This window comes from Phragmites australis, chromosome 9, assembly GCF_958298935.1.
Source record: "Phragmites australis chromosome 9, lpPhrAust1.1, whole genome shotgun sequence".
Taxonomy (NCBI): domain Eukaryota; kingdom Viridiplantae; phylum Streptophyta; class Magnoliopsida; order Poales; family Poaceae; genus Phragmites; species Phragmites australis.
The window spans coordinates 30,293,344-30,365,432 of NC_084929.1; the positions used below are offsets into that span (position 1 = coordinate 30,293,344).

At 43.1% G+C, this 72,089-nt stretch overlaps 2 protein-coding genes and 1 pseudogene across 2 annotated transcripts; all 3 read right to left on the reverse strand.

The window, feature by feature from the left end:
• Nucleotides 1-7,932: 7,932 nt before the first annotated feature.
• LOC133928136 (probable WRKY transcription factor 70) lies at nucleotides 7,933-13,162 on the reverse strand (annotated as a pseudogene).
• Nucleotides 13,163-15,469: 2,307 nt separating this feature from the next.
• On the reverse strand, nucleotides 15,470-18,613 carry LOC133928137 (probable WRKY transcription factor 62). Its single transcript, XM_062374399.1, has 3 exons — nucleotides 18,273-18,613; nucleotides 17,565-17,654; nucleotides 15,470-15,830 (listed from the first exon to the last, which is right to left on the reverse strand). The coding sequence occupies exons 1-3, from the start codon at nucleotides 18,611-18,613 to the stop codon at nucleotides 15,470-15,472; spliced, it is 792 nt and encodes a 263-aa protein (XP_062230383.1).
• A 34,386-nt stretch (nucleotides 18,614-52,999) lies between these two features.
• LOC133929841 (transcription factor WRKY45-2-like) lies at nucleotides 53,000-54,328 on the reverse strand. Its single transcript, XM_062376600.1, has 3 exons — nucleotides 53,936-54,328; nucleotides 53,673-53,783; nucleotides 53,000-53,556 (listed from the first exon to the last, which is right to left on the reverse strand). The coding sequence occupies exons 1-3, from the start codon at nucleotides 54,214-54,216 to the stop codon at nucleotides 53,094-53,096; spliced, it is 855 nt and encodes a 284-aa protein (XP_062232584.1). The 5' UTR covers nucleotides 54,217-54,328; the 3' UTR covers nucleotides 53,000-53,093.
• Between the last annotated feature and the right edge of the window lie 17,761 nt (nucleotides 54,329-72,089).

The following is a 72,089-nucleotide window of genomic DNA, read 5'->3' on the forward strand; positions in this document are numbered from 1 at the left end:
ACTGATGATGCTGATCATGTTGCATATTTCCCTATGGAGGTTGCAAGTAAACTTCTCGACAGAGATGTTGGGACTTTGTTGGATGGTCAGTTATCTGGTCAGGCCAACTTGGATGAGGTTGAGAGAGTCTGCAAGGTGGCTTGTTGGTGTATCCAGGAAGATGAGTCAAATCGGCCAGCTATGGGTGAAGTAGTACAAATTCTAGAGGGTTTATTAGAAGTTGACATGCCGCCAATCCCAAGATTTCTTCAAGCTATCATTGGGATGTCACATTAGATATGCCCATAGAGGTCTTTTTTTCTTCCTTCTTTTTTTTTCTCTTGAAATAAGCTCCTAGCCCTTTATAAAGGCAAAGGGTTAATTGTATGGTTAAATAAGTTTTTTACTCAATGAGAAGCTTCTGAAGCTTTATGTGATGTAATAAACATGGTAGAAATCAAATAATTTTAAGTGCACGTTTGGGGATTTCACTGTAATTATTGCAATGGGTTAATTAGATTCATGCTATTGCAATTTTGTCAGATTCGAAATATGGCATTACAAAAGTCAAAATTGTAGATATGCCACTACTCTCTTTTGAAAATTGTAACCATATCATTATGCACAGTATTTGGACCGAATTGCCCCTGTCTTCTACCTCCTCCATGGCCCCCTCACCCAACTCTCCTCCAGCCAACCCATATCTCTCCAAGCACGGATCCGCCGCCCCACCCGGCGTGGCGACCTAACAAGCGCAACCGGCGACACGACGAGACCCAACGACCCACGCTGGTGTCGGCGCGAACCCAGCTGCGCCACCCCCGGCGTTGGCAGCAGCTCCGATTTGGGTCGATAGGGCTCGGATCAGGACGCGTTGGGCACCGATTTAGACTTCCTCAAAGACGATTGCACCGCTCTGGGCTCACAGGATGAGGGAGGAGCAGAGGAGGTCGCCGATGGCGGGAGATCGACGAGAAGCCTCCCATGCTCTGTACGCTGCCCCTCTCCATCGTGTCCGGTCGCCGCCGTGGTCGTGAGCCTCTGCTGCTGCCACCCATGGCCACCACCATGAGAGGTGGCCGCCCGGATCTCGATGGGATGGGGTCGCCGGAGTAGGAAAACTAACGATGACACATCTCGGCGGGAGGCGTGATTGAGGAGGCCGTCGCACGGGCTCGCCTGGGCTGCTAGCCCCCTCGCCCGTCGCCCTCCCTAGCACCGGATGTCGGATCCGCCCATCAGATCTGGTGAGACGAGCTCCGCCACGTGGAGGGCGAGGAGGATCGGGAAGGGGAGGTGTTGGTGGAGGCGTAATAGAGGGAGAAATGGGAAGGAGGAGAGGATCTAGTGGTGGCGGCGGCCGTCGATGGGTTGGAGAAGAAGAGAGGACGAGGATAAGGGCAATATGGTCCAAAATTCTTCATATTGGCATATTTCAACAAAATTTGCACTGTGGAGTGGCGGATCTATAATTTCGATCTTTGTTGTGACATATTTCTAAACTGACAAAATCACGGTGGCATGGATACAATTAACCCTAAATTCGCAAATATGAATACAATTTTTGTCGATTTAATGATAAACTGTGGACGCTTTAGGACATCCAGGTTGAATTTTTTATAGCAGGAACAAAAGCATATATCATATGGCAGTTCACAAATCTAACAAGGAAACATGACAAATAAGTAAAGTGTTTTGCATTTTTGTTTTACCGATTGCTGGTTGCTGCCAGTACATAATCGAACCCTGGCCCTCGGTTGTCTTCCCTTATCTCTGAGGTAGTCACCTGCAGGGGGCTGCGCCACACTCTTTTCCATTTTGCCGACACAGCATCCCTTGCGCCGTCGGCATAGCGCACACCTCTCGGCTATTGCGGTCTCTTCTTGGGCCTTTGCTTCTGTTTTTTTTTTCTCTCAATGTTAGGCCTCGCATTTGGCAGGTGTGACATGTGACTTTGAGCCCTCGCTTATGCAGTCTGCTTGTAACCTATGTGAACGGGAGCACACTAGTAAACGCACACGTGAAATCTAGGTGTCTATAGTCAAAGTGAAACAAATTTAATATATTAAGCGTATCTATTTGTCTACGCACCGAAACATACGGTAAACATTTGAGATAAAAGATTGGACCAAAATCAAATTTGTTATTGAAGGATTCCACACACATTTATTATTCTCCTCATAGTCATGCCCACTATCCTCAAAATATTAACACAAATTTATATAATTTATCTCAAATCAGCATACCTTGTCAAGCAAATAAAGTACAATACTCACATGTCATCCTAAATATCGAATCAATAATGTTAACATTTATAAGTAAACCTAGCACAATTCAAACCAAGTAAGAAAAGGAAAATGCACCGCTCTATAGGAAAACCTAGCACAATTCAAGTCAATATTCACTAGTGAAATACACATCCTTTCTTCAATCTAGGATCACTATATAGGACCACTTTCTTCAAAAACAATATAGCACTAAAAAAGTTCATCATATGACCTAAGGAATAATAACTTGTTCCCAATGGAAACAAGGGGTGAGTGATAAAACATGAATCACACTCTTCAGATCTTCCGAAAAATCCAAGTGACAAAAATGAGTGTTCAACTTGGAAAGAAAGCAGGCAATTTTGAATGTATCGCTTCAATTCTGTACATGCATGGTGTAACACCCTATGTTCCATTCTTTTTCATGTTAGTAAATTTCACTAAAATTTTAAACTTTTCAAATAGAACTAGATTGCAATTAGGTCAAGGATTAAATCAAGTTGAGTGAATTGATTTCACTTCGAATTGAAACTCCAGAAAATTCAAGCAAGCATAAATAGATGGTGCTCCGTGATTAATTAAGGAATGGGTGGGTGAAAATGTGATTTGATTTTTAATTTTTGAACATATTTTTCCTTGAATCTGTGAGTATATTTTTGAACCCGTTTTAACCATGGTGTTATTTATAATTAATGCAATAGAATGAAATCCAATCTGAATATATTTTTAAAACTTCAATTTTTTAATGAAAAATTAGACATTTTGCAGGATGTACGAATTCAACATTTTAAATAGATCATTTCAACATTTTTAATATATTGTTTCACAAATTCATACATAACATGGTAAATTAGTTCTTTCAAAATGTTGAATTAGGTTTCATATTTTGTTGAATCAAGTTTTTTCAAAACGTTGACTGCATATAAAACTTTGAGAGATTCTACTATTTACCACTGAATAAGTTGTCTGTTCTATGATATACCATCCATTGTGAGAATAACATGTGGGATGATATATCATAGAACAGACAATTTATCAGTGGCAAATCGTAGATTGTTTCTAAAACTTTTCATATCTCACTCCAGTGCTCATGTCAAATAATAATTTGCTAAATTTGAAATAAGAAAGGATTGGTGGGCCTGCATTATCAACTATTAGCCTGATGCAATGCTCCCTAAATTAATAGCTAATGTTCTAACTCCGTGTAACAGTACCTTAGCCTGAGAGTGCCTGCCATTTCATATGCTATAATTCTGCACTTGACTTTGACTTTATTAGCCATCCTTGTAGGCACTAATATTTTTTGCTTAGTGGATGCTAGGTTTTATCCAATCGAATGTTATTATTATTTGTAGTTTCCTCAGTAATGATTGGAAATTATTAATTAATGTTGTGACCTAATTACGCTTCCGTATGATGCAAAGTTCTAAAGTTTAAGAATAAGTTATACCACTAGGCACTGACTATTTTACCATTCTGTTGCTATCATTTGAATCAATTTTAGTGTCACTGGCCTCGCTGTGCAGCTGAGCTGAGTTGCTACGTCAAGAGGAAATAGAGGAGACTGCCCATTCAATGCTCATTGCTGGGACTTTGTCCAGATTCAGTAGAACTTTGGCCTGAACTTTTTCTACATGCTTCAGCAGGCGAAGAATAACTTTATTTGTGCCTTTTCAATGGAAATCATCTCAGGGCATATGTGGAACCAGTGAAATGGGAAAATCTTCGGGAACTAAACCCCAAGTTTTGACAGCTGGAAGCAAGGATTCAGAAACGACTTTAAGTCGATTACTACACATTTGCTCCCATCGTTTATAAATAACTCCCTGTTTATTTAATAAGAATCAATCTTTATGTGGGTAACTCCCCCACAGTTCTTGGTCAAAAAAATATAATGAATTTACGATTGATTCTTGAATCTGGCATGGCTCAGTAAAGCTCTGTTTGGTGCTATGTAGAAGACTTGCTACATCCTCGCAAGTCATGGATGTTACCATTTGCTTCTCCCTACTACATTGCATAATAATGTCCCTTGTGCAAGGGTGGGTATGATCTAGGGTTAGGGTAATATCGAAGAATAAACGAAGCTTCGCTTGGTAAGGATCGTTGCTTGAATCTTCAAATGAGAATCCGGATCCACCCAAGTCAGCAACGACGCCAGACAACAACTCAAAAGGAAGCATGTATGTATATAGATGGAGCAATCCATACTAGACCTACAGACACTGAATTACGAACTCTATTACCGCCACTGAAAAAATTATAAAGAATATCCTACATATAACAGCAACTAAAATGGGACTAGCTCTGATAATGATACAGCTCAGAGAAATTAACTGTCTGTAATAAAATGAAAGAACAACTGCAGGTCATTGTATAAACAACCCAGTTGGTAAGCAAGATACAATGCTTATAAAGGAATATCTACACCAAAATTCCACGATATATTTCATCCGAAATTGTACTCAACATAACCTACAATATTTTGCATCCCAAATTCGATACGAAGGAAGCGAAGATCAGAACATGAGAATCGTACAAACTCAGGCACAATGTATACACCAACAACTCAGATCTATACAAAACACAAGGCAACGAGCAACCAAAAGAAAATCAGATAAGCAAGGATAAATCACCGCAAGATCTGGCCACGGTCTGGCAAGCCAAGTAAAGGAATCGATTAGCTCAAGTATGTGATGCATCACTCACATCGTGTACAATAGTGCGACAATTTCATCATGGAAATAGATCTCCGTGGAGAAGGATGGAAGACGACTGGGCTTACCTTTTCTGCGTGGAGATCCCACGGAGACGCAAATGAGATGAATCCAAAGCTTAAGCCCTCCCAGAACCCTTCCAAATTACTCTCCGTGCAAGCTTCGCTATGGTACCGGTGCTCCGCCTAGATAGCAGCAATGGCTTCCGAATCAAAGAACAACCCTAACCCTAGCCACCGCTACTGCTTTGACTAGTTTTACCTCCTTCGGAACCTCATCTACACAGGTCATCTGGACCGCCAAACTTCAAGTGCCTTCGGCCCAGGTTATCTCCCACGTGAACAAGATACCTTTATACGGACCAAAATTTGAAAATATTTGCTCATATATATAGTTGTGTCACCAGATATAAGCATTGTCATAAGTATTTCCTCTATTTTCATGATGTCAGATATAACCCCGACTCTCCTAGCTGAATATGTTGATCTTTAGACCCTTCTTCAATCAATACAACTGGATACGAGTAGCACTGCTCCGGACTTGATTACCTGAACACGTACTGCTGCAGGGGAGTACTGTGCCCAATCGGCTTACCTCCTTTAGTTTGAAGGCGCCAAAATGACCGAGATGGACATCATAGTATGACGGCCTTGGGCTCCTCCCCGATGTAAGTTTTTCCTCTGGCTACTCTCCAAAGCTGGATTTGGACTGCCGATTGATTGCAAAGACGCGGATGGACGACCTGTTACTTTTGTCAGTTATGTTTGCGCAATCTAGAGACGACAGATCATTTGTTTTCCGGGTGTGCAATTACACAACAAATTTGGAACAAGGTTGCCTCTTGGTGCAACGTCCTTGCCTATTGCCGTGTAACTGGACAACGATGTCACCTCGGACAAGTGGACTAGATTGTTTCAGGTCCCTCACCCAGTCCACATCAGGCCAGGCAGTCAAGGGGCTTTGATCGCTCTGCATCCTAGTCGTATGGATTGTCTGGAAGGAGCAAAACAATCGTGTTTCCAACCGCAAAGAGAAAACAGTAGGTCATACTACGTCTGAGCTCCAGGAAGAGGCACTGCGATGGACCATGGCGAGTGCAAAAGACTTGGATTCCATACTGCCGGCGATGGTTGATCCCGAGACTGTGCTCTCTCAGCCGCTCAGCTTTCTAGTTCTTAATTGCTTATGTTTTAGCGTGTAATCCTTTTCCAATTCCTAAGTTGGGGAGCACTCAGCCTAGCGCAAACCACCTGATTGCTCAATTTTCTTTTTGTCTACTTTAATGTATGTCTCTTATATACTACCTGCACTTCGTTATTCTTAATTAATCTAAGCTGTTTCGGATCTTTCAAAAAAAACAATAGACCATAGGTAAATATATAAATAAGTATAGCTTAGAAAGGGACACTGTAAAACAACCAGTCATATACTAAATTTAATCATGCACGCGCGCCAACGGCGTGATTCTTTTCTAGTACACAGCTGGTCACATGCAGCTTCAGGTATCACTCAATAGACTAGTACTTCAATAGTGATAACTTGGCAGTACTGATTAAAGTCAAAACTTGGCACGTGGATGATCCAAAGTTCCAAACACGTATCCATTTCCCCCGTGGGAGAGTAGTTGACCACACAGGTTGTAGATCACTAGATCCTCTTGCTTTAGGCATCGGAATCTGCATCTGCCTAGAATCATTCCATCCATAGTTTGTCAATTTTGAAGTCCTCCATTCAAACAAAACTAGCGACTGTACACACATAGAATCAATATAATATATAGTAATTCGAAAAAAAAATATGAAAGACAAATAACAGAAGATTGAATGTATTTTTAGAATGTATGAAAGAAAAATATTAAATACCTAAGTATGAAAGATAAATAATAAGATATTAAATAATATATTTTTAGAATGAGAAATATAGTATAATTTTGTACGTGATCGTTTAAGATTAAATAATGTATTCTTGAAAAAAGAAATGTGATCTAACTTTGTACGGTGATTATTTGATCAATTTAGATAAACGATGAAGATCGTTTAAATTCATTGTAACTGATATATAGATGTATAGATATAGATTACTAACCAAATCTGATTTACCACCTTCACCTTTCGACATGCCATTTATTTGAAACTAGTACTCATGCCATTCTGGATACAGTTTCGTCCCCGTCTCCTGGTTCCTCCCTATCGGTCTCTCCTCGCTATGGACGGTGTGGGTACTATTGGTCTTGCCAGTCGTCTTCCTCCCTCCCCTCTTCTCCATCTCCACTCTGCTTTCCCCATCAAACTCTAAAGCCATGAGGATCTGTTCCTCCATCGAAGCAGTCGCCCAATAACCCGACCGCTTCTGCTCTAGCTCGCATGATAGATCACGTAATGCATGACAGAGTTCCACGCTGCTACCTTGACACTTGCTGCTGCTCAACCTATACATACATGGCCGCTCATGTAGATGTCGAGACCCGTGGACGCTGCTCAAGCTCTAGCATCCCATGCGCGCATATATATACGTGCACCGCCATTCCCAGTGGTTAGGGCTTGGTGCCAAGGAGGGCAACATGAGGATGGCAAAGAATTAAAGCAAGCGAGAAGGTTGATGGGGACGAAGAATGGGATGAGTAGGGGCAAAACTCCCCATCGAAAACATGTCAGCATGGCATCAAGTCCAAGAAAACTTCTTTTGGAGGACAGTTTACCAATTCCAAATCTTTAAGTGATATTTCTCCAAAATGACATGTTATAGAGTAGCATAAATCCAATTTAACCACATCACTACACGCCGCAATATATTTAAACACTCATCAATTTACACATTTCTTATCATGACGGCCCGGCCACAAAGGTGTACATCCTCTTATGCCTCTCCAATCTCTCATCAGCACACGGAACTCAATACAAAATCCTAGGGTCCATCTACTCTAGATAATGCCACTTTCCAACCATGCACAGTGTACAGAATTATTCATGCTATTGAAGCAAGGCAATCTCGTCAAAGTTGGCGAATTCGTCGACAAAATCAAACGAGCTCTCACCGAAATAATCCCAGTCAAAACAGCCGAGCAAGTACTCCAGCTCCGGGGATGCACAAGAGACGTCGGCCGACGAGCTCTGCTAGTCGGCTCCGCTCCGGGCATCATCCTCGGGAGAGGAGAGCCAAAGGGAGCCGCTGCTCGCGGAGCTGGAACCGAAGTTGATGACCAACTGCTGCATCTTTTCGTCTTTGCCCACGGCGGCGGCGGAGTCCATGCCGCAGGTGTGCTCGCCGAAGAAGGTGATTACGTAGAGGGAGGGGTCGTCCTCCGTCTGCTGCACCGGCCACGTGGCTCTGCAGCCTGTGTCGTGCTTGTAGGTGCACCTGAAATAAGTCCTGCTCCCATGCGAGATCGAACGATCAGTCCCCTGCTACCTCGGTCACCTCCTGAATTGAAATTTGAGCAGGGTTCTTGCAAACAACGTGCATATTAACCTTGGGTACTTGCTGTTCTGGATGTCCTTATGCCCGTACTTCCTCCACACAAAGCCTTCCTCCGGTGTGCACACTACTTGAGAAAGGTGAGCCTTACCCCTATTCTACTATCGGTTCAGTAATAACTGGCAGTGATAATATATCACCGTCAGTTCATAAGCTTCATATGTATATAAAAGTTGAGCCAGTAAGAACTGACAGTGACAGTAGTTATCACTGTTGGTCAGTAATACGAACAAATAGTGATATTCAAATTTTCACTACCGATTAGTAAAAAGGCGTGCCTTTAATAACTGACAGTGATAATATTTATCATTGCCAGTTCGTAACCAGAACCGATAGTGATAGTCAAATTATCACAACCGATTCTTAAAGAGTTATTCATAAAAAGACATGCCTTTAATAATCGGCAGTGATAATATTTAGCTTAGGCCTGCTCATGGGTAACCCGGCCCGGTAAGCTTGACCCGACCCGGCTCGAAAAAGCCTGACCTAGTTCAGCCCAACCAATGCACAGGCTCGAGCTCGGGCTTAACTTCCTAGCCCACATATTTTTTCGGGCCAGGCTCGGGCTTCAAAAATAGGCCCGAAACCTAGAAAAGCCCGAGAAAACCTGGAAAAGCCTGAGCTCGGCTTGAAAAACCCCACTGTTAGGTCGGGCTCAGACCTAGAAGCCCAGCCCAACGTTGGGCTCAGGCTTCTGGTTTTCCCGTCGGGGTTTTCGAAGTCTGGCCCAGCCCAGCCCGACCTTTGAACAGGTATAATTTAGCTCAACCGATTCGTATTCCAATCCAACAGTGATAATATGTATCACTACCAGTTCAATAATTCAAACCGATGGAGCAATAATTGACGACTATCACTGTCGGTTCAAAAAATACGTGCTAAAAAGATGTGCCTTTAATAACAGGCTATGTCGGAGGGTGAACTCCTGTCGCAGGGATCCTAGGGGACCCCTTTTTAGAGATTCGGCCGGGGGGATGATCCTGAATATGTTCGCTGGGGAAATAAATGGGTATGAATGCAACAGCTAGTGGGGTGGTTTGATCTAATGCGAAAAGGAGTAAATGCGCTGGTGTTTAGACAGGTTCAGGCCGTACGGAGGCGTAATACCCTACTCCTGTATGGATACTATAAATACCTTGAGAATGTCCCTCAGGGATGTTGCTGGTTACAAGGATATTTGTCTATCTTAGAGCCTGAGGCTCCTTGTTCTTGGGTCTGTGTGTTGCCGCCGGCCTTGGGTGCTCTCGATCTTCCCTTCACTACTTGTGAGCAATTGTTTCGTTCTCTTAAGCTTGTCTCTTTTTTTTTACACTTCTCAGCCGTTGTTCCTTTTGTGCCGCCGGCGGCTTTAAATACTCGCCGGCAGCAGCGTGCCCCGAACGGGAGGGGGAGCACGAGTTCCGAGACACCATAAATGGAAAGGGCGTCATCATTTTCTCTGGGCGAAGTGACCGGGGGTGGAAAATGCATCCCACGCCCGGTCATTCGTCACCATAAATGCACTGGCAACGGGCGCCGTGGAGAGGGCCCACCGGGCAGCCGCAGAGCGGCCCGGCGTGCCCTCCCTGTCTTGTTCCCCTACCACAGCAGCGTGGCAAACGGAACACCTCGGCCCTTACGACGTTATCCTGAGACGGGCCGGATGGCACGGGATGGGACCCGTGCAATTAATAACCCCATGCCCTTCTGCCAGGACGTGGCAGGAACTGACGCTGAGCGCGACGGGAGCAGTTGGAGGTGACAGGCCACGCACGCTTCTCTAAATGCGGCCTTGGGCCTTTGACTGGATGACACTTCATCGGTGGGGCCCTCGGGGGCCACTGTCAGGGGGCCCTCTGAGTCATCGGGGAACCGAGTGCTCGGGGTCACTGTTCACCTCCCCGAGCACTCTCTCCCGAGAATGCCCTTTCTTGTCCTTAGGGAACCGAGTGCTCGGGGGTACTGTTCACCTCCCCGAGCATTCTCTCCCGGGCACACTTGTACGGATCCTCGGGGAACCGAGTGCTCGGGGACTGCTGCACGCAGCCCCGAACACTCTCTCCCGGAACTTCCTTCGGTGAGTCCTCGGGGTACTTGGGTGCCCAGGGGGCCACCGCTAGCGGCCCCGGGCACGTTTCTCCCGGTACTTAGCTTTCCTGGTCGTCGGGGGACTGGGGTACCGGGGACCACCGACTGTGGTCCCGAGCACCCTCTCCCGGGACTTGATCTTTTTCACCTTGCGGGGGAGACTCCGCGGGATGGCGCCATGTGGCGGATTGCTGGCCTGGCCTCGGGATTCGGGGACCCCCGGTTCCTGATACACCGACAGGCTATGATAAATATTTAGCTCAATCGGTTCGTATTCCAAACCGACAGTGGTAAATATTATCACTGTCGGTTCATTAATCAAACCAGCAGTGATAATTCTTTTATAAATAGAACATGTCTCCCTCAACCACCCCAATCTCATTTCGCTCTCCCGAAGCCGCTCCCGAGGGGTAGTGGCGGTTGAAGTGGAGTGATGGTCACTGTCTCCACTGTGGCCGCCTCTACCCCTTGTGCCTGGCTTCAACGCGTCTCCTCATCTCCTCTCCCCGTAGTCTCCTCATCTCCTCTAATCGTCCTTCAAGCTGCCATAGCCAGTTCGCGTTTGCCGAGCCCGACGAGCTCACTGTCTCCTGAGCCAACGTGGGGTTGCACGCCTTCCCCCATCTCCTCTCCCCATCTCCTCGTCTACTTTCCCCGTCTCCACTGCGCGTGAATGTTGTGTGAAGATGATTGTGGTAATAGATAGATCTAAAGGAATGACAAAAAGCACATTTGCTTCGAGCTAAGTTTGACTGTTAAAGATTGTGCTTTTGCCATTCCTTTAGATCTACATATTGTCACTCAGATAGCGCAAGATGTATTACGGATGGCGCATGGCTGCTGTATCAGGAACCTTTTGACGTGAAACGTTAGAAGAGCTTCTGGTACAATAACTTCGCAACATCCATTCTTATTTGTAGATTTATGTATGGGGATTTCGAACATTTCAGTATGGGGATTTCTGTCTTAAGTAAGACAGATCCCTGTGCAATAGAATATTTTTGCACATGTGGAATGATTATCACTGTAGGTTCAAGCTATGAACGGGCAATGATAGTTGGGTTATCACTGTCGGTTCATTTTATGAACCGACAGTAATAGTTGGGTTATCACTATCGGTTCATATTACTATCACTGTCGGTTCATAAGCCGACAGTGATATCAATTTTGAACCGACAGTGATTGATCTTTTCTGTAGTAGTGGCACCTCTCCTCGACTCTGGTGGGCACCTCTGCACCCATCGCGCGTGCCCTGGCATAGAAATCATTGAATCGTTGAGCCAACAAAACTAGCATCCAAGAAAGTTAGGGTTTGTTTGTTTGTGCTTCTACTTTTGGGTTTTTCTGAAAAGCTGTGCTTTTGACTTATCTTAAAAGCTGCTTTTGAAAATAGGTTGTTGGCTTCTACAACAAATTTTTGGTTTCTCAGCACACAGCTTCTCAGAAAAATGTCTCTCAGCGAGCTTCTCAGCTTTAGTTCATTTTCCTTAGAAGCAGGCTTCTAGCTTCTCCAGAAGCCACTTCTCCAGAACCCCGTTTGTTCTGGCTTCTGGCAGCAGTAGAAGCAGAACCAGAAGTAGAAAACAAACAGGACCTTAATCAGGTAGTCACAGTGTGTACCTTTGTTTTAGCCTCGTCTGAGTGGCTGCGCTGGGCAGGGAGCTGCGCTTGCTGCTCGTGCAGCCATGACGTGGGGCTAGGGACGAGCTGTGAGGCACGCTCCGGTGGCTGGTCGCCGCCTTCGTCCTATCCCTTCCCCCTTCTCTCTCTCTTAGATCTAGAGGATGGGAGGTACGAGCAGCGCGGAGGGCAGAAGCGCAGCCCAGGCAGCAAGTGGCGGTGAGAGCGCCGCCATCCCTCTATCTCTCTTTGCGGATTTTAAGGTAAAGTTTTTGGCGATTTTTTAAATAAAATTTGAGATTAGTGTTTATTTCTGTCGCTGTTCACATCAAGTTTACTGGAACTTGAATGTCTGAACGAACGGGGATGTTCTAACTTCATTTGTTTTTGTTCTTTTTTCCCGGCCCTATCATCAACAAGCTAGGCTCGTCTGAAAGGAACTTCACAAACCCTCTCGTACTAGTAGTACTGTTTCTACAATCTTCTTCTATATAGAGATACATCAAATAGTAAAGCTTGTTACCGCAGAAAAAAAGAGAGAGGTAAAGCGAATTGTGAATGGTCCAGGGTTGGATGGAATTCCAATATGTCCACAGAGAAACCACATGTCACACCTGTGTTCTCTCAGATTAAAAAAAAACTCAGAAAATAAAATTCCTCTCACCCTCCTTCTCTCTCCCCCTGACCCGACGCCGCTCCTGCTCTGCGCTATGCCGCGCTCCGCCGTCCCATCGCCGTGCGTCGCAGGCGGACCTCGCGCCCCGCGCCGCTTCCTCGCACCTCGCCTCGCCTCGCGCCCCACGCCTCGCCTGGCCTCGTGCCCTGCGTTGCCGCTGTCGCCCCTCCTATAAATATGAACAGTACTACATCACTTCTTCCCCGTCTGCACTGTACCACTCCGACTCCTTCACCGCCGCCACCACTGCTCCGAAGCCGCCGCCGGTGAGCTCCACCGCCTCCCCCGCTCTCTCTCCCTTTCCCCCCAGAGGAGCATACCTTAGCCTTCTTCGTCGTCGCCAGCCGCCGCCTCTTCGCCATCGCCGGCTGACGCCCTCGCCCCCCCCCACCCACCGGCCAGATCCGCCCCCGCCCGGGTCAGATCCGGCCACCGCCGCCTCGTTCTGCCGGTCAGCGGAGCTCGCCGCTGCCGTGCCATGCCGCCGCCCTGTCGCCTCTCTCCCTCTCCCTATCAACTATCGAGCCAGCTCCCCTCTCCCTCCCTTGTTTTCTCTCCCTCGCTCGCTGATAGGTGGGCCCGGCCGAGCCACTGAGCCGAGCCGACCCCGACGTGAGCCGATTCCAAAACCGGAATATTCCCTTTTTTTCCTTTTTTTTTTATTTTCTCTCCCGGCAGAACTTGTGAAGCTCGTTTCTCCTCCGTCCTAACTCCGTTTTCGACAATTCTTCCACCAATATTTATCTAAATTCGAGATCTACCCAATCATGTCAATTCCATAATTTTTGTAATTTATTTAGTTTTAATATAATCATTTGATTGATTGTTTATGTGTGCACTTTTGTCGTCAGTTGCGTTTGTTAGAGGAACGCGCGTTTGAGGAAGACCCAGAGGATCCGGAGTTTGAAGAAGGAGCTGATGAGAACTTCAACGAAGGCAAGTCCTACACCGTTGAGCCATTGTTTCAAATTATAGAGATATACAAGCTTAAGTTAATAATTGTAGTACTTTTAAAATATGCTAATGTAGTTATGATCTAGCTTGTTTATGCCATGTCTTGACATTGTTATCTTTATTCCGTTGAAACCCTAGAAGGTTCCAAACATCAACTGTAATGATTGTTTGGATGAATGCTTGTTTACTAGCATGGTTAGGATGACTTTGATCAAATGAAGGAACCATGATACTTAGATATGTTAATCATGCCTTTTCAAAAAAATGTGAAGTGTTGTGTGCTTGGTGTGTGTGTTTGAGATTTGTGTTCTTGGGAAACTCTAGTGTATTGTTGACGGAGGTGAGTAAGGTACCCCACAAAGGTGGGAACTACCTTGGAGCAAGGTTTGCCTTTGTGGTGTTCTTGCTGGAAGATGTTTGCCTCGGTCGTATAAGGACTGGTTCGCTGTGACATCCTACCTAGTATCCAATCGTACAACCATATGACCTGAATGGGCAGGACTTGACCCAACCCTTTCAACTTAGTTCGATACCCACTCGGAGGCTGGTAGTGGCAGCGGGGATCAGGAGAAGACTTGGGCAGTACATAACCCAAGGTCCGGCTGGTGATATTGTTAAGGCTATGTCAGAGCCTTGTGATCGCTAAGTGGTCCTTCCCGTAGATCTTCTAAGGCCCCTGGTATCTTAGTGCCCCGTGGGTGGATATTGTGGCTATGTTGTGAGGATGTTGCATCTCGTTATGATAGTTCCACTAGTTGCTAAGATTGGAGTATGTGCATATCTTGTGGGTAAAGTGTGCAACCTCTGCAGAGTGTTAAACCTATCCGGATAGCCGTGTCCTCGGTCAAGGACATGCTATGGTTCGGTCATAATGATTAGCTTTCTGGCGTGAGTACCTCCTTGGCGTGTGAGTGGGCAGTGTGTCCGTGTTCTCAAAAAGTGTTGGCTATGTGCCTAGAGTATCTCGGACTGTGTGTCCACCGGCAAAAGAAGTGTGAAACTGGCGGGATGGAAGTATCTCTCCCAGGGCCAACAACCCCATAAACTTAACTTATGTGTTACCCTAAAAAGCTTTTAAGATAGTTTTTGCAAATTGAACCTTGCATCAAAAACTAGCTTTCTGCAAAACCTAATGAATCTACAGCCTTATCCTTAATTTACCTCTATGCATCTAATTTCCCCCCTTGAGGTAGGACTTGCAGAGTACCTTATGTACTCACTCTTGCTATATGTGGATTCAGATGATCCAGAGGCCGACTTCGTTGAAGGTGAAGATGAAGAATAGGAAAGTTTGGTTTCGTCTGCACTCAAATTGCCTATAGGGCTTGGGTCGCTTTTACGTTGTCTCCGTTGTGCTGTGAGACTTTATTTAATTATGCCTACGGACCTTTATTGTAATGAACTCTGTGTTATTCCTTAATATCGTACTTTAATCGATGTATGCCTGTGATGTCTACTTCTGCTGGAAATATGTGCATACTAGCTACTGATCCAGGGACTGGTATAAGTTGCACAAGGTGACCTGAAGGAGGGGCCCGACACCACACATCTAGTAATGTGCCACAACTGGGGAGAGCAATGACATAAATTTTTGCATAGTTGATACTAATATATAACAAGCTAACTCCATAAGAGTCATTAAATTATTAGGGTTTGCCTTGGCTAGATGCTCGGGTGTGCCAAATAAATCTATATATCTCAGCTAATTTGACAAACTACCACTCGAATCCCGGGGGAAAACCGACCTGATCTCCGTTCGGAGACAGCGATTGCAGTGAAGGAGACGACTCATGGTATGCAAAGGTAGCAGGCATCGTCATAGACGTGCTAGCTTCCTCATCTTTCTTCAATCCCCGGGCACCAGCCATAAGTGGAGGAGAAAGTGACGCCTTGCTGAAGTCTAGCACCTGCGCCGCACCGCTGCTTGAGCTGGGCTCATTGGGGAACAAAGTGCCGCACGTATGCTTGTTGATGAGGGCGACCATGAACATGGGAGGGCTGCTATTGTTTTGCTGCTGCACGTATTTCTTTGCTGGGCACTTGCAGTCATTGCTGTAACCACATTTGTAGTATAGCCTGCAAATTAATAACCCAACTTATTATTATTATTATTATTGAGAAGAGTATAACCCAACTTATGAACATGCATCTAAAACCAACAATATTTTTTCCTATTGATAAAAGTCTGGAATGAAATCAAACTAGCGAGCTGCAGTAATTTATTGGCAGGCGGATTTGGTGATTTCATGTACGTGTGGAAGTTATGAAAACTGTGCCGAAGGAGAGTGAGTGCTTGTCTTATGTACCTGGAGAGATAAAAAAAATCTCGTTTGCCTTGTTGCGGTTTACACAATATCTACTACTTCAACGAGCAAATTAAAAGTAAAAAATAAATAATGCTGAACTTTGGTCAAATCTTCATATTTTCATGCACTCAAATTATCACAACTACTTTTGACAAGGGCTTTTTGATGGGATTTCAATATATTAGCAGTAGTTTTCCTATACACCGGTGAATCCTATGCGATCTACATCAAATAAACAGCCGGCAAATGCTATATGTAAATGTCTATCTATTTCAAAAAGAAACAGAATGTAGACCGTGCTCTCTTCTAACTTTTTGATGAGATGAAGATAGTTACAATAATCTATCGGGAAAACCTAAACATGCATGATCAACTTAATAAGTTCATGTTTATATAACCATTGCTTAAAAAAACCTAAGTACAATCAGTTCAAATACGATGATCACAGTTGGTTTTAAAAAACCGAATGTGATCAGGGTTATCACAGTTGGCTTTTTGCTCCACGACCTTCTAAGATCGTCGCAGATGGTTTTTAACCATATACCCAGAACTGATTGAGTTATCTTCATTATTGTTGTAGGTAGGTTTCATAAGAACTGATTGCAATAATACTTAGATTATCACGATCGGGTGGTGGCTAAACCGGTTGTGATAATCTAGCATAATATACTCACCCAATCAGCTATTGCTCAAACCAAGCAGAGTTGTCGAACATGAGCTGCTCGGTCTGAACAGGAGCTGATCAGGGGCGGTGATCATTTTCCAAGATATGAGGGGAACATGGCCTCCCTGTAGTAGTGAACAAAGGGAAAATTGCTTTTATGCTCCATACACAATATATAGTAAGGAAATTCTGTCTAGTATCTATAGCCCGTCCAAGTGTCGAAGCTCTCTTGTAAGCTACAACCCACAATAAACAAAAACAAGAATATGGTCCTATTTGGTGGATCTTAATTTAGCTTCACCCTCAAGCCGGTGAACGGAAACTTAAGCACCAACTACTCCACATGATGTATTCTTTGTTGTTCTTGAGGAAGCAGAGGCTCCCCTAAATAGGTAGTTTTGGATCTGATTTTTAATGAAGAAAAAGATACTTAATAACTAGCTAGAAGCCAAAAGCCAGTTGCAAAGATGCTTCTCAGAAAAGTTGCTCTTGTAGAAACAAAGACTCCCCATAACCACAACAAGGACTAAGCATAACGCAGCTTCTTGAGGAAGCTAATCCAGCCCGAAATGGGTCTAGCACTAAAAATCATAATATCAAAGCAAATGAGACGAGTGACAACCCATATTATTTTAGTAACCCAAACGGTGTGTTTTATAAGTTGAGTAGTACTATTGAGTATTTATATATTCTCTAAAGGCGTTCCTTTAAACAAAAAAGGATTCTTGCTTCATTCTATTGATTGACATGAGGAAATAGATGAACTTCATGAGCTAATGCCAATCTAGATAAAATGATTTAGAGTTAGAGGAGGGATGAAACTCCATCAAAGATACGTACCTTGGATATTCAGCATCGAGGATCTTCTTCTCGCCATATTTCCTCCAGTGGAACCGATCGTTTTCTGGTGCCTCAGTCAGTATCTCCTTGCTGAATATATATATAACGATATGCAGGAGAAACAGAATGTAATTTTACAGCATCACCTTATATAAACTTTCCAGGTAATAACCATGAAATATAGATCCTAATACGCGCCTACGCGAGAAGCAACCACACATCTACACCATATGCCACACCAGATGAACTGGGATAAAACGAGATCTATTCATAAACACCTGATCTTCTCTTCCCCTTTCTTTTGGAAGGTAGATCTGGAAATCTCTAGCTACTCATAAACTAATGTTCCATTTTCTTTACTCTCAAAAGCGAGAGGTAACTAATGGAGCAAGAAAGCAAATGCAGTAGTAATAATGACATGAGTTATTTAGTTCCTGAAACCCAAAATGAGACTATAGATCTGCTAATTTTTTTTGAACGGCGCTTTCCCAACTGCACGGTCTTCAAGGAGACAGGGGTGTGGAACGGGGATCGAACCCCACCAGCTCAACTCACCTTTGAGTGTTTTGCCACTGGCTATAAGCCCATCCGCTATAGACCGCGCAGATCCTTCTCTTATGCAGATCCCCAAGCTATATGCATGTTTAAGTTTCAACACTTACTGCAGCATGAATTACGCAATAAAATTCACTGCTTCATAGGACTCACATTGGGTGCTCCTCTCCATGCCTGCCTCGCCGGTGCCTTGCCTTCCTGGTACGGGCGACGGCACCATTTCTTGTCCTAGAGGCGCCATCAGAGTAGGCTGCTGGCGAAGCCATGGCCACAGAGGAGGAGCAGTGCTCGCTTTCGGACTGGAGGATGCAGAGCGACGACTCTATGGCCATGGATATCTCGCTGACGTTGGCCACCGCGACGTCGCGGTGGTCATGCTCCGGGATGAGCTCCACCTGCTGCCTGAGCAGCGCCGCCAGTTGGGTGCCCCTCCTGAGCTCCTGGATCGCCACGTCCATACGGTCGGAGGGAGACGGCGACGGCGAAGGCGACATAGTCTCGGACATAAGCCGCGTTGACATGGATAGATCCAGGGGGGGGGGGGGGAGGGATGTTACTCTTCAGATGGTGGAGTTGCAAATGTGAATGGCGGGCTTGGACTGGGTTTTGAACTTTGGATAGTTTGGATGTTGCTTTTCATATGGTGTAGAAGAAGGGCTGAAGTGCTCAACAATTGACCAAGGAGACAATATTATGATTAATAAGCATAGGTGCTGGATTAATTAATTTGATGCAGACAACTAATTAAATTACCCGTAGTCTCATACGTAGTAAAAATTAAGCTGTGTTGATTAAAGAATGTATATTGCGTGTTTAGGTGCAAAAGAGAAGTACTCTTTATATATTAAATATTATTTCACAAGTGTTAGGTGAATAATGCCCCTGGTGCCAGAATATACAGTAGACCATATTTTGGACAGGAACTCAATGGGAGAAAAACTGGGGTTTAACATAGTGGTTATCTGGCTTATCACTGCTGATTGTTAATGATACATTATCATAGCTGATTCTATTCACAAATCTATAGTGATAATAATTGATAAGATAACCGGTAGTGATACGGTTTTAGTTATGAACCGATAATTATCTATTTTAATATTTTTTATTAGCATTATATTTTGTACTAAAGCTTATTAACAATATATTATTTACATTATATTGATACAAATGAAAAATGCATATTCAAGTGTAATTGAGGCACGTCCTTAATTGAAAAAAATAAAATCATATCTTTAATTAATACAAATTAAAATATATCCTTAATAAATACAAATTAGCATGTCCTTAATATGAATTAAAGCGAATCTTATAATCGAACTACCAAATCTCCTCTATGAATCCATAGGTGTCTTTCTTACCCATGTTGTCATAGACATTTATACAGACACCGTTGTTTTGACTGATGCTCTCGCTATCCTGGGTGGCTCTCGTATAAATTGTATACCCATTTATGTTGTATCCTTATAACATCAGTATTGTGGTTAACGATTCTTTTGCCAACCAGTTCAACTGAATACAATCTGTATGCATGCCCATCATAAATGTAACCAAACACCGAACTGGTCCGTGTTCTCTCTCGTGATCCATCTCGTGATCTAAACCTTTGACTTTATTGGGTTTTTGGTGCATAGCATATTCTTGTGGATGTTGATATACGAGCCCACTACAATTAATTGTTGCAAAACTATAAAATGTACTCCTGTTGTCTTATCACTGCTGATTGTTAAAACAATCGGCAGTGATACATTATCATAGCCGGATCTATTCACAAATCTGGTGATAATGATGGATAACACAATCGGCAGTGATACGGAATTAGTTGTGAACCGGCAGTTATCTATTTTAATATATTTTTTATTAGCATTCTATTTTGTACTAAAGCTTATTAACAATACATTATTTACATTATATTGATACAAATGAAAAATGCATATTCAAGTGTAATTGAGGCACGTCGTTAATTTAAAAAAATAAAATCATATCTTTAATTAATACAAATTAAAATATATCCTTAATCAATACTACAAATTAGCATGTCCTTAATATGAATTAAAGCGAATCATATAATCGAGCTGTCAAATCTCCTCTATGAATCCATATGTGTCCTTCTTACCTATGTTGTCATAGACATCTATACAGACACCATTGTTTTGGCTGATGCTCTCACTATCTTGGGTGGCTCTTGTATAAATTGTAAACCCATTTATGTTGTATCATTATAATGTCAGCATTGTGGTTGACGGTTCCTTTGCCAACCAATTCAACTGAATACAATCTGTATGCATGCCCATCATAAATGTAACCAAACAACAAATTGGTCCCTGTTCTCTCTCGTGATTCAAACCTTTGACTTTCTTGGGTTTTTGATGCGTAGCATATTCTTGTGGATGTTGATATACGAGCTCACTACAATTAATTGTTGCAAAACTATAAAATGTACTCGCGTGAATGAAACATGATTGTTAGTAAGGATTGCTTTCATTCCTCTTGTCCCTTTCCCTTGAGCCTCCCCTCATGATGAGATACATGCACATCAATCGGGTTGAGATTCATGTAATCGACATAGAACTCAACCACCTTGAGAATTGAGACCGGTTACGAACATATTTTTTGAGAACCCCATAAATCCCTTGAAAGAGTACATCAGATACAGAATCACGAGACTAAAAATATGTATATTTTTACAATATAAATAATGAGATGAACCATGATAATTTTTTTTAAGGAAAACACATATAAAACCGACATAGAGTATGAACCACAATAATAATATAAACACTCGCAGATTGAGTCGGAGTAAACAGGTGGTTGGTTCCCCATGGTGTGTGGGCTTCACGTGGTTTTGCAGCGATCGAGGGAAGATCAGTTGTTGAATAATTGCAGCAACGCAACAAGTGTGACGTCCGGGCATGGATACGTAATCAAGCTCCCGCGAATTTTACTAAGACTTTGCTCTCTCGTCAGAACGTGCCACTAATCAAGGCTGGTTGAGTGGTTAATCACATCGGGCAAGGACGCAAGCTAACATTAATTGGACACAGCTTAATTAATGGAATGATCACGATATAATTTGGCCCTGCACTTTACCCTTTTATTTGGAAGACCGAAACAAGCAGCGCATCACGGTTTGTGATGGCATCATTCACCAATGACCACGAACCCGGCACGCTACCCACGTTGTACTGCGTGCGTCACCGTGGGTAGCGTCAGCAGCATGGCGTAGGCACCAATCGTTCATTTCTTTTTAATTTGTGGAAGCCCAATCTCTGGGTCATGCAGGCGGCCGGCCAGTTTGTCGTGTCTTGGAATCGGGACAAACTAATACGTGAGAGATGATTAGTTGCTGTTGAGCATAAGTTCATACCTCTGCTATTTCGTAATATTTATTCACATCTATCATTATACATAAATTAAAAAATATTAAAATTAAGTGAAAAAGTACAATAAAATGATCATGCTACCTCTAATCAATAAATGATAAAAATAAGTAACTCACCGACGTTGAAATAAATATATGAATGTATTTAAAGGCATAGTAAAAAATGAATCATAAATTATTCTTATTATCCTAATAAATAAATAATTTAAAACGGATACCTTAAGCTATAGATAGAAGTAGTTTTTGATGCCGTACGTGGTTGTAGTATTTATTCTGGTCAGCTGTCCAGGACTCCACGTCACGTTCTGAGCAGGTGAGGCCGTGACGATTGATTTGTGCTTCATCATATCTGCTGTATTTTGCAAAAAACGATGCTGATTGGATCAAGGACGTGCCACCATCACATGACATGCATGGTTTCACACAGCCCGGGACTGCAAATGACGATTTTGCCTGCATAATTTGCTTTGTTTTCCTTTCTCTCTAAATTGATTGAAAAGTCCTATATTAGAACAAAGTAATTACGTCTGCTAGAATAATAAAAAAGTTACTTGTTTCTGGATCGTGAACAACGGAACAAGGAATACAGTAAACACACATGCGTCAGTGGAAAAGGAGAAACAAATATGCTGAGCTTTCCTGTTGGGTTACATTTAACGCACTTACCTGATTACTCATTCGTAGAACAAATACGTTTTTTTTTTTGGAACCAACACTTTAGTTTCAGTTCCAGCGAAACAGTGTTTCTAGTTTAGTATGATCGAGAAAGATGACTACAGAGGTGAATAGGAACCTCATTAATTTCTTGGATGGTCTATTTCAATCTTTTCACCTAACACACTTCAAATCAATACGCAGAAGCAACAAAACTGAGAGAAATAAAACACAACAAAAATCTCTGAAGAAAGCATGACTCTTATGGATGAATATGAACTCTAAGTTCCATAAAAATCAATTTCAAGAGTCATAGCTACAAAAGCTTGCAATTTGATTCACTTAGATTCGAAAAAATAGGCACGGGTGAAGAGAGTCTCCAAGTTGATGATCCAGAGGTAATGGATAATTTAAGACCAACTCATAGATGATAATTATTCCTCTAGCAACAAGAAGAACAACTCCAATGCGATAGAAAAATTCAGCTCTTCAACAAAAATGAAAATCACACAAAAAACCGAAAGACTTGCAAGCTTCCAAGGGAAGCTAATAGAGGGAAACTAGAAAGAGATGAACACAAGCACAAGAGGAAACATAAACTTCATTTCTTGTAGAGAAATGCCATATTTTCGACGGATTACAGAGTGTTTTTGTATAAAAAAGTTCTCACCTAACACAAAGACTAAGCTCTCATCTTCCTCTCCTCTATAATCCTAGCACACAATCTCAAATGGCTGGCTCAAGAGGGCTCAACCAGCCCTCCCCTTTATTTATAATCTAGTTTCCTTGACATCTAAGTTTCCTAGATTATTCTCACAATATCCCTCTCTTCCAATACACTCCTACCTACCACTGAGGATATTTTCGTCCATCTTTTTCCTCGTCCATCGAACGACTGTGGCGCATTCATGACTTAGCTTCGTCTCGACGTAAGCTTCGTGATGATACCACATGCACTTCACACTTTCCCACGGTTTTGAGGCCAAAAAGCGAAACCACCTCGCACGCTTCTCAAAGCATGACTCACCGCCACTTGCTTACACATTAAGCAAGCCACCCGATGTCAACGCCTGTACTTTATCTTGCAATCTCGATCGTTGGCAAGTCTCTCCCGCTCTTGATCCTTCAGGCCACCTTGTTACTTGCATCAGCATCCCTTTCGCTTGACTTTGTCAACACGCCGTCTTCATCCACCATCTCATGCCTTGCTTGCCCTCCACATGTACAACTACGATCACCCTTGACTCCGCCCGGCCTCCTTAATCGTCTGGCACTAAGCACCCCGCTTAGCCCCTATCATTCCTCCATCGACCGTCAAGTTACATCCATCATCTACACATGACAAGACAAGCATACACGTTTCTCCAATTCCATCTCTAATTAGTCATAATAAAAAAATCCTATAGAAATGCTCATCTCAGAAAAATCGTGAACATCGGATGATCCGGTGTACACTCCTTCTGAGCACCAGACCATCCGGTGTGTGTAATCCCATCTTCCATTGTATGAATGCAAAAACTCTGGAAAACACTTTGGTGAAGCCTCCGGTGTACACAAACGCCCATCACCAGACCATCCGGTGTGTGCAATCACACCAGATAACTATTTTGCACCATCTCCTGGAAAATGCTCCAGTGAAGCATCCGGTGTGCACACTGTCAGGCACCAGACCATCTGGTGTGTACAAAGCCATTTGTCTGAATAATTGCTCCACTTGGAAAATAGTCCGGTGCTCTCATCTACTCATCACCGGACCATCTGGTATTCAACTTTAATCTGGCACCAAGAAACACATCTCCTGAAAAATGGTCCGGTGTACTCCTCACTTGAACACTGGACCATCTGATGTACACTTCTATTTTTGCCTTTGACTTGAAATACTATAGCGTGAAAACCTTCTGAACACTGGACCATCCGGTGTGTTCACTTCAGTAAATACCGGACCATCTGGTGAGTGCTATTTTTCCTAACTCAGAGACAAAATCGTCAATTCCATTTTTCTCTCCAACTTTGGTTAGTCACAATCAAAATCTTGCATAAACAAGCTCATGCAAACCAAACTCAACTAAATTTAGAAATTGTCAATGACTCATCACTTATAAACCAAGGTACATATTCACTTAGTTTCTCAATCTCCTCCTTGATGAGTCCATTGATAACACACATGAAAAACAAGGAATGAGTTAAAGCACATAAACCAATTGATATATCTAAGTGATAGAAAACCAAAGAAAAGTAAGAACATGATCATTGAGCATAAGATGGAATGCAAAAGCCCGAAGCCAAAGCCAAACCAAAATCAGAACATTCTTCTCTCCCCCTTGGTGACAATGAATAACTTTCATTTATGCAAGATTCTTCTTTGTAGTTTAGTGCATAATTTCTCCCCTTTGGCAATGAAAACATCAAAGACGAACACCATGCAATGCATGAACATGCAATCCTAATGAGCTTCCACAAGTATACTACAAAATATTTGCAACTGTTAGAAACATCAAAGGGCTATAGAAAGTAGAAGATGGAGCTCATAATCGCACAAAGGCTCAAAAAGAGGCAGTGACACAAGAGCATGAAGCTACACAAGCTAAACCTGAAGAATTGATAGCGCATTTAAGTTCGCATAGCTGAATCATGGTAAGGACCACCACATAAGTATTCGCTCGTGCTGAGGCAATACAAGCATTAAGAACTAGCAAACTTCAATCTCGAACTAGGCAAACAATCATTCATGATAGTAAGCTTTGCAAACGCTCACATATGAAATCAAGACTTAGTTAGATCAAGTGATTAAAAGAAAAATTGAACATTTAGGTACAATTCTTTGTAATTCATTTTATCCTCAAGTTATCTCTTATCCAAGCGAAGTGTCGCATGATTGGGTACGACAAATACCTCGAGGCATTAAGACAACTGTATTGGATCACATTTTAGCACAAGAAACTTGATTGCTCAAGATTATTCAAATTTCACAAATTATCAAGTTTTCACGAGATTAAGTCAAGTAGTGTCTTTACGACACAAGGAACACAAGTTCCCCCAAGGTTCTATCATGAGCTAAACATTTGACAAAGATAGAAAATATAGTGCAATGTTTCCTAATTCATTGTCTTGAACCAAGAAGCATAGACAAGATATTCATCAAACTAGCCTTAACACAGGTATTGACTAAGCCAAAGCTATATGAATATGGTGATCCAGAATGTAGCATTTTATAGTTTATATGATTCATAAAATTACCAAATATCATCTTTAGGAAAGCTAGCTTGCTTGAAATGTTTTATGTCATATAGCATCGAGAGGAGCTTAGGTTTAAAAGATTGCTCTGTACAACTACTCAATTTAGTCCAAATTTAAGACTAGCAACTGAAAATGCTAAAGACATACAAGCCAAACCTCAACTACTATGATTATCTTACAGAATGCTATGCAATGCAAATGCAACAAAAATAAGATAGAGTATGTATAATGGCAACTCCCTCTCACACAATGCCATAAGGATGACACACTCTAAGCTCTCCCCTTAGAAAGGCAAACCTGGTTGCATCTAGAGGTTTGGTAAAGATGTCGATAAGCTGGTGTTGGGTATCTATGTATCGCAAGTCAATATCTCCCTTCTCAATATGGTCTCGCAAGAAGTGAAATCTCACATCTATGTGTTTGGTTCTTGAGTGCTAGACTGAGTTATTATCTAAGCTTATAACACTGGTGTTATCACACAAAAGGGGCGCACTCTTGAAGTCTAACCAAAATCTCACAAAGTAGCAACCATCCATAAAATCTGAGAACAACAGTTAGCGGCAGCAACATATTCAACTTCAGTAGTTGACTGGGAAACACTAGACTGTTTGCGAGAAGACCAACAAACAAGAGAGGTACCCTGAAAATGACAAGTACATGATGTACTACTCCTATCAATCCTACAACTAGCAAAGTTAGCATCCGAAAAACCTCGAAGAGAAAGCGAAGAAGATGCAAAATACCAAAGACCATACTCAAGGGTGTGTTTCACATATCTCAATATGCGCTTCAGCTCTTGGCGATGAGATGTCCTTGATGATGCTTGGAAGCGAGCACACAGGAAAATGACGAAGTGGATGTCAGGCTTTGTCTCCGTCAGGTACAGGAGGGAGCCAATCATGCTCCTGTACTCCCGCCGGTCTACTGTCTCACCATCTTCATATGGATCAAGTGCGATCGAGGTAGCCATCGGCGTCGCCAAGGGCTTCGCATCACTCATACCGAACTTCTTCAGCAGATCCTTGGTGTACTTCATCTGATGGACGAATGTACCTTGCTTGCATTGCTTGATTTGAAGCCCAAGAAAGAAGTTGAGCTCGCCCATCATCGATATCTCAAATTTGCTGCTCATAGTTTCTGCAAACTTGGCCACAAGAGTGGAAGATGAGCCGTAAAAAATGATATCATCCACATAAATCTAAACAAGTAAGAAATCATTATCATGCTTTAAGGTGAACAAGGTTTTATCTACAAACCTCATCACATACCCATGCTCTAGTAAGAAAAACTTCAGCCTATCATACCAAGCCCTAGGTGGCTGCTTAAGCCTATAGAAAGCCTTCTAAAGCTTGTATACTTTATGTGGGTATTTGGGGTGCTCAAAACCGACATAGACCTCTTCCTGTATAAACCCATTTAGGAAGACACTTTTGACATCCATTTGATAAACTTGAAACTCTTGGATGCCAAAAATGTAAGGAGGATCCTAATAGCTTCTAATCTAGCTACTAGTGCAAAGGTCTCTCCAAAATCTATCCCCTCTATCTGAGTGAAATCCTGGGCCACAAGACGTGCTTTGTTTCTTACTACAGATCCATTCCTCTGCTTGTTTTTGAAAACTCCTTTTGTGTCTATGGTTTGAATATTTGGAGGTGGATCTACAAGAGCCCAAACTTGGTTTCTCTCAAGGTTCTCAAGTTCTTCATGCATGGCATTGACGCAATTTGAATCAGAAAGAGTGTGTCCAACATCATGGGGCTCAAAAGAAGCAACAAATGTAGAATTAGTGAAATGAGCATGTTGAGCAGACTTGGACCTCGTTACCTTTTCATTGAGATCACCGATCATCATCTATAGAGGGTGTCTCCGCTGAATGTATTTAGGGGCCTCACTCTATGGGTATATCTCCCCCTCAAACACTGTTGGTGCAGACTCGAAAGTTACTGAAGTGGAAGTAGAGGCTGCAGGACCCTCTGCCAGTGTCGAAGAAGCAAGAGCCAGCTCAAGAGTAGGTGCGATAGCAGGAAGTAGTGGATCATCCTCATCATCACCGAGAGCTAGAAGGTCACCATCTACAAAGATGCTATCACTCATCTCTTGATCACCTGCACACTCAAGAACAGAAATGACACAAAGGGTTGATTCATCGAAGGTCACAACACAGGACTCCATGATGGTATTAGTGTTAAGATTATAAACCCTGCAAGTATGACCATGCAGAGAATATCTCAAGAAAATCCCATCAGAAGAACATAACTCAAACTTATCAAGATTACCACACTTTAGGATGAAGTAATGACATCCAAAGACTCTCAGATGTGCAACTCATAAGAAGTCAAATTCAAGATCGAGTGCTAGAAAATCTAATTTGAGATATAACAAGTTGTGCTAATAGCCTCTGCCCAAAACTTCCTAGGAGTCCTATGCTCATGAAGCATCATCCTAACCATCTCAACCAAAGTTCTGTTCTTTCTTTCAACAACGCCATTTTACTGAGGAACACGTAGGGCAGAAAATTGATGCTCAATGCTATGTTCAAGACAGAAAGAATCAAAGAGATAGTTGTTGAACTCTATGCCATTATCACTGCGAATTGCTTTCAATGCACCAGGGAGTTCCTTGAACAATCTCAAAGCTAAGCTCCAAAAATGTGAAAACACCTCATCCTTGCTCACAAGAAAGAACACCTAAGAATAGCGAGAGAAATCATCAACAATGACAAGTATATACCACTTTCCACCCACCGAACGAATTCAGGAAGGACCAACAGTGTCCATATGGAGAAGTTCTCCCAATCGTTCAATCATCACCAGATTAACTGGTGGGTGAGAGGCGGTAACCATCTTGCCATGCCGACAAGGAGCACAAACAAGATTCTTCTCAAACTTGAGCTTGGACAATCCTCGAATCAAGCCAAGAGCACTCAAACGCGAGAGCAAATCAAAACTTATGTGCCCTAGCCTCCTATACCACATCCAAAGCTTAAATGAAGGTTGTGCAATTAAACACCGAGAAGAACCATAAAACTCAGAAAAATCGCCTCCAAAAACTCTCCGAACTCAAGAAATCTGACAAACCAAAGTGCTCGAGGAATCAAGAACTCAAGAAGCATTGCGCTTGAAGCGTACTTCCAAGTCCCCATCCAATAACTGAGATACAGAAAGCCAGTTGTATTCCAAATGCTCATCCAAAGCCACATCTCTGAAAGTAAAACTCTCACTCATCTTTACCATACCTTTGGCCTTCACTCTTCCCTTTCTATTATCCCCGAATGTGATGTACTCATACCGCTTCATCGGGGTGAGGCTGGAGAACCATGATGCATCTCAGGTCATATGGCGCGAGTAACCAAAGTCGATGAACCACTTGTTCTTCAGGCCTCCACCTGCCACCTACACAAAGTGAGACAAGCTCGAGTACTCAGTGCTAGGGTAAGTCAGAAACTTCTTGGGAATCCAGCACCAAGTCGCTCAAGAAGATGAAATGAAAGTAGGTGTATGTAAATCAGACCTAGTACGCTGGGGGTGAGTACCACGATGAGGAAATCGTGGGCCGCCAAAGCGCTGTGACTCAAATCCTCTGACACATAGACCAAAACCATATGAGTCGTGGTATGATCTACGCCGGGCACCGCTTCTAGAAGAGAACTGAAAAGTGTCAGAAACTCATGAGCGAGAGAGAGGAAAATGCTCATGTTCACCAAAAGAGGGGTGATACATGTCTCGATTGCTTCACTTCCACTCACGCCAGTCATCTCTTCTACGGTGAAAACAGAACTTAACTAGGTGACCCTCTCTCTGGCAGTAGGTGCACACATTGCGTCTCTTAGGAACTAGCTTGTTGGTGACTCTAGGTTCTATCACAGGAGCTTTCATCTTAGGCTAAAGAGCTCTCTTGGGTTGTATCTTTGGAAGCTCTCTCTTCTTAATTTTTGGTGTAGGATTTTTTTTTCTAGCACAAGCTATGTGGCATTGATATTGGATTTTTCAGACTCTAGGATAGTGGATGTGGTGAATACAATCTTACTTGGTCTATTGTAGGTCACTCTCTCAAAACCCAACCCTAAAGCTAACCTTGCCTTATCTGCACGCATCTTTGTTTTAGCCAAGATCAAATCCATTTTGCCCTTACCTTCTGAGTACTTCTCCACAAGAGAAAGGAGGTACTCATTCTCAGCCATGAGCTTCTAAACTTGTCCTTTAACCTAGCTAAGTTTGTCCTTAAAGACGATGAAGGTGGAACAGTTTGGCTGCACATCCTTTGAACATCGAACACTCTGCAATCTAGATACTAACTCCTTAATGCATTTATCTTTCATTTCAACATCCTTTGCAAGCAAAGGGAAATTTTTGCAAGCGCCTAAGAGAGTATATCTAGACTCCTCCTCAAGAATCTTCTTCTCAGCAGTCTCAAGCCGACTGACGACTTAGAGCATGCAAAGTCTAAAGCTCAGCAAACTCAGTCATGACAACCACACAACCTTCACAATCCTCATCCTTAGCCCTAGACCTAAGAACCTCAAGCTTAGACAATGAATATTCTAGACTATACTTAAGTTCCTTAACGTCTCGAACTGCTTTCTTAAGTAATCTATCATGGCTAACCAGAGCATCATTCAATGTATCAACCTGAACAGAAAGTTGGTCGTAGGAAGATGATGCCTCAGAAGGATCAAGCCCGGGGTCGCTATCGTAGTCCTCCGCCATGAAGCAAAGGCTGGTGAAGTCCTTGTTTTTCTTCTTGTTCTTCACAGGCGGATCCTCCTCTTCTGATCTCTCATCCTCGCTTAAGGACATGTCGATGTTACTGAGCACCACCACAAAAGCTCGTGATGCTGCCTTGGTCGCCTTCTTGGCCATCTTGTCGTGGTTCTTGAAGAAGGGCTTCTTGATCTTCTTGTGCTTGTTATGGTCGTGGTTGCGGTCGTCCTTCTTCTGGAGATTGGGGCAGTCTGCTTTGAAATGAGTGGTGTCACTATACTCATAACAAGAACGAGAGCCACCTCTCCTCTGGTCTTGTTGGTTGTTGTAGAAGCGGGTGAACTTCTTCACGATCAATGCTAAATCTTCGTCATCAAGTGTATCTATCTGCTCTTCTGTGATAGAGACCAAGGAAAACAAAGCAAATCCACCAGGTGAAGGGTTAGTACAAGAAGAACCAACTCCTGCCTTACTGCCACTACTAGATCCTGAAACCAACACCTTGTTCTGTCAACAGGGGGTTTCCTAGACCTATCCTAGCCGCCTTGGCTATTTTCGTGGACTTTAGCTTACTGAAGAGTTAATCACAAGATATTGTATCATAACTGGATGACTCCTCAATGCTAGAGATCTTTACTTCCCAAATGCTACGGTCAAGAGTATAGAGAAGCTTGATCGCTTTCTCATGATCAGAATAAGGCAAAACCCCATTGGATCTAAGATAGCTAACAATTCCATCAAATCTTACAAACATAGCATCCAAAGACTCTCCGGGACCTTGCACAAACATTTGATATTCCCGATTGTATGTGCTTTGACGCATAGCCTTGATTTGGTTAGTGCCCTCATGAAAGACACTAAGAATGGACCAAATCTCTCTAGCAATACGGAGGTGCTGAACTCTATCAAACTCATTACGACTTAGACTGGTCAACAATATATTTCTAGCCTTGTTGTTGGTTTCATATTGTTTAATCTGGGCCTGAGAAGTGTGAGCGATAGAAATTTCATAGTTGGAGTCTACAACCTCCTATATAGCACTTCCTTGGCTTAAGAGATAAGCCTGTATGCGCACCTTCCAGTATGAAAAGTCACAACTTTCAAAGAACAAGATCTTCCCATGTCTCTCCATTGTCACATATGGATCACAAAGCCGGTTAAGGTCAACAAGTGATCAAACTCGGCTATGATACCAACAATAGGACCGAGAAAGATGACTAGATGGGGTGAATATGAACCTCACCAATTTCTTGGATGGTCTATCCTAATCTTTTCACCCAACACACCTCAAATCAATAAGCGGAAGCAACAAAACTGAGAGAAATAAAACACAACAAAAATACCTAAAGAAAGCATGGCTCTCATGGATGAATATGAACTCTAGGTTCCATAGAAATCAATTCCAAGAGTCATAGTCACAAAAAGCTTACAACTTGATATACATAGATTCGAAGATATAGGCACCGGGTAAAGAGAGTCTCAAAGTTGATAATCTAAAGGCAAGGGATGGTTTAAGACTAACTCATAGATGATTCTTATCCCTTTATCAACAAGAACAACTCCAACGCGATGGAAAAATTCAGCTCTTCAACAAAAACAAAAACGAAAATCACAACCGAAAATCGAAAGACTTGCAAACTTGCAAAGGAAGCTAATAGAGGGAAATTATTAGGAGATGAACACAAGTACCAAAGGAAACATAAACTTCATTTCTTGTAGAGGAACGCCCTATTTTCGGGCTATTATCGAGTATTTTTGCATCCAAAAAGCTCTCACCTAACACAAAGGCTAAGCTCTCATATTCCTCTCCTCTAAAATCCAAGCAAACAATCTCAAATGGCTGGCTCAAGAGGGCTCAACTAGCCCTCCCCCTCTATTTATAGCCTAGTTTCCTTGATCCTTAAGTTTCCTAGATTGTTCCTAAAATGCTCCTCTTTTCCAATACACTCCTACCTACCACCGAGGGTATTTCTGTCCATATTTTTCCTCATCCATCGAACTGCTGTGGCGCCTTCATGACTTAGCTTCGTCTCGACGCAAGCTTCATGATGATGTTATGTCTACTTCACACTTCCCCACGATTTTGAGGCCAAACCGCGAAACCACCTCACATGCTTCTTAAAGCGTGAATCACCGCCACTTGCTTACACGTTAAGTAAGACACCCGATGTCGATGCATGTATTCCATTTTGCTATCTCGACCGCCAGCAAGTCTCTCCCACTCCCGATCCCTCGGACCGCCGTGTCAGTTGCACCGGCATCCCTTTTGCTTGACTTTGTCAATAAGCCGTCTTCATCCACCATCTCATGCCTTGCTTGCCCTCCACATGTACAGCTTAGATCACCCTTGACTCCTCCCGGCCTCCTTGCTCGTCTGGCAGCAAGTACCCCGCTTAGCCCTGATCATCCCGCCGTCGACCATCAAGTTGCATCCATCACTTACACATGACAAGATAAGCACACACATTTCTCCAATTCTATCTCTAATTAGTCATAATAAAATTTTTTGTAGAAATGCTCATCTCAGAAAAATCGTGAACACAAGATGATCAGGTGTATACTCCTTCTGAACACCGGACCATCCGGTGTGTGTAATCCCATCTTCTATTGCATGAATGCAAAAGCTCTGGAAAACACTCCGGTGAAGCCTCCAGTGTACATAAACGCCCATCACCGAACCATCTGGTGTGTGCAATCATACCTGATGACCATTTTGCACCATCTCCTATAAAATGCTCCGGTGAAGCATCCGGTGTGCACACTGTCAGGCACTGGACCTTCTGGTGTGTACAAAGCTATTCCTCTGAATAATTGCTCCTCCTGAAAAATAGTCCGGTGCTCTCATCTGCTCATCACTGGACCATCTGGTGTTCAACTTCATTCTAACACCAAGAAACACATCTCCTGGAAAATGGTCTGTTGTACTCCTCACTTGAACACTAGACCATCCGGTGTACACTTCTATTTTTGCCTCTGACTTAACTTACTCTGATGTGAAAACCTTCTGAACACCGGACCATCTCGTGTGTTCACTTCACTAAACACCGGACCATCCGGTGAATGCTATTTTTCCTGACTCAGAGAAAAAATCGCCAATTCCATTTCTCTCTCCGACTTTAGTTAGTCACAATCAAAATCATGTATAAACAAGCTCATGCAAACCAAACTCAATTTAATTTAGAAATTGCCAATGACTCATTACATATAAACCAAAGTACATATCCACTTGGTTTCTCAAGTTTTGACATAAACGCGAAATTAGCAATCTAAATTATGTACTGGTCTTTATTAACGTTGAGAGCACAAAACAAGCCAGTCCTTTCACGGTCACCTATCCTGCAGGTGCAGGAGTAGAGTATTTGTCAAGTGGAAGTGGTGTAGCGATCACCAATCGAAAGACGCTGACCCACGTCCTCACAGAGGGATGGCAATTTTTGCCGTGGAAGTGGGGATCCACCCAGAAAGAGGCAGGGACGGGGCTAGTTTTCCCCCCACAGGGCTCACGAAGCGGGGCCCTGAATCCAGGGCAGGGCAGGGCTGGCCCCATGGGACTCTATGGGCCCCGAGTCTGCCGCTCGCCATGCCTACACGCCGCTCACCGTGCGCCGGGGCGCCACTCGCAGCTGCGCCGCTTGCCACTGCTCCTGCTTGCTGCTGTGCCTGCTCACCGAGGGTCGAGGGCCCCTCCGGAGTTTGAAGATCCAACAGGACCAGAGATGGGATGAGTTTTTGCCCCGATACAGCTTTCGGAGTTAGGGCGGGGCTCCACATTGCAGGGTCGGGGGCACCCCGGCCCTACCCTACTTGTTGCCATCTCTATCCTCAGAGCATGAGCTTCAAGATGCCAATATTATCTATTCAAGTGCCTACTGCATACGTGTTGACCTCGTCCACTGGCAACACATGCAGCTGCATCAAGTCCTATGCGTCACCGCAGTGCCGTCAGCCATGTGACGCCAGAGCAAATGCTGTTTTGGATTGTGGACTGTACTCGCCATTGACCACATGGTTTCACACTACTTGGTGTGGGACGACAAATTAAGATGGCACTTGTAATTTTATAACCACCCCTATACATACGCTTCGTGTTTTCCACTTTCCTTAATTTGGCATCCAACCATAGCTTTTTCAGAAATGGAAGGAATTTCCGATCTCTACATCGTGAGATGTACACCGTCTAGTTATTATTTCATAACAATTGATGTAGAAATCAAACTACCTACTAGTTTTTTTTTAGAAAACTGGGTTGTATTTCACATGTATATATAAAGTATTACATTGCAGCTCTTACAAAGATAACCGTGAAAAAAAAAGTCACACCTAGGTGTTTGCAAGGATCTCCCGGTCGTCTTCATCATCGGTGAATGGAGAAACCACCTAATGAACCTCTGCCACACCAAAGATTGGCAAGAGGATCCGTCAAGCTTGTAGCTTGAAGCCGTAACTCATCTCGATGAAGATGTTTTGAAGCTTTTCATTGCCATAACGAGAAGCACATTGGACTCGACATGCTCTTGAAACGTTGAACGCCCAGGAACCTCTAGACGGCCACTGGCCATCTCATCACTGAGAGACATGGGATCAGATGCCCCAAGCATCGCGGTGACCCCGAGTCATAGGTAGACTAAACAACCCAAAAAGACAGCACCTCCACCCTCAGCTGCACCAAAGATGGAGTGCCAGACAATAGCTTTGGCACCGTCGGACTGAGAAGCGATGGTGCAAAGATAGCAACTTGCAGAAATAGGGGATGAAGAACATCCCACCCAAACGCAACATACACACATATACAAACCTCACACAGCAGGAGAAGCCATGGAGGAACAAAAGCACCAGTGGATCTTGCACAAAAATCCACCGAGACAACCTAAAAAACTAACCTAGCAACTAAACTACCAAGAAGAAAACTACTAACCACCAGGGGGCCGAGCCTATCAAGTCCCAAAAGTCCTAATTTAGGCATTAAGCATGCATAAGCATCATGGCGTTTTGAAATCATATTTTAAGTAGTCAAAAACATTTTGAAAAACTATGTCTTTCGCTTATGCGCGTTTCCACCGGGTATATTTAAGTAGAAATGGTTTGAAGGTGGTTAGGAAGATCCCCAAACCCTTAGGAAGAAAGACGGGAAAAGACCCCACCTGGCAGTCCAACCGCGCCACCGTCGGTCTGACCGCCAGAGGTGTGCAGAACCCAATTTAGCCTCTGTTCCTGGGCGGTCTGACTGAGCTTCCTCGTGATCTGACCGCCAGTACTCAAATGCGCCACATAAGGCCATTGCCCAGCTCTATTCCGTCCACCCCCTCATTAGTTCTTCCCCACCGAGCAAGAGAAAGGGAGGGAGAAAGAGAAAAGAGAGAGGAGGAGAGGAGAGGAGAGGAGATTCCCACTCGAGCTCCCTAGAATTCGAAGATCAAGGAGGAGGTCATCCACGAGTCCCCGACGTCGTCCCCGAGCCATCCCCAAGCTTCCCCCTCACCGGAGCGCGTCCCAAGCCGGAAGAGAGAGAAGAGAGCTCTACCTTGACTACCACGATGGCCAGAGATCGACAGAGATGGATTCCCCGAGTCTACTGAAGTCTTCCACATGCTCCTCCCCGACATCTTCCCATCGGAGGGGCCACCCACGCCGTTTTACCCTTTCTGGCTGGTCGGAGCATGAAAGTGCATCTAGCCCTTATGTATGGTTTTGGTAATTAATGACAATACCTATGGACTAACAATGGTGGTGAGTTTGTTAGTAGGTTGTTCCATAGGTAATGTATTGAGAGATATGCATGAGCTCTAGGTGAATGAGGAGATTGAAAATGCATCAAGATGAATGAGCTCTAGGTGATGCTCGGGTAAGTTATGGCAATGCCTATGGATTAACAATCATATTAAGAATTGCTATTAGGTTATTCCATAGGAGATGCATAAATGATGAAACATGGATTCTTTGAGAAATACCATGAGTTCAAATAATTGCATCAAAAGTAATTGAGTTTTTAGTGATGCTTATAAGAATAAGAAGAAGCTCAATAAGATTAGCAATAAGCTTGAAGGCTAAGTTACTGGTGGAGATCAAGTAACTAAAGGTATAAATATTGTCATTTAGGTTTTATGGACTAACCCATGTGCTTTATGCTTAAGAGTGAGTTGGGGTTAGGATTCATAAGAAGGCATAAGTTGAATTGAAATCATATATGCCAAGAGTGAAGAACAAGAGTGGACTCCATATTTGATAAAATGAATTCCTTGAAGATGTCGAATACAAAGTGGTTTTCTATGGCAAGACGGTGAAGGGCAAACAAGACTCGGCTGCGATGGACCATCCGTGGTGAAGGGCAAGCAAATGGCTTGGCGCCGAAGGACTAAGGCGGTGGTGAAGAGCGAGTGAAGGCTTTGCGCCGATGGACCGTGAAAGGCCATGGGAATCTATGGATGATTCACATCAATCACATGAGGAATCAAGAATAGATGGAGTGAAGATTTTATGAAAGTTGGCAACCCTCAAAGGTTTGAAAATAAGAAGCGGTACTTGAAAGTATTCAAAAGGCTCAAATTGGTTCAAATGTGTTTTATCTTTAAAATTGAGTCTAGGTATGCTGCACTATTAAGAGGGATGCAACATGAGCTAATTGTCGCATCTCAGTGCTCAAGAGTTCTCAACCAAACCCAATGTGAGAGTTTCCTTTTAGAAATCCCGGTGTGGAAAGTGTGGAAGTGTCTGAATTGGGTTTTAGAGTGCTTATAATTTGATCCTATTTGTTTTAGGTCATGAATTTAGTTGGGATGTGTAGCCCTCTGAATAAGCTTTCTATAGAGTCTAAAATCGTCGAAATCGGACTCCGGGATCAAAAGTTATCGCCGTTTTTCGGAGGTCAGCTGTGTTGTACTCGGAGACTCCGGTGAAGGCCGGATACTCCGGTACCTGGAGTGGCCGGAGACTCTGGTGAAGTCCGGATAATCCAATACCTGGAGTGGCCGGAGACTCCGGAAAGTCTCCGGGGCTGTTTTCTGTGTTAAGTGCCGACCGGAGACTCCGGTGTAGGCTGGATACTCCGGTAAAGTCCAGAAAAGAGCCTAACGGCTAGTTCTGACACAATTCTGTGACCGTTCTGACGCCGTTTTGGATTTTAGGCCGGAGACTCCAGTGTTCACCGGATACTCCGGGGTAGGTGTGTCAGAACAGTAACGGCTAGTTGTTTGAAGTGGACTATTTATACCCCACTCACCCCATCCTTTGGGGTAGCTGTAAGGGGCACGAAAGAACACATTTCTAGAGCCAAAAGAACCTCTCCCACTCCATTCTAGTGTGTGATTTGAGAAGAAAAGTGAGTTGAGTTGAGAGATTGGAAGATTGAGTGTAAGTGAGCCAAATCCAATCTTGAGCACTTGAGTTCTTGGCAAGAAGTTCGTCGTCGTATTTGTTACTCTTGGAGGTGAAGCCTCCTAGGCGGCTAGGTGTCGCCGACGAGCACCCAAGATTGTGGGTTGCCGCGGAAGTTTGTGAAGGGCTCGATTTCGCCTCCGCAAGGGAAGAAATCAAGAGTGGATCGAGGAAAGCGGTTGAAAGAGACCCGGCTCGTTGGAGCTTCCTCAACGGAGACGTAGGATTCACTGTGGTAAATCCGAACTTCGGGAAACAAATCTTTGTGTCTCCTCTCTTGTTTCATTACTTTTAAGTTCTTGCTCAAATCTTTGTGTATATTACTCGATCTACTTGTTTGTGTGTATTTGAGTGTAGGTTCTTTGTGAATCAACTTGGAATCATCTCCGGAAACACACGACATCACTTGGTTTGAGCTAGAACTCTCTATCCATCATTTTTATTCAGTTTCGGGCTCAGTTCTATACAGAACCTGAAGAATTCGGACTTTACCGGAGTTTCCGGACCTGTACACACCGGAGTATCCGGGCTACACCGGATACTCTGGATAAATAGTGATTTTAGGCATCTAAACAGTGTTTTCAGCCTTTTTTAATTTAAGTTTTTATTGCATATCTCTTTGCTATAATTGAATATTTTTTGTCACCTTAGAATTGTAATTTCCACACTTATTTAGGGTGATTGTGCACTAGTTGAGCCTAGCATATTTAGGTTTTTCACTTGTGAAAAATCCGTTAATTTATATTCCTCTACAAGTTTAGCCCAACAGTAAAAGAGGATGAATTTTTGTAAAAATGCCTATTCACCCCCCTCTAAGTAACATCATTGTCCTTTCAATTGGTATCAGAGCCAAGTCTCTTTTTTCGTGCTTTACCACCTAGAGAGTAAAGATATCGACTAGTGGATTAGTGCACGTAGAGCCACTCCTTTTAGATAGTTCTAATTATTGTGATTGGGGTAATCGCATTTTTAATATCTTTAGGGCCATGGATCCTCAAATAGAGCGAGTTGTAGATGTAAGCATTTCTTCTCCGAATGATAAACTCATATCACCCGAAGAGGAAGAGAAATGCATACATCTCAATGCTCAAGCTACTAATGTCTTATTTGATGATTTGAGCATAGATGTTATTGAATCAATCTTACCGCTTGAAGACGCACATCTCATTTGGACTACTCTTAAAGAAAGATATGATAAGCCCAAATATGATGAAGAAGAACTTCTTCCAAAGACGTCATTTGTGGAATGCTCTACTTCATCATCACACCATAAAGAGCACCAAATGACTTTCTCTTTTGTCCAAGAGGATGTCACTCCGTCATCCACTTCACCAATATTTAACAACGAGCAAGGTAATGAAATGGTGAGTGTTGTAAGTGAGTGTTCAATCCCTCCTTTGGACTTTAACAACACTTGCAATAAAATTTCCATATCTAGTAATGTTGTTAAGCCTTGTATATCATCTAGTGCTAAAATATCTATTCATCAAGATGATATGGTTCCTTGTTCTCATAACGATGCATCTATTTTCATTAGTACTTGTGAGACTAACTTTTTAAAGGAAATAGAAGTCTATGAGAGACAAAGTCTAGGTGGAGAAGCATCCACCTCTCCAAGATGATCATCCCCTCACATTGATTCTCCATTATGCCTTATGGTAAAAGATAAAAGGAAATCGGTAAGTGAGGTTAATAATGCTAATGCTAGTTCTAGTGCTAGTGATAGTGATGAGCTTAGATTTGATCTTTTGAGTAAAAAGAATATATCTAAAATGATCAAGCTCATGACCACCATGGAAGGCTTAGAAGAAAGCCTTGAGAGGCAAGAGGAATTCCTCACTGAGAAAATTGAGAAAACTTAAAGCTTTAAATGTGAAATATGAAGAACTTCAAGAATCCCATAGTTCTTTATCTAATCTTTATGGGGATCTTAAAGTTAAGCATATTTCCTTGAGTGATAAATTAGATGCTACGCCTCTAGTGGATTTAAAAAAATCATGTCCTAATTGCAATTCTTTATCTAAGGATAAATCCACTATTTCTCCCATTGATGATGCTTGTGCTACTAACTCTAATTCTTATGTAGCATCTTTGAAGAAAGAAAATATTGAGCTAAAGGCTCAACTTGAAGAGCTCATTAGCACGCATGTGGCTTTGTAAGAAAATCATGATGAGCTTATGTGCTCTTATGAAAATCTTGTGGACTCACATGCTATGCTAGAAATAGCTCATGAGGTTGTGGTAACAACGGTAAAATCCTATAAACCTCATGTGTACATTAGCACACATTCTTTGCATAATGTAGATTTAACATGTGCTAGTTCTAGCAATTCATTTAATGTCAATTCTATATCCAATGATGAATTGACTATTAATCTTTGTTGCTCTAAAGCTAATATTTTTCCTAGTGTTGCTTGTAATATTGATAGCAAAGGGAAAAGTGAGAAGCACAAAGATTATGGACTTGATACAAAATCCAACAAGAAGAACAAGTCCAATAATGTCAAGATCAAGGGGCAAAATTAAAAGAAGATCAAGGCTCTCATCACTTGCTTCAAGCGCAAGAAGGAGGGTCACCATGTGAGAGATTGCTCCTTGAGGAAAGAAGAGAAGGACATGAGCAAGAACCAAGATAAGAAGATGGCTCATGTCAAGTGCTTTAAGTGCTCAAGTATGGGACACTATGCCTTTATGTATTCCAACAAGATTGATGACAAGACCACACTTCCAAAGAAGAAAACAAGAAGAAGCAAGAGCAAGTGCTATGGATGCAATGAGAAGGGACATGAAATTGCATCATATCACTACATGAAGAATAAAGGCCTTATGTCATCAAGGAAGAGGCTCACTGGCAAGAAAGTAAGCAAGAAACATGATGAGAAGGTATCTTGCAAGGACATGCATCGCATTTGCTACACTTGCCGAACCAAGGGACATATTGGTAAGAATTGTCCTATTGGTAACATTCCTAAGCCTAACTCTTCAATTGATAATGATTTATCGCTTAGGAAGGCTAAAAATGGAACTTGTGCTACTAAGGTGATTAGTTTATCATTTGCTAGTACAAAGGCTATTTGGGTGTCTAAGTCTCTTGTGACTAACTTTAAAGGATCCAATATAGTTTGGGTACCACAAAGTGCTTAATTTGCTAAATAGGTACTTAGAGGTGCATTGAAGACTTGGTTTGCTTGAGAGGAACTATATTGTATATCTCATTTCAAGACTCTTTCAAATTGGGCTCTCTCATAATATTTAGAAAGAAGTGTCGAGAGTGTGGATTATTGTTTTATTTCAATCTTCAATGACATCTCAGTAACAAGAATCTAACTTGAGCTATCTAGCCACTTAACTTAGCATATGTGCAAATGTTCACAATTTTTCATGGTCGTGAGTACTTGAATGTGGCTAGGTAAAATTTGAGTAAAATTTATATTTTGTGTAATATGATACTTTTAACGGCTCTCTAGTAGAGTAAGATCTTGTTAATAATGTAGGTGATGGATACTTTGTGATAGCTATGGAAGATGAACTTAATTTACATGATTTCATGGTTATAAGTTCATTCTTAGCACAAGTATTTCTATTATAAATTCCACGGTTTTGAGGAGCGTTTGGTGAAAGATTAGGAAAAACTATCCATTTCGCAAAGAAATTGTTAAGACGTCTATTCACCCTCTTCTAGTCGTCACTCTCGGTCCTACAAGACATCAAACCACTGATTTTTCAGAAATTGAAGGAATTTTTTATCTCTACGTGGTGAGATGTAAACAGTCTAATATATATAGTACTCCTTCCTATCATAGGTACTTGTTGTTTTGATCAAGATCCGATCAAACTTTTAAAACTTTGATTATCAATAGCTTTTGTAAACATAAAAATTATTTAGGTAGATTTATCTTGAAAAATATTTTTATAATATTATATTTTTTAGATATTATAACTATATTCTAATAGAAAATAATAATCAAAGTTGTACATTAAAGATCGTGAAAAATCAAAAGCAATAAGTATTTATAACTAGGGAGTACTTCGTAAAAATCAAACTAGCTAGACCCCTCGGTGTGCGAAACCACCCGAAAAGTTAAACCAACAACCCCTGTCGGCCCGTGCCTGGCAGGGATGTGCAACCCGAGAGGAACTGAGCTTTTTCGCCAACCCGGTCTGGCCCAGCCCGACCCATCTTGTGCTCATGAGTCATATCTATGAGCGCAACCGGCCACAAGATCTTCGGAAGTAGAAGACACATACTCAATGGCGCCGAACTCTCCAGATCTCACTGAGCGGCGCGTGCGGGCTGGGACTAGCACCCGCAGCTAGCACCCGGCAGAGGTCAAGTGGAAGAGTCAGAATGGTGTCCAACTCCAACCCGATAACAGTCTAGGCGGCGTGACTCGGAACCAAGAATTTAACCGTGCTAGAGTCCTGCGTATCGCTTTCGCGATTGGTCCCCACCGATAAGCCCAAAATCTTTGAGACACAACCGAACCATGTACCCGTTTCATGCCCTTCCATGCATCAGCAAACACTTTACCTGATTACTCATTCGTAGAACAAACACTTTAGTTTTCAATTACATCGAAACGGTGTTTAATTTCTAGTTCTTACATACACGCGAAATGAACTATCTAAATTATGTACGTACTGATCTTTATTCACGTCACCTGTCCTGCTGGCGCAGTAGAGTAGTGTTTGTCAAGTGGAATCGGTGTAGCCACCAATCGAAAGATGCCGACCCACGTGCTCACAGCATGCGCTTCAAGATGCCAGCGTCATCTGTTCAGGTGCCTGCTGCGTACGTCTTGACCTTGTCCACCGGCGACACGCGCAGCTGCATCAGGTCCTGCGCGTCACCGACGGTGCCGTCAGCCATGTGACTCCAGAGGCAATGCCGTCTTGGATCGTGGACCGTACTCGCCATTGACCACGTGGTTTCACACTACCTGGCGTGGGACGGCAAATTAAGATGGCACTTATAATTTTGTAGCCGCTCCCTGTACCTACGCTTCGTGCTTTCCACTTTCTTTAAGACCAACTCTAACTATATTTTTTTATTTTGTTTCCTTTTTATTCTTTTCTCTGTTACTATTTTTTTTATTTTCTCTCATCTTCAACAGCTTTCCTTCGAAACAATCGCAAAGGGGTGGAGAGAGAATCTCATCCTGAAGGGAATGATCTTGAGAATCCCGTCATGAAAGAAACCGTGAAGGGAAACCGTTGGAGCACTGAAGGGAACAAGAATCTCTTCACGACAAGAATCTTGCCCGCGAAGGGAAGCTATTGGGCGTGGCCTAATCAGGCACCCAACCACTGATTTTTCAGAAATTGAAGGAATATATATATATAGTACTTCATAACATTGCAGTAGAAATCAAACTAGCTAGGCCCCTCGGCGTGTGATACCACTGAAAAGTTAGACTGACAGCCCCTTTCGGCCCGTGCCTGGCAGAGATTTGCAGCCCGAGAGGATCCGTCCCAGCCCGACCTATCTTGTGCTCATGAATCATGTCTATGAGCGCAACCGGCCACAAGATCTTCGGAACTAGGAGACACATACTCAATGCCGCTGGACTCGATCTCCAGATCTCACTGAGCGGCGCGTGCAGGCTAGGACTAGTACACGCAGCTAGCACCCGGCGGAAGGTCAAGTGGAAGAGTCAGAATCGTGTCCTACTCCAACCCGATAACACAGTCTAGGAGGCGTGACTCAGAACCAAGAATTTGACCGTGCTAGAATCCTGCGTATCGTTTTGTGCGATTGCTCCCAACCGATGAGCGCAAAAGCTTTGAGACACCACCGAACCATGTATCTGTTTCCTGCCCTTCCATGCATGAACCCGCACCGCGTGTAGGCGTGGGCAGCCGTAACGCTAACGCATGCCGCATGCGACCCCCAGCGTCCAAGCGGCCGAGATGAACTCCGCCGTGCGTTCCTCTCTAGCTCCCAGGTTTAGGCCTATGTATTCGGTTTTTTCAGGTTTTTTAGTTCGGTTTTTTGGTGTTTAAAAAAAACAGTTTTTAGAATATGCAAACTGAATATACTGTAGAATATTGGAAAACCGCCCATTTTGGTGTCGGTTTTTGCGGTTTCGGTTTTTAGTTTCACCGCTGCTGTAGTCCTTGTCAGCTAGCTCTCTGCTTGTGCTCAGGCGCCGGCTAGCTCGTCGCCTCGTTTGCTCGGGAGGGCGGCGGCTGCCAACGGGCGGGCACAAATCGACTGGGCTGGGCAGGTGGAGTCCGGTGACGCCACGACATGCTCATCTGCTCGGGTGGGTGGCGTCTGGCAACGCCGCAGAAAGCTCTTCTGCTCACTTGCTCGGGCGGGTGGCGTTTGGCAGTGGGCATAGTAGCACCGCACAGGGGCTGGGCAGGCAGCTTAAAGCGGTGGGCTTGTATGCTTAGGCATGGGTGCCTAGGCGGGCGACGTCTGGCGGTGGGCGGTGTTCGGTGGCGGCGGTGGCTAGGGTTAGGAGGGTCACGGCCTCACGGGTTGGTGGGTGACTCAGGCGCCAAGGCGCGATGGGCGGATAGGCGGGCACGGATAGCAGGATATTTGGGGCCGTGGGGTGAGCGTGTGGTGGGGTGGGCCGCTTAGGTCGTTAGGGCCTCGTGGGGAGTGGGCTGACTGGCTGAGGCTGTGAGTGTGAGATCGGTGGTCTTCGGGTGTTCGGTTTTTGCTACTGAAAACCGAATCAATCACTGACCCCCCCCCCCCCCCCCGAATAGCATGGAAGCAGGAACCGCCCATATCGGTGGTTCGGTTAAGGTTCGGTTCGGTTCTTTGGTTCTAGGTTTTTTTTGCCCAGCCTTACCCAGGTTCTTGCCATGCTGCGTGTGTATTCCCGTGCTATTTTTGCCGGTAGTCTGGCCCCACGCACATTTGTCCGTCCATTCGGGCAAGAGGGGCAAGCCATACATCATCTACATGGCTGCTGCATGAGGGTAGATGTCTGGGTCCAATCCTATCCAACATATATCATCAATGCATATACAACTATAGGAGTGGAGTACACATTATCATGCATGATCGACGGTGCAGATTACGCGTACGTAACCCTCTAAAAATTCAAAGAAAACAAGTCGCAAAACAAACTCAAAGGTTGAATTCACTTTTCCCTCCCTTGGATTGTTCCGGGCCAAAGTTTGGCCTACCTCTTTCCTTCTCCCTTGGCTGAGCCCGCTCCCCCTTCCCTCCCTTTGGCCTAACTGGTCCAGCCTGACGCCACCCCCCTTCTTCTCCTTCCCCAGCGTCTACACGCCCGAGTTCCTGACAACCACTACCGCCGCGGCAAATCGCCGTGCCGCCTCCTCCGCTCTGTCTCCCCTTCCCTCTCTGCGAGGTTGCCATGCACAGGAGCCGACAACAAGCGCACAATGCCCGCACGGACCAAGCCACGTATGGGCAACAACAGGTCATCGCTGACCATGGCCTTGCCTCCCCTTCCTCCTCTCTCTTGCTCTCTCTGTGCTTGCACGCATGCGTGATATCACCTCATCTACACCTCAACCACTAGTGCAAGTTGATGCCAACCCCGCTGCATGGCCAAAGCCGCACGACACGTCCAGACATCCGTTGTGATTGCCGACCACATTGATGTGGCTATCCCCCCCTCCCTTCTGCCTATAAAAGGCCCTGCCCGAACTCCTGTCTCACTCTACCGAAGCCAAACCGAGCCAAAGGTGCTCTTCTTCCTCCCTCTCTCTCTCCCTCTCTCATTGTTTGTCCCTCCGATGACAGCCACCGTCGATCCATCACTAGAGACCGCCGCTAGCCAATTAGGCCCCGCAGGGAGTTTCACCCGACCACCTTTCACCCCCCTCGCCCCTCTGCCTAACCTCTCCCCCTCTCTCCCGAGCCGCCACTGAGCCACCATGGCAGCCGGCCTCCGCCCGCATTGCGGCCACCGATGGTGCCTCACCGGCCAAGCCGAGTGTGGAGATCCCTCCCTCGCACCCCACACTCACTCCCAGCGCCCAAAAACCCTACCTAGACCATCTCTCCGTGTTTTCCCTATCGGCCGCCGTCGCTCCCAACTCCGGCCAGCCCATATGAACAGTAACCTTCCTTTTTCCCACATTTAATTTTCAAAAGTCCATTTCTCCTCCGTTTCAGCTCCGATTTTGATAATTCTTTTGCTAATATTTCTAAATTCAAGCACTATCTGTTCTCCTTAGTTTCATGATTTTTTTGGATATAAATTGTGTGATTGTATGTATTTATTTTATTTATTGTATGTAGCGCATTAGAGACCAAAGCGTTCAAGGAAGAGGAGGAGCCAGGAGCGCAAGACCTCGAGCAGGAGTCCCTCAAGGACTTCAGCGGAGGCAAGTCTCAATACATTTTCCCTCGTTGATCATATTGTACCCGGTATTATCACCACAACCTGTAGCAGTCGTTTTTCAACCAAATAATTACATGAGTATTATTTATCGACATAATTTGAATTATTGATCTAGTTGTCCTATTGTAGATTAGCTAGCCTGATTACTATCATTCTGAATATAACCTTGATAACCCTAGAATTACCATCTCGGCAATATTAATTACCCTAGTATGGTTAGGCTGTGTATTACACTGTTAATTCATGCTTTGCCATAATTAGTTTTTGCAAATTGTGTAAAATATGGTGCTTTGGTGATGTGTGGGTTATCGGGATGGGAAGAGTTACCAGATAGCTAATAACAAAAGAAAACATGTTAGAGCTGAGGCAAATTAGAGTTCCCGCCGAATGCTTTGGGAGCTAAGTGTTGCCTGTGTGGCAGACTTATTGTGGAGATATTTGCTTTGGTTCGGTTAAGAACTGGGTTGGTGTGACATCATACATAGTCTTCACAGTATAACCACTCAACCCTGTATGTGACAGGGCTTAGTCTAAACACCCACTAGTTAGTCTACTAATCGTCCAGAGGCAGGAGCGCAATTGGAAACCATAGAATAGGTGCAAGCAGGTGTAGACTTATCGACCCGGTTGGAGGCCTAGTTGCAGGTCAGGAACCCCTGGTTAGTTTCCGTAGGAGACAAGTGGGATGATGCTATGGTAGGTAATGGCTTTGTTGAGTCGCACTGCCACGACGATGGTATGTTGCTAAACTCAACTTGTGGGTAAAGTGTACTCCTCTACAGAGATAAAACTATTCGAATAGCCGTGTCCACAGTCATGGACAAACTATAGTTCAGTCACCACAATTAGCATGGGTTGTGTGTGTTTCCTTGCAGTGTAAGTGGGCAAGGTGTGCCTGTTTTTGGAAATAGGTTCGGCAATATGACGTGGGTTGCTATGGATGGAGTGTCCGGCAACATTAAAATTTGGGTGCTGGTGACCTTCCACCACGGCTGCACCCTCCTTCATTTAATAATAATGATATATTTTTCACAAAACCCACCTTATGAAGTTACACCCTTGCATGTGTAAACTTGGCATTTCCGCAAAACTAAGTTCATAGCCTTACCCTTGTCAATACCGTATGCATGTATTCGTACCCCTTGATGTAGGGTAAGAGTTGGGATTTGCTGAATACATTTGTACTCACTCTTGCTTATGATTCCATAGGAGGATTCGGACTTCACCGACGCCGACGGTGAGGCTGACACTTAAGTCTTTGTCGCGTCTGCACCCGAGTTGCATGTGGAATGGCATGCCCCATGCTGTGCCCTCTGGTGGTGTGGACCTGGTTGTTCGTGAGCCTTAGCGAAATCTTTATGTACTATTAGCTTGATGAATCTATTTCACTACTCTCTTTGTTGTATGACTATGTTATCATCTGTTGTAAGACTTGTATTCTACCAGTAACTGATTCAAGTACCGGTATAATAAAGTTTAATACACCGGGGATGACCCGGGATGCTTCAACCTACACTAACTATTAATGAGTACATGTTTATTGGTTCAACCATGCCACGTAGCTTATCATAGATCGTGTGCTGCCTCACGATAATGCCAAGATGTTAGCGGCAGGGTTAACAAATGCGTTGGAGGTTCAAAATGTGTCCCTGAATGGTTTCGCGGTTTTCACAAATATAAAAAAATGTAGTGGAAATTTGACGAGAATTCGACCGATTTCAACCAGTCACACTGGTTTGATCGAGGCAAAATTCGATCGAATCGACCATTTGGTAACCGACCGAATTCAACTGAATTCTACCAAAAAAATGGACCGCATTTCCCGTATTTCATTTGTGGTCGAAAATCGCTCAATTTCCTACGAAAACCGTTCGGTTTTATCGAATTTCAGTAAAGTTTAAGAAAAACCAAAAAGTAGCTCAACCTTGTAAAATCGATAACTAATTAATCTGAGCTTCAAATTAAGTGAAACCGTTCGTGTTCGATCCTGTCGTGCTCTATTTCTAACAAGTGGTACCAAGCCGAATTGCATACACGAGAATACGAAAAAAAAACAAATCGGTTTTTGTCGCCTTCAAGTTCTTCGTCTCGCCGCCGAGTTCGTTTCTCGATTCGTCGATTCGCCGGGTTCGCCGTTCGCGTCCACGCGCTTCGAGTTTCATCTGCTGCTGACATCATCCACCATCACACGATCAGCTGCTGGCCGACATCCCGAACACTCGAAACAGCCTCGTGATTGTGGGTCGCGTTTGTTTTCTGCCACAAGGAGGAAAGAGATAAAAAGAAATGAGCAAGTCATGAGGAGATCTGCCACAAGGAGGAAAGAGAGAGAAAAAAAAAGGAGAGGTTCAAGTCCCGAGGACACAAAGGCCGGCTCTCTCACGTGAAAAGCCAAAACTTGGCATCTTTGCTAGGTGCACCTGAGGAAGTCTACCAGGAGCTTTGCTGTTTCATTGCGTACACAAAGTGTACCAGGACTTCTGCAGTTTTTTCTTCGTGCACAGAGGGTTGTACCAGAGGGGCTGCAAGCTATTTTGTTCCTAATTATTCTTCGTCATGGCTTCTATGAAATATGATATTCCGCTGCTAAATCATGATACAAGATTTTCTCTATGGCAAGTAAAGATGCGGGCTATTCTTGCGCACACTGATCTGGATGATGTGCTTGATAATTTTGGAAATAAGGATCAAAATTCTTGGTCTGATAAAGAAAAGAGAAAGGATCGTAAGGCTTTGTCACAAATTCATCTTAATTTATCAAACAATATTTTGCAGGAGAAAATCGCTGCTGCTTTATAGCTAAAGCTGGAATCGATCTGCATGTCTAAGGATTTAACCAGTAAAATGCATCTGAAGATGAAGTTGTTCATGCAAAAATTACAGGAGGGTGGTTCTGTGATGAATCATCTTTCGGTGTTTAAGGAGATCGTTGCTGACCTATAGTCTATGGAGGTAAAATATGATGATGAGGATTTGAGTCTTATTCTTTTTTGCTCATTACCCAGTTCTTTTGCAAACTTCAGAGATACCATATTATACAATCATGATACACTAACTTTGAAAGAAATTTATGAGGCATTGCATGCTAAGGAAAAGATGAAACAGATGATGTCTACTGATAGCTCTACTTCCAATGGAGAAGGTTTGATTGTGCGTGGCAGGACAAAGGAAAAGAATTTGCATAATAGCCAAAGAGATAAAAGTTCGAACGGTTACAGTGGTCGTTTAAAGTCCAGAGGCAAAGAAAAATCCTGCAGGTATTGCAAGAAAAATAATCATGACATATCTGAATGTTACAAGTTGAAGAATAAAAAAAAGAGGAAAGGTAAATCTAATGAAGAAGGTAAAGCATCTGTTGCTGCTTCTGATAATAGTTCTGAGAGAGAGACTCTCGTTGCTTTTGCTGGATGTGCTAGTAGTGGTGATGAATGGATTATTGACTCTGTTGCGTCTTTTCATATATGCATACATAGAGATTGGTTCACCACTTATAATTATGTTCAAGATGCTGGTTCTGTTAGGATGGGTGATGACAACCTATGTCTAATTGTTGGAATTGGATCAATTATGATAAAGATGCATGATGGCATTGTTAGAACCTTGACAGATGTGAGGCACGTTCCAGGTATGAAAAGGAACCTTTCTTTGAGTACTCTTGATAATAAAGGGTATGATTGGTCGGGTGGAGATAGTATTTTGAAGGTGAAAAAATGTTCTCTTATTGTAATGAAAGGTGATTTGAAATCTGCCAATTTATATCATTTCCGATGCACTACAATCACAGGTGATGCCACTGTAACTTCACATTCATTATCAGATTCTGATGCTACTAATCTTTGGCATATGCGTCTTGGGCATATGAGTGAACTTGGTTTGGCAAAATTGAGCAAGAGAGGTCTTTTTTATGGACATAGTATCAACAAGCTAAAATTTTATGAGCATTGTATTTTTGGCAAGTATAAGAGGGTGAAATTCAACACTTCAGTTCATACAACAGAAGGTATTCTTGATTATGTGCATTCTGATTTATAGGAATCATCTCGTAGGTCTTCACTAGGTGGTTCTCGTTATATGTTAACTATTATTGATGATTACTCAAGAAGAGTTTGACCTTATTTCTTGAAGCATAAATCAGAAGCATTTAAAGCATTTAAAGAGTGAAAGGTTATGGTTGAAAGGCAAACCGAAAAGAAGGTAAAGAAGCTTCGCACTGATAATGGGATGGAATTCTGTTCTGATGAATTTGATTCATATTGTAAGTCTAAAGGTATTGTGAGACACTACACTGTTCCTGTTACTCCACAACAAAACGGTGTAGCTAAACGTATGAACAGAACTATCATCTCGAGGGCCCGTTGCATGTTATCTAATGCAGGTATGCATAGACGTTTGTGGACTGAAGTCGCTTCCACTACTTGCTATCTTATTAATTGATCACCCAACATTGCCATTGGTAAGAAAACTCCAATTGAGGTATGGTCTGGTTCTCCAGCTGATTATTCAGAATTGAGAGTTTTTGGTTGTCCTGTTTATGCTCACGTTGATAATGGTAAATTGGAGCCTAGAGCTATTAAGTACATCTTTCTTAGTTATAAATCTGGCGTTAAAGGTTATAAATTGTGGAATCCTGCAAATAAAAGGTGATGATTAGTAGGAATATTATCTTTAATGAATCTGCTATGTTGCCAAATGCTCCTGTTCAGAGTCAGCAGAGTTCTAGCATGCAGATGGAGCATTTTATTAATGCAGAAAGTACACCAGATACCGTTGTCCAAGATACACCTATTGCTGAAAATTTATTTATTGATCATGATTCATCTAGTGTTCCACATTCTTCATCTGTTGTGCAGCCTACACAACATTCTATTGCAGTTGATAGGCCTAGAAGGCAAATTAATCCACCAAAGAGGTTAATTGAGGAGTGTAATATTGTTGCTTATGCTCTGAGTTGTGCAGAAGAAGTTGAAGGTAATGCAGAACCTTCTCATTACAATAAAGCTATTACTTATGCTGATTGTAATAATTGGATGACTGCAATGCAAGATGAGATGGAGTCACTTGAAAATAATGGTACTTGGGATTTAGTCAAATTGCCAAAAGAGAAGAAACCTGTTCGTTGCAAATGGATTTTCAAAAGAAAGGAGGGTATTTTTCCTAATGAAGCAGCAAGGTATAAGGCAAGGTTGGTTGCAAAAGGTTATAGCTAGATTCCAGGTATTGATTATAATGATGTATTCTCCCTTGTTGTAAAGCATAGTTCTATTCGCACTTTACTCAGTATTGTTGCTATATGTGATTATGAACTTGAGCAAATAGATGTTAAAGCAACATTTTTACATGGGAAGTTAGATGAAGACATTTATATGGATCAACCTGAATGTTTTATTATTCCTGAAAAAGAAGACTTTGTCTGTAAATTAAAGAAATCTCTTTATGGTTTGAAGCAGTCTCCTAGACAGTGGTACAAGAGGTTTGACTCCTTTATGCTCTCTAATGGTTTTAAGCGTTCCGATTATGATAGCTATGTCTATTTGAAGACTGTTAATGGTTCAGCTATTTATTTGCTTCTCTATATCGATGATATGTTGATTACTGTAAAGGATAAATCAGAAATAGCCAAATTGAAATCACAGTTGAGTAATGAATCTGAGATGAAGGATTTAGGTGCAGCAAAGAAAATTCTTGGTATGAAGATCATTAGAGACAGGAAAGCTAGCAAGTTATATCTTAGTCAGCAAGGTTATATTGAGAAGGTCCTTTGTCGTTTCAATATACATAATGCAAAACCAGTGAGTACTCCATTAGCTACTCATTTCAAATTATCTTCAGCTCTATGTCCTGAGTCAGAATACGATATTGAGTATATGTCTAGAGTTCCATATTCTAGTGCAGTTGGTTCACTTATGTACGCCATGATCTGCTCTCGTCCTGATTTATCTCATGCACTGAGTGTTGTTAGTAGATTCATGGCTAATCCTGGCAAAGAGCATTGGAAAGCTGTTTAGTGGATTTTCAGATATCTGCGTGGTACTTCTAATGCTTGTTTGCAATTTAGAAAATCTGGAGATGGACTTGTTGGTTATGTTGACTCAGATTATGCTGGTGATTTGGATAAGAGGAGATCTCTCACAGGTTATATTTTCACCGTTGGTGGTTAGTTGGAAAGAGTGTTTACAGGCTACTGTTGCTTTATCAACTACTAAAGCTAAATATATGGCTATTTCTGAAGCATGCAAAGAAGCTGTTTGGTTGATAGGTTTGTATACTGAGCTTTGTGGAGATAATTCTTGCATTAATATATTCTGTAATAATCAGAGTGCTATTTACCTTACAAAGGATCAAATGTTTCATAAAAGAACAAAGCATATTGATGTGATGTATCATTATATTCGAGATGTCATTGCTCAAGGTGATATTAAAATATGCAAGATAAGCACTCATGATAATCCTGCTGATATGATGACAAAGTCAGTTCCTACTACTAAATTTGAGCTATGCTCAAGTTTAGTTGGTGTTACAGTTTGAGTTCTAGAGATTTTTGGTATCAGTGATATTTATTATTGAAGAGAGTTTATTGATGATTCTTTATTTGCTACAAGATGGAATTCGTCTCAAGGTAGAGTTTGTTGGATTGTGATCCGAATTCTTGTTGGGCCAGACAAGGGACGTCTTCGGCCTATATTCTGGAACAGTCCATATTAGACTCAAGTCGTATGTGTCCATCCCTATAAATATATCTTGTAACCTGCAATGAGAGCTAAGACGCTCATTGTAATTCCCTGCATTATACATATCCCTGATATAGTAAAGATCGCCAATTGACATTCGTGATTTTTTCACGCAAGGGTTTTTCACGTAAAAATCGTGTCTCGTGTTCGATTCTATCGTGCTTTATTTCTAACATGTACCAATGTCACCCATAGCCAGCAACGCTCCGCCACCTCACAAAACCGTGGAACACTATTGTTCAATGAAATTTATGATTGGGGACCAATAGAGTACGAAAATCTAATTGACCGATGAGCTTCAAGGTATGATCATTCAGGGGCTAAAAAATTGACCAAAGTTTTATGAGGATGATCAGCTACGCAATCAAGAAAAGCTCAATGATGTCTTGATTAATATTAGATACTTTTAGATAATGGAAGAGTCTTCCGACCTCTGGCCCTTAATATTAGATAGTTAGATGATGCAACCTCCTCTATTAACACGAATATGTATAGCTTCATTTAAATCTACACGCCTCCTATTTCCCAATTTGCCAGAACAACAATGGACGGTGCATTCCTCGATCCTATTGAAGCAGACCAGCAAGGTCATCGTAGTTGATGGATTCGCCAATGTCAAACGAGCTCTCGCCGAGCACCCAGTCCAAGCAGCCGTCAAAAGGTTCCGATCCCGGCGAGCTCGGACCAGTGGGCTCCGGCACTGGAGTTGACTTCTCGATCAGTTCAGTCACGTTTCCCATGCCCGCTCGCAGTTCCTCTTCTTCCGGAAGGCCAAAGACCTCCGATGTCTTGCTGACCACCAGGCCGTCATCCTCACAGGACGGCCAGGGCGAACCGCTTGGCTGCTCGTCTCTGGTGCTCGAACCGAAGTTGATGACGAACGGCGCCGGTGGCTCGTCGTCGCCACGACAGCAGGTGTGCTCGCCGAAGTATGTGATGAGGTAGACGGATGGGTCGGCCTCCGATCGCTGCACCTGCCGCCTGGCCATGCAGCCATGGTCGTCCTTGTAGGTGCAGCGGAAGTAGAGCCTGTGAACGACAAGATCAAATGGTCCGTGATTAAGCATGTTGAGTTCTAGCAGGAATACAGGATTGCATCCAAAGAGGTCGTCGGTTAGGAATTTTGAAAGTAAACAGATCGGCACCTCGGGTACTTGCTGTCCTGGATGTCCTTGTGCCCGTACTTCCTCCAGATGAAGCCGTCCTCCATTGTCCATTTCTTCTCAACTCTCGTTCCATTTTCTCCACCACTCGCCCTGCAGATTAGCAATTTAGCATATACATCATCTGTGTTGTATAGCTGGTCACTATGCATGCTAATTTGTCGTAAACTCGTGGTTAGCTCAAAACTAAGCCTGAAGATACGGTAATCAACCATGAGCCTAGCTAATTGTTGATTATTAATTACCTCGTTCTTTTGGAGCTCGTCGCAAGAGCAGCAGCCGAGCCGCGCTCCGGCTTGCGCTTCCTGGCACCGCCGGCAGCATCCGACGTGCCACTGCGCAGGGCCGCGAGCGCTCTGTTAAAGCAGCGGAGGATCTGCTCGGCGAGATCCCGGAGACCGTGTGGCATCTCGCCGGCCGCCTCAGGCTGCTGCTCGAACAGGGCCTTCAGAACGGCAGCCGACTCCCTCCCCTTGGCGACGAGCTCATACACCGCACAAGCTCCCGTACCTGTTGCCATTGCCATCCTTTTTTCCCCAGACACTCTAACCGTGCTTGATCTGATCCAAATGGTCTCTTTTTGTCTTGTGCAAGTTTCGGGTGTGGAGTCCTCCTCCTGGGAAAAGGAGCCAGCCAGACGGCACCTATTTATAGAGCTACTGATTGAGCTCCACGGCCAGTGATAATCGGGTAGGGTTTACTACTGTTTTGCTTACAGTAGCTCGATCAGAGTTAGGTTAGCAATAATAGGAGTATTAAACGAAGGGGAAGCAGCGTGGAATCAGGTAGATCTGCTACGCTTTTAAGCATGCACGCATGTTTACTGTATGCGTCTCTCTAGGCCATGCATGTGCCATATTAACTGTTCATGTGCCGTATTAGCTGTTCATGTGCCGCGTTGCCCTTGTTTCCGGTTTAATTTGAAGAAAGCTCGTGCAGTGAAAAAAATTTGGTCCAAAACCGGTGATACACGGTTTACCGGGTCTACCGATGAACCTTGGTAAAAAAATTCACTATATTTACCAATATTTTATTTAAATTTGTTTTAATTTTGTTTGATATATTGGATAAATTATATTTACTGGTAACCTCCGATAAATTTTTACCAGTAAAAAAACCTGAGCTCGAGTGGTTCAGTTAACAGAGGGAGTAGGAGTGGGTTAATAATTAGAACGATTGATCTAGGGGTCACGCGAGCGACAAGATAGGGCATTTAAATAACAATGGGATTAGCTAGATACATTAAAGGGATGAGCTTACGATTGAGACATGCAATTGCCACTTTGCAGGGTCAACTTCCCCCCTTCCCCCCAATGAACGAAACGGAAGAGGCCCTGCGTGCTAGCTGACCCTGCGAAATGGCCCGGGCTTAGATCAGCTGATGGGGATTCGGGCGTGATCTATACTGCAGAGTGACTTAAAAATTACGTAGCTCACTGATTATATTATCGATCAGTGCAAACTCAAAAGAATTCAGCCCTGCTCGGAGTTTGAATAAGCCTGCAGGTGTGAACCGCAGCTGGTGTGTGCACACATGCGTTTGATCGATGTCAGCTGGTGCATGGGAAAGGGGAGACGTACTATAGCCATGATGAGCTTTGCAACGTAAGTCGTGCTTAGTCATAATAGCCCTGATGACAGCAGCGTTAATCTCTCTGCTAGCTAAGTGTCTATGTCTGAAAAAAATTATAAATATTAAACGTGTAACATCAAGTATAAACTCAAATAATAGTGATGTAGATGCTTATGGAAGCACCACCTGACGAATACGTCGGGAGTGATATCGTAGTTTGACTTAAGATGGGATAAAAAAAGAAAATTATCCACTAATTTCTCTCTTAATTAATTTATTTATCTTTATTAGTAAAATATGTCATATATCCGTAGCGGGTAACAATGTAAGGAGGCTAGATGATGAGGATGGTTGGTAAAAGTGGATAAAATATTCGAATTTTAGAATTTTATTAGATGAAAGAAGGGTAGGGGAAGAGGTAACGTGGGAATAAATTGTATTTTATATAATAGAGATATATATAATTTTAAGAAATATACCCTAACATCTCAATTAGTAGTCCAATTCTTCTATAACAAATTTCAATTAGTAGTCCAATTCACGTTAATTTAACATGCGAGGCGAGCTTATTTGACAAGAAAGCTAGGTTTGGTACGACATAGGAGTTTCAGAAGAATTTTACAGAAATTTTGCTGAAAATAGTTCAATTTTCTCATAAATACGGAAAATTCATGTGTTCCGAATTATCACGTAGTTGGAGGAATTGACCAAATTATATTAAGGACAACGGGTGGTTTGAAATATTCATGTATTCAACTATACAGTTTCCAAATTCCGTACTACCCTCGAGATTTGTTATGTAGTATCTTACAATCTCAAGAATAAACTACTATGATTTTTCATAAATTAGTTAGATGAAATTCGTAGGACTAGTATGTAAAAACTATATTACTCGTATTTTAAGTAAAATTTATTTGCATAAAATTTGTAATTTAAGGCATAGTCAATTGTTCAAATTGTAAATAAGTGTAGCTTGATGTTCTAGATGGATGTTCAACTTAACAGTCTCCAATGAAACACTGGTATATAAAACAACAGTGGAAAACTGACAATTCTCTATGGGACTTTGAGATCTAGTAGGGGTTGTTAGAATTATTAGGACCGGTCCATATAATAATTCATAATAAATCTTAAAGACTCATATTGTTGAGAGGAGACCCATGATGAGGTCAACCTCCTATTAGTAACATATTGCTAATAGAGATGGAGGTGAGGAGGCTTCTCCCTGTATATATGTAAGAACTCTCACCTCATTGGGTGTACAATATAGACTACTAATTGAGAGTAGCCCTAAAATTGAGAATACCCTCATTACGTGAATCTATATAAGAGTTAGTGTTTTTCTCTCTTTCTCTTTCTGTTGCGTTGCCGCTGTAGTCTATTCCATCCCAACGTCAACATGCACCGGCAACCAGGAGAGCAGGTCTCCGAAACCCTCGCTCTTGAGATCTTGAACCGGGAGAGGATGAATAAAGTTTTTAAACGCTCCACGCGACTGCTCAAGATCTTCACCACGGCTCATCTTCCTAGTCACTTCGATGCCCGTTATCATCGTCAACAAATTCAGTGTGTTATCAGAAGGATCGATCGCGCCGTCAACACAGTGCAACCAACATCTTCAGTAACCTCCACAGGGTATGACCAGTATGTAAAAACCATGTTACACATACTTTATTTTCTACGGTTCCTAATTTCGTAGTAGATCTAAGCATATGTAGTGTTTTCATATACATGACTAGATTATGCTATGCTAATATGAACATGTTAGTTTATTAGTTTATTCTCATAAATTATTTATAGATTAAATTAAACATAAAAGTGTCATTTTTCCAACAGCCATCACATGCAGATGACATTTATTATTTGAGTTATACTGCTATATCATGTAACCTTCGGTTGAGCACCTAATCTCCATAACCACCGAACTTGTCTTTTTAGATGAACTTAACTGCAATGACTGGTCTCACACACCTGCGGTACGTTCCCACCTTGATTTTTTTTAGAACTCGACCTTGAAACTTGGAAGAATGTTGACTATGATACATATTGTCATAGCGTCTCCATGTTGTGTACTTGCGTTGCATATCTCCATTCTTATCAAAACGTCGAAACAAATGAGGACTGATAATTGGAACTTATGACCTGTTCACTCAAAAAAAACTTATGACCTCTTTGGATAGGTGGGTTGAGATCCAAATCTAGAACCTGGTTAGAGCAATCGACCGTGTTATTTGAAACACCCCCTTTGTACCCCCAATCCAAATCTAGAACCTAGTTAGAGCAATTGACCGCGTTATTTGAAACACCCCTTGTACCCGTAGGAGATGGTTGCGACGAAAGCTACACCCCGATGAAGTTGAGCACTCGTGCGGCACTTGTGTTCAGTGGTGGAGCTAGCGGAGGCTCAAGGGGGTGTTGATCTCCTTCATCCAAACAAGTTCCAAACAAAGGGTACTGATCCTCTCCTTCTTCTTTCATCTCCTCCTACATCACCTTATCTCATAAAGAATCTATATGAGAAGTTGTAAGCCGGCAGGGGGTGCCGCAGCACGCCCAGCACCCCCCTAGATCCGCCCCTGCTTGTGTTCGTTGGCTGGTGATCAGCTAGGAGGAAGGCGTTGCATGTGTGATCATGGACGAAGGTGACAAGGAACAAGGGAGGGCTATCGCTGTTTTGCTGCTGCAGGTATTTCTTCGCCGGGCAACGATGGCTGTGTCATCGCTGTAACCACACATGTAGTACAACTTGCAAAGATGTAAGCTCGAGTGTGTGCCTGTTAAGATTATGTGTTTTGGTGTTACTTAGTTTCTAGTAAACATCTGCAAGAATTAACTCTATTTAAGCTTACCACTCACGCATTCCTGAATTTCTAAATGCGTAGTATAATATTGTAAGTATGGGTGTATTGTGCCAAACATTGAATTATTAACCACTTTCTAATTTCTGTGTGCATGGAGGTAAATTGGCTAGTAATTAATTCATACCGGAGAAAGTCATGTATAAAGCAGACAACCAAAGTTGGGCATCGCAATATTTGACCTAAGCCCTTTTTGTTATCAGCTTTGCTAATTTTCAATTGCCTAAAAAATTCTTGTCTCTTAGTCACCTAAGGTTGCATTAGTTTAAGATTGTAATACAATGTGCAGCTATAGTGGAAACCTATTGCAATTTGCACACTGTATAATAGGAAGAACATATGGGAGCTATTGGATAGCGATCTAATGGTTCAGAGAAAGTAACTGGAAAGGGAAAAAAATCAGCCTTCTCTCTAACTAATCTGTATTTTTTTCACTAATTAATTTACTGTTCAACAAAGCATCCTTCCTGGAACGCCATCTCTTTGGCCTCCTCTTCATCGTCATCAAGAGAATTACTTGCTCTCCTCGGCCGGCCTGAACATGTAGAACATGAACAAGTAGAACACCATGGTGGCCACCTCCTCTGCCAAGATGCTCACCCACCGGTACTTGTAACTGGCAATGGTCTTGAGCGCATACACGGCGATCCTAGTGAAGGACAAGTACCCAATCACCACTACGTAGAACTGCCAGAACAGAGTGAGCTTGGAGAGGTTCCGTGCCGCCTTGCCATTGGTCTTGGACATCTCCTTGAGCATCCGAATCGACCACACAACCATGAAGAGCACTGCGCAGCAGCACCCAACATCCACGAATAGCAAGATCTGGTTCCATGTCACCCAATGTTAACTGAACTTCACTTTTAGATCAATTCAAGACCCTTGACCAGAAGTTACATGCAGTTAGAGTATCAGTGGATCAGGACTCCAAACTTCAATATAGAAAGGCATCGGAGCATACCTGAACTTCATTGTGATTGTCATATCTGAATATGCATAAATGAGACATAGAGTATTGATAATATGACATATGCTAGCCATAAAATTACAAAAGGAACATAAAATTGTTTTGATGCTCATTATTACTAGTGAAGAATCAAAATGCCCACAACCCTGTCTGCAACCATCTATAGAACATGGAAGAGCTCCAGTCAAAAGAACAGAACTTTTAGTAATTCTAAAGTGGCCTGACTAATTCTTCTGCAACATGATCTTTTACTTGGGTTCTCCTGACGTACGGAGTTGGATCTACACCATTGTAGTCACAAATCTACAACCCAATTGGGTTCAAAAGTTATTTGAAAAAACTGTCATAGGTTTAGCAGACATTGAACTTGAAAGTTGATTCCAATTCTAACTATTCCATATATAATTCTTATGCAAAACATTTCACAATTACAATCTATTATACATCTCATAAATATCATCAAATTAACAGAGCAACAAGAAGAAAACCAACATATCAGGTAATCTTGCACATCAAGGCCAAACTCCCAGAGCTAGCACAACAGAAATACACACACAATTATTAAAATGAATAATAGCAAACACAATTATCTCACGAGAGCAAACACACTCAAGAGCTAGCACAATAGAAATACTAGCACATCACAGATTCATTCATTGATCAATGCAAACAAGCACTACTACTAGTACACATCGTACCTCCACATGCCCTGAGGTGCTATCGAGCTGGACGAAAAGGCTACCACCACATCAAGGCCAGCACCAAGTGGGAGAGGAGGTAGATCACCATGCTAGAGCTAGGCATGGAGGACGTGGAGGACCTCTCCGTGCTGGAGCAACTCGTGGTGGTGAAGGAGGCATCCACGATAGAGCAGCATGCTGTGTTGGAGGCTGTGGCCATGGATCTAGTCGCAATGCATCTAGTAGCTATGGATCCGGTCGCCGTAGTGGAGGAGCTCGCCGTGAGGGAAGTCTTTGTGGTGGAAGATCTCTCTATGGATCTCCTGTCCAGCATAGATCCAGCGAGGAGGGAATGGATATGTCCCTAATGAGGCCATCCCGCACGGATTCGATGAGGGGAGGTGTGGATCTAGTGAGGGGAACCGAGGGAGGAGCGTATCCATCCCCCTTTGAGGGTGTCCTACATGGATCCAGCAAGGATGGAGTGGATCCGTCTCTCATGAGGCTGTTTCGTATGGATCCGGTGAGGGGAGGTTCGGATCCGACCGCCTTGAGGTCGTTCCGCACAGATCCAGCGAGGCACACAACGAGGAGAGGGTTGGATCCGGCGGCTTGCACCAGTGAGGCACACCGCCATCGTCGTCCGCCCACTGCGCTGCTGTCGCATGCTCGGGAGTGACCTTCCGGCCTCCGCCACCGCGCATGGCCGAGGGTAGCCTCCCGACCTCTGCCACCGCGCACGTTGTACCTCCGCACCTAGAAGTCCCTGCAAGGAAGGATCTGACGAAGGAAAGGTCGACTCGTCAGCCGACACCGTGTTTCTCCATCCCTATCGCCAGGCACTTCCTCCAGCAGTGGTGCCTAGTCACCGTGCATCTGTACCGAGTCTAATCCAAGGGTCGAGGGCTTCACGTGATTCATTTCTATAGATCCTTGCGCTCCGTGCAACATTGGTTATTAACCACTGCACTGGGGCATTAGCCTAAGCTGACGCAAGAATGTGACGACCATGTCATTGGCATAATCAGGTGTGTAGGTGTGGAATCCCGAATTTTTTAGCGTAACATCTAAATTAAGTTGCTAATTAACAGGGACCGATAGGGTCAGCGATGCACCCCTGCAATATGATCAGCAGCAGACGCAGAATCAGGTAGAAAATTCATTAATTTCTCTCTCTCTCTCTCTCTTTTTCTTTTTCCCTTCTCTCTCATGTATAGAGAAAAATTGTTTGCGGTCGCGGCCCCTCCCCACCCAATCCGCCCGTGAATATGATTGTATTGGCACCTGCCCTCCGCATTGATCATGCATTTATGCAGAATATTATCATCTTGCTAAAAAAACTGTATCTGGGTGACCTTCCATTAGGTGAGACGTTACGATAATCTACCTCGCAAGAAAGATGCGATTGGATTGTCGTGGATGTGCTTGACCAAGGGCTTCTCACTACGCAGGGTTTGTCAAGCTCACATAGTAGTTTTCAGTTTTCGTCCTTGCTTTTTAAAGACCCGTCTTCTTTGTTCCTCGTGTTTCGGTTGCAAACAATGCCAACACAAGCCTCATGCGTCGGAGGCGGCAGAGTTGCCAGAATACGGCGGCGGCGGCGAGCCGGCGTGTGTAAACCAGCTCAGTCGCGGTAAGACGATGCGCGCGATTTAGCCATCTCGATGCCATGTTAGGAAGATAAGCTTACTTGTCTAATTGAGATTTTCTGGTTATAATCGCAAGAACTTATTGATAGCCGGAACTCAGCACAATAAGAACTGCTATTGGTACTGGGCCGGTAGCCCAGTTCAATTAGGTATCTAATTCACTCGGCCTGCCAGAAAATGCCTGAGCAGTAGGCCGGACAAACCAGAAAGGACACGTTTTCATAGCTTGATTTTTTTTTCATCGCTTGGGCCTTGCCCAAAAGAACTGGCCCACTGCGCCTAGCAACCCGAATTTTTACATTTTTATATTTTAATTTTTCAAATTTAGCAATTTTAACGGCTGATTGAAAAAATTGAAGGACGAAAGCTGTACATGCTCAACTGAAATTTATCGTACCTTTTTTAGTTGGAATTTTTGTGAGAGCGAATTAGAATTTTTTACACCATAATTTTTCATATTTTTTATAACTTTTTATATAGTATTTTAAATTTTAAGAATAATGCAATAATATGTATCAATTTTTTAAGTCGATAGATTAATTTTTAAAAACATGTTACCCCGTGGAAAAGCGACATGCACCCATCACCCTTCCAACCAGGGCCAGCCTATTCATGCGATTTTTTTAAAAAGACGCTTAAAATTGCTAAATTTAAAAAATAAAATAAAAAATCGTAATTCTCCAGCATCCGTGCCACAGGAAAAGATCCCAGCCCAGATTAGTTTATTGGGACCGAAGTGGCCGCATGAGTGTAACAGCTGCAGCCTGCCTTGCTGGGCTGGTGGCGAACTGCTAGCATTACAACAGTCGACGCCTCGCGGCGATTCGTTCATGCGAGTTGAGCTTTCGTTCCAGCTCAAAGAAAAAAAAGAGCTTTCGTTCGTGTACATTGGGCGATCCGCGCAGGGCTTTCGGAGATCGGAACATCCACGCAATCGGAGCAGGGGAGATTACTGTGAAGAGGGCAGGTGGGGAATCTAAGGCTCGTCACAGAACACGAGAAAATGTCACAGAAAAGCCAAACTGGAGGAGGCCATTTGCATCGGCCAGCCAGCATTATATCCTGCGTTTCTTCCCTGTAGGAAAGAGCTCCAGAGCTGCGGTGTTCGCCATGGGATCACTTCGTCAGTATCACACAGCGACACATCGCTTTCCAAATCCATAGAACAACTCGCAAAGAGGGAAAACAAAGAAAAGAAAAGGCAACGGCCAAACCAAGAGCCAGCTGAGATTACAGAGAACGACGGATCGACACCTCAAATTGCAGAGAACTATGCGGCGGAGAGGTAGTTGAGGAGGAAACCGCGGAGGAGCTCAACGCCACCAGCCTTCCGCCCCGTGCGAGATGACGGCGGCGGCGCGTTGAGGTAGGCTTGGGGGCGTGGAGACGAGCACATCGGCTTCTTATATAGAGCTAGGGTGGCTAGGGCACGTTTAGTCGTAGTTCCTGGGCCATGGCCTATATAAGTACAGAAGCCCGAAATAGATTTGGACTGGTAAGAGCCCAACGTCCAGCCTATGAGGATTGAGACTAAAAATGATTTTTTTATTTATATATTTTTAAATTTAAAAAATTACAAAATTATGTGGTCATTTTGAAAATTTGTCTAAATAGTGCAGGAGGTTTAAAATTCATAAAGGTACTGTGTTTCAATACTTTTAATGTTCAAGACACAATCAAAATAGTCATAAAAAATTCTGGAAAAAAAATTATGCTGTAGTTGATGTTATCATCTTGCAAATATGGCATGTAAGATGAGAAAGAAAAAGAAAAATTTTAGTGTAAGATGAGAAACAGAAAAGATAAATTTCAACATCATGTCATATATTTGTTCGAAAATTGTGAAGTGCTAGATTATAATATCCTCTATACTACAAATTTTTTTCAAAAATTTTCATGACTACTTCAATATCATTTTGAAGGTTGAGAGCATTAAAACACGTTATTTTTATGATTTTTTGTATTTTTAATTAAAATACATATATATAAATAAATAATGTCACTAAAATGAACTCAAATTGAATCAGAAGAAATACATCAGCTGTAGCAGCGCCAAAAATCAAAGATAATATTTGTACGTGTAATCGTTAAATGAGAATGTAAAAATCCACATTAATTTTTTTCTTAACATAGATGGGTGTTTTCTACACTTGAGTTTTGGTGTGTGCACTTGTACACTTCGAAAAAATCCGTGGAAGCTGCGCTGATGAAATGGAAAACGCTCAACATCGGTCAGTAGCGCCGGCTCTTCAGAAGCGGGCTCGGTGAATTGTACCTCCAAAGGGCAAACGCGACGTGCAGCGGCGGCGGTGGTAGCGTCTCCGCACCGGTGCCAATCAGGTCACTATTGCAGTGGCAGAGTCGGGTAGAAACTAATTCTATAGTATCTTGTTAGAAAGATCTTTATGAGATCTTATCCGTACTATCTGTCTTGTGATTCAACGATTAAGTTAAAAAGAGGAAAAATCTTTTGTAGGACATAGTCCTATACAATTTGCTTTCGAGTCGAACACCCGCGGTGGGGGCAACGTCCGAGTTGACTACTGTTACTCGATCTGAATCTTGCGACCCATGGTGGATGGTGTGTGCCTAGATTAGGGCGCTGAGGCAGGCCAGACGGCCGAGGTTCACTGTGCTCACAAGGCGGGGTGCATGGGCATGTGTGTTCGGCCCTCCAATGGTTGTGCATGCAATTTAACGATTACACGTGCTCACAAGGCCGGGCATGCATGTGTGCTCGGCCCTCCAATGGCTGTGCACGCGCCACGCGAGCTGGCCGATGGAATGAGGGCTCAGATGTGGCAGGTAAACGACAGTTTCACGCACGTTGCGCACATAAATTTTGCTGTTTCTCGTGAAAAGGACTGATTACAGCAACTCTACTGCTGCACCATGGATAGTGCCTTTTTTTTAGGAAACCGGCGGATTCATGTTACGTCATGAATTTTAGCTTCAAATTGCTTAGCAATAGCTTTTAAATAAGAACATGTCAAAATAATGCGCACATCAGGCAAGAGAGGCTAAGGATATGTTTGTTTCAGCTTTGGATTTTCGAAAATTTGATCTTGAATTGCTTTAGCTATTCATATTACAACATGAATTTTAACTTCAAAATGCGCTACAATAGCTTTAAGGTAACAACATGTCAAAATAATACACACCCATTCAAGCAAAAGAGGTAAGAGCATTTTTTTTTAGATTTGGCTTTTGAAAAAGCTAATTATGGAGTATGGCTTTGAAAAAAATGACTATGGAGCATGGCCTTGGAAAAGTTGATTCTGCAACATGGCTTTAGAAAAGTTGATTCTGCAACGTGCCTTTGGAAAAGTTCGAAAAGCTAATTCTAGATTGGATTTTGATATGGATGAAATGTATAATATATGTAATACCCCTAATGGCAACATCAGAACACCATCCCTCATAATCCACAGAGCAGCTTTAGTGCTTGTTTGTTTTGGCTGTAGCTTTCGAAAAAGCCTGTTTTGGATTGAATTTTTTATACGGATGAAATGTACTATGTATGTAATACCCTTAGTGATAACCTCAAAGCATCATCTCTTAGAATAAAAAGGCAGCTCCAGACCATCTCATGAATTCTCATAGTAAACATACCTTTTGATTCCAAGAATTGGTTTCCAGAATCAGGTTGTTTAATTGTTTCAGCTTCTGATTCTAATTTAGAATCAAAAGTTGGCCTTTAATAGACAACTTTTGATTCTCCAAATCTATTTTTAGAAGTAGGCAGCTTGTTTTAGCTTCTGCTTTTAAGAAGTTGAAGTTGAAAAATAGCTAAACAAGCATACTCTAAGAGTAAGACACTAAGACACATGAGGAGCTAAAGACACATGAGGAGCTAACTGTGACAAATAAGGTCATGGTGGTGATAGAAGGAATGGAAGGAGGACATAGAGGTTCATAAGCGTTCCTCGGGCGATGTGTCCAAAGACGAAAGGAGGCATGGTGTGGTTCAGGGGCAAGCGATGGAGGATGAGGTGCAAAGCGGTAATCAAGGAGGACAACATGGGGAAAAGATGTCTATTCTTGGTAATGCAGGCAATCAACAAGGAGGACAACATGGAAAAGAGATGGTAGAGGTGAAGGAGGCAAATAGCAAGTAGGAGGGTGAGGTTCGTCCGGAGGAGGAGGTGATGTAGTGGTAGGGTTAGCCAAACCAGGCAATGAACCTTTAAAGGCTGATGTTGTAGAGAGGGAGCAGACAATGACACTAGCGTGGGATGAAACCCGATAAGAGTGTGTGACAACACAAACGAACATAGGCTTGTGGAGGAGGGTACAACACCCAGGGTGTGCTTGGTTGAAGGGAATTGACAGAAGGGAATGAGAGTTTAGAAGTGTGGGTTTTAAAATCTCTTGATCGGTTAGTGGGCATAAGAATTTCACTGGGATGAGGAAGGGAATTTGATATGCCAACTCCCACCATTTTAAACCCAGGGGGAGGAATGGTAATCGGATAAGAATTGTGTTGTTAGTGGAAGATGAATGCATCTCCAACATTTATCTCTACTGCATGAAGTATGAGTTGGTTCCTACATCCCCTCCCAACTCCACTCCCACGCTATCTAATAAAGAATCGGAAAAACCAGACTAGCCGGGGCATTGTTATCCATCCACCTCCCTCGCGGTCTCGCCACTTACCGTTCGGTCAAATCACTTTTTAGGGTTTTCTCCTCTCCTAAGCCCCACGCACGCACGAAGAGGCCGACAGCTGTGGAGCTGAGCCTTTCAACTTCTGACGGATCTGTCGCCTAGCCTTCTGTGGGATCCGCCAACGCCCCAACGGCTTCTGGTGTGAAGGTCACGAGTGCTCTACTCCCATCGCTCAGCGATCGTGCACACCCCCTCCTCTCCACCACCTCCACACCTCTTCTCTTTCTCTCACACCCACATACCTTGTAGTGCACTCCCTGCCTGCTATCATCAAATCTGACGCCCCTGACCATCGTCACAACCTTCATCCTTGTAGCCACCAGATTCAACGCCGCAACTGCGTCGGCCACCTCGTGTAGCATGTGGCCTGCAATTTCTCGCTCGCAGTAGCCTCTCAGTGGTCGTCTGCAGCACGCCTTAGGGGTCCACCGTTGGGGACAGGGCATCGGCGTGTGGAGTGGTGACATGATCGGCGTGTGGAGTGGTGACATGAACAAAGACCTCATGTGCTACACCATCCTTCCCTCATGCCTTCCATGGTGGGCTTCGCAGACGACCTCTTTGTTGATGTCTCTGATGGCAGCCTCCACGAGCTGTCCTACCTTCGTCATGACTCCTCCTTGGGCTCCAGCCCCAGCCTGCACCACCACTCCCCTCATGGTCCCCGTCCTCGAAAATGAATTTACACGAGTTCGATTGGGTGGATATGGAGTCCACGACATGCAGTCAGGATGGGAGCCGTTGCAGCTATGTAGAGCATGGAAGAGGGAGAGTAGGACGTCGCCTAGCATTCATCAAAATAACACTTACTTCGGACTGGAGGGAGTAAAAGAAATTCTAATTTTATTTTTTCCCCTGACAAATTTATTACTATTTAGTATTTGTATTTGCCTCACAAATGCTACTCTATATTGTGTACTAAGCATTGTGCTTATATACCAGATTAAAGTGATTTATCAGAGCTCAGCCAGATATGGGAAAAGAAGAACTTTGGGTAAAAAGAAAAAGAAAGAGGCTCCGGAGCACATAAGACTAAATTTTCAAGTAATTTGTCTCATAAGATGTGAATTATTTCGCTTGCCATGTTTGTTTTCTTACTTGTGTAAAAGGAACTTTGATTAGTTAATGTTTATTTTATTTTGTACTTTTCTTCTTAGAACCAATTTGTATGATTTGACAATTAAGAATGTGCTGCTATGTATGAGACAAACATTTCTTAATATTAGAATTTTTCCTTCCCTAACTAAACTATGGTCAAAATAGACAAATCACATATGGATACTACGCATGCAAGAGATGAGAAAAATTAGACACCCTTTTTTTTATGATTTCTTAAAGCAAGAATTGGGATGTTAGATTTAGGATATGTTGCAATGCATGAGCATGGTACTAATTATGACTTATGTTACAATTTCTCACTCAACCCCCCCCCCCCCCACACACACACACACACCAAACAGTGGATAGGAATTCCCTCTTAAACCCCCTCTTTTAACTCCCATCACAAGCCAAACAAAGAGATGGATATTATAAGTTTAACTCACATGTTAATTACTTCCACTAACTTTCAGTTTCTCACATCTATTCCGCATGGACTTTACATGGCTTTCCCAAACCCTTATGTTGGGGGATGAGGGGATGATAGGTTCTACATGGAGCCGAGTACCAGAAAGGTTCAGGGGCAAGGCACGCGTGACTCTAAGTGGGATGAGGTGAGGGTGAAACAAGGGAGATGGGGAGGACAATACATGGGCTAAATGAGGCCATTTTTTTCTAGAGTTGGGATAGGGTATTGGACCAGATGGTCGACATGCTATCAGGTCACGTATCCTTCAGCCCAAGAGCACTTAAAACTCACACAAACAAGCAACGTCTAAGAAAGAAAAAGTCCACTTTACCCCCTTAAACTATTGGTCAAATTTGAAAGACCACCAGCAACTAGGATACCAAAAATAGAAACTCCCTCACATTTGGAAACCGAATGTGGAACCCCCCCTCGCATCTGACGTGGCACATAAATACCGGTTTTGAATCCACACTGGCCTAAATGGAATCCACGTCGGAGATGAGTTGGAAGGGTCATTCGGACGCATCTTATTCCCGATTGGGTATTAGGGTTTATGTCCCCATTCGAGCTCGCACGGTTGAGTGAGAGGAAGTGTTGGCGACGGCATTGGGATTCAACCCGCGTGTGGTTGGCGATGAAGAAATTGGTTCTCGGGATGACATTCGAGCCGTGGTGGTGTAGTTCAATCGGAGTTGAAGGAATCGTGCGAGGTAAGTAGTGTTCCTCATCATTTTGTTGTCGGTTTTTCCCAGTTATGGTGGTTTGAGTTTATTCTTGGTTGGGTGTGTGTGAGGAACCGTCCAAACAGTATTCAAATTAATCATCAGGGGATCATTATTCATAATCCAACCTCGACGATTAACCTGAATACCATTCCGGTAGTCCCGGCACGTATTTTGTGCCCAAGAATCGGAACACATGCCTCCAACATAGTACATCACAATATAGCTTAATAAAGAGCAAGTAATAAACATTTATATTAAAAATATTAAGCACGCAACTGATTGCAACAATTTATAACAAAAATGAGCTAGGAGGAGACAAAAACCCCTCAACTCCTAACTATCTAAAGAACTAAGCAGCGGAAGACTAAAAGCTATGCAACAAAAGGATATGGAGCCACATGCCCTTAGGCTCCATACCAAAACACTGAGTTTAGAATAGAGTATGCTACTCCTGCCCGCCACCCTGATCGGCAAGTACAAAGTAGCCAAACATCGCCTCTTCCTCGCCGACCTGTGAACCTGCATCAACTTAAGGGCAGCACCCTGAGTACGAAAGTACTCGCAAGTCTTACACAATATAGAGCACATATACATAGCTCGACTCCAAGGATCATGCATTAGCTAGTAGCAAGGATTAAACATGGTTAAGTTAATTAAGCGGTAAGCATCCTAGACATAGGTGTGAGCAACTAATTTAACCAACTTATATGAAACTACCCTGCCATAACCAATAACTGAGCATATGTAAATGTAACAACAAGTATATCAATGTGAACAAGTGCCAACTCGAACCACCAACCACCATACCCAGACCATAATCACATGCCCAACCATCAACCTCATGCCATCATCCACAAACCACAACGAGAACTCTACGACCGGGTGCAAATGAAATAATAGCATGCTCATGACCGAGAGCGCGGCAGTTCAAACTGTTTATACACCCTGCAGGGGGATACTCCTGGATCCACACGACACGAGGACCATTCGGCTTGTGCCACCGGCCAAAGTGCACACAAGGGGGTACTCGTGACAATCTTTCCCAACCAGCCCCAACCGTGTGGGGCATGCATCCCTCAGCGCGGCGATACTAGAACTACTCCCGGAGCAAACTAGTACCGCTTACAAGCCCGCCCGCTCACTCCGTCGATGTTCACGCCCACAAAGCCACATCTACGAAGGTATTCAATTCGCCTTACCATAAAATCGGTATGTGGTGAGTAAGGTAAGTGCTAAAGCCAACAACCCCGATGATCAGCCTTAAACGATGCAAGCGGTCTATAGTGCTCGGGTTTCCTCTCCCGACCTGCCTCCTGGACTTTCCACCGAGGCAGACGACACCTCTAAGACCGCCCACATCTCGTCTCATACTCACCACTCACCAACAACATGTAATTGTAAACAGTAGTAGATCTTATTCTCGCGAACAATGAAAAACACCGTCATTCGACTTCTACCGAAAGATCTAAGCATTTCTAAGCATGTATATCGTACTCTTACCTAGACATAACACCACCTCTAGGCTACAAGGAAATTACTTGAACAATTGACCAAGATAGAAAGATGCAATGGCATAGGTTCTAGCCAAGGGTACCCGACACATGCATACATACATAAGCATATTCATCAATTGAGACTTTCAAATTTGACATGGGTGAAATATGTTAGTTGCTTGCCTTGCTGCCCTGGATCAGAAAGGTGGGGTGCCTCCGGACCGCCCTCGCTCGTCGGAATCGTCGGATTGGCGTTCTCTAAAAAGAATAACGCGTGCAATGCCATTAGTATGGATGAAATGCAACAATGCATGTCATAAGATGCGCAAAACATGAATTTCCCAAGTGGTTTCACAATTTTCGGAGATGGTATTGATTATCGGTGATTTAAACAAGAAAAATCACATTTAATTAACTCATCAATTATCAAAAGTATTTTATGGAGTTTCAACACTTTTAACACGTAGTTCATACTCATACGAAGCTAACGCAATGGGTCTCATATCGTTTGGAGTTTTGATGAATTAATTATGAATTTTACAAGCCTCTACGCGCCTGATAAACAGTAACTACGGACCCTCCGCACTTTTGCGGACTATCCGTAAAATTCTGCGAAACATCCTGACATTTGCGCAACTCAGGAAAACTTCAGACTATCCTGACTTTTCTTCGGATACTCCGGACAAGTGCGGACCCTTGAACTTTGTCCGGACACTCCGGACCTGGCTGAAAATGTGTCTTTCGACGATTTGTCGATCGATTTAACTCCAAACTTGAATCTATGCTACATACACCTGTGCATATACCATACCAACGGTTCTAGACTAACTTTGCAGCTTAAACCTAAGAAAATCTTGAATACAATTCAAAATGTCATTTTTCCAGAAAGTGCGGACCTTCCGCACTCTGGTGCGGAACCTCCGCACAAGTGCGGACTATCCGCACATTTATGCGGATACTCCGCACTTCACAGAACTCTCCTGATTTGGGGAGAAACTTGTCAAATCGAAATGTGATCATTTCCAAATTACATAGGAACTTGTTTGTGATGGATTATTGAGTCTAGAATCCATTCATAAACCTAGTAACTCGATTCCTAGCTCAAAATTCATCTAAATTCTCATTTTTGTCCAAAACCTCAATAACTCATGAACTTTGCTAAAACTTGAAATTGATCAATCAAACCACGAATTCTTACCATGGGAAGCCTAAGAGACTTACTCAAGATGCTAGAGGAGCTGGGTGACCGCCGGGAAGTGGAGGAAATGGAGGGAAATCGATGAACTCCGGTGTTCCTTGTGCTTCAACCAAGAACACCAAAAGATAACAAATCCGGTTCGAATCTTTCGAGAAAACAAAAATGAATTGGATGGATGAGTAGTTTATGAGCTCTAGAATGCAATGGTACCACATGCATACCTTCAATCCCTCTCTTGAGCTCGGATTTTGGAAGAAAATGGAGAGAGGGAGTGAGAGCTTGAGTGGGGAAGGGGAGAGGAAGACCAGCAGCTCCTGCTGCATGGTGGGAGTGAGGGAGGAGAGAGAGGGAGCAGGTGGGGGCTGCCCACTTGAGTGGTTGGAGTGGGTGAGGTGTGGGGCCGGGTGGGTCCCACATGTTAGAGAGAAAGAGATCCGTTTTAACTGCGACTTTAATTCTTTTCTCTCCCGAATTCATTTCTCTCATCCAAATGATCTCAAACAAATTGCATTAGTATTCCGATTTATAATTACGCAAATTTAAATATAATGCTTAAAAAGCATGATTATGCTTAATTGCGTGATTAAGAATTTGGGATGTGACAGTGTGGTTGGTGATTCCTTGATTTTGTCATAGGGTAGCTTGAAATTGATGTTTGCGCCATGCTCCTAGTTCGATTTCACTTGGATAGGGAGTTCTTGCTCCATGGAAAGGATGTGCACTATGTAGGAGGCAGAGAGGCTATGTCTTACATAGAGAGAGATAAGATTCTGTGGTCTGAGATTGTAGGCTACCTTAGAGACCATTGCAATGTTGTTGAGAGCACCTTGTTGCATTGGTTATTTTCTAGTAATGAACTTCATGATGGCCTTCAAATATTGGTAGATGATAAGGGTTGTTAGTATATGTCCGAGTGCATTGTGGAAGGAGGGGTTGCTGATATATATGTAGAAGATGTATTTGTGCAAGTACTGTTAGATGAGGATGAGGGCCGAGGTGTTGAGGCCAGTGACTTTGAGGA

What these genes read in the sequence shown, in the direction of transcription:
- LOC133928137 (XM_062374399.1), bottom strand. Translation starts at nt 18,613, where the DNA reads ATGTCGCCTTCGCCGTCGCCGTCTCCCTCCGACCGTATGGACGTGGCG. An exon ending in CATGGAGAGGAGCACCCAAT is followed by an intron (nt 17,655 to 18,272) that starts GTGAGTCCTATG and finishes ATATATATTCAG; the next exon opens with CAAGGAGATACTGACTGAGG. An exon ending in CTCGATGCTGAATATCCAAG is followed by an intron (nt 15,831 to 17,564) that starts GTACGTATCTTT and finishes ATTAATTTGCAG; the next exon opens with GCTATACTACAAATGTGGTT.
- LOC133929841 (XM_062376600.1), bottom strand. Translation starts at nt 54,216, where the DNA reads ATGGCAATGGCAACAGGTACGGGAGCTTGTGCGGTGTATGAGCTCGTC. An exon ending in ACGAGCTCCAAAAGAACGAG is followed by an intron (nt 53,784 to 53,935) that starts GTAATTAATAAT and finishes GCTAATCTGCAG; the next exon opens with GGCGAGTGGTGGAGAAAATG. An exon ending in CAGGACAGCAAGTACCCGAG is followed by an intron (nt 53,557 to 53,672) that starts GTGCCGATCTGT and finishes TGTCGTTCACAG; the next exon opens with GCTCTACTTCCGCTGCACCT.